General features: G+C 37.5%; 1 protein-coding gene across 1 annotated transcript; it reads left to right on the plus strand.

Annotated features, from left to right (window-relative positions):
• The first annotated feature begins 532 nt into the window (after positions 1–532).
• Positions 533–45,697, plus strand: GASK1B (golgi associated kinase 1B). Its single transcript, XM_014780234.2, has 4 exons — positions 533–1,467; positions 16,527–16,741; positions 39,669–39,895; positions 42,773–45,697. The coding sequence occupies exons 1-4, from the start codon at positions 558–560 to the stop codon at positions 42,978–42,980; spliced, it is 1,560 nt and encodes a 519-aa protein (XP_014635720.1). The 5' UTR covers positions 533–557; the 3' UTR covers positions 42,981–45,697.
• Positions 45,698–72,089: the final 26,392 nt, after the last annotated feature.

Raw genomic sequence — 72,089 nt, forward strand, 5'->3', positions numbered from 1 at the left:
TTTTAAAAAATCTATTACTTGCCTTATTTCTGAATTTCAAAAAGGAAAAGCCTGGGTTTGTCAAATTTTAATGCTTTTCCTTCAGAATCAAATTATACGACTCTAGCTACAAGTTATAAAATATTCTTGGACTTTTTGTGGCTTGTTTTCACTATTTTACCCTGAATACCAAATCTATACGTTTATCTTGTTTCTAATTTTTAAGCTTTGTTTAATGGTGATGTTTATGAAAGGAAAGGGTTACTTTGTTTCTTTCCTCTTGTAGAGGAACTGAGCCAGTCTGAGATTGTGACTCAGTAAACTCTGTTTCCATTCATTCCCAGAAACAAGCCACACTTCTCCTTGGGGAGGCTGATAGGAGTTTAAATGGTTTGTGGTGGCGAGTGTCAGAAACTTTCCCAACTCCATCACCAACCATTTGCTTCCACCTCTACCCACTGGAGAGCGCTTAGACACCTAAGCGGAGGCGACAGCTGAATTCAGGAAGTCATGCATCATGCCAGCAGGAGCCCACTGCAGACTTTAAACTCCATTCAACATGTGGATGCGGCAGAGAAATGACCTGTCCAGACAAGCCAGGGCAACTCATAAACTGGTTCATTTGCTCCCTGTGCGTCCCGCGGGTGTGTAAACTCTGGAGCAGCCGGCGCCCAAGGACCCGGAGGAACCTCCTGCTGGGCACTGCCTGTGCCATCTACCTGGGCTTCCTGGTGAGCCAGGTGGGGCGCGCCTCTCTGCAGCACAGATCGACAGCGGAAAAGGGGCCGCAGCAGAGCCGCGACACCGCCGAGGCACCCTTCCCTGAGATACCCTTGGACGGTACTCTGGCCCCTCCCGAGTCCCAGGGCAACGGAACCACTCTGCAGCCCAATGTGGTGTACATTACCCTACGTTCCAAGCGCAGCAAGCCCGCCAATATCCGTGGCACAGTGAAACCCAAGCGCAGGAAGAAGTATGCAGTGGCATCTCTGGCCCCTGGACGTGAGGCTTTGGTCGGACCATCCCTTCAGCCGCAGGAAGCTGCAAGGGCTGCTGATGCTGAAGTGCCTGGGTACGTCCAGGGAGGAAACCTAGCCAAGGTTGGGGAAAGACCCTGGAGGTTGATACGGGGTCCTGGAGCACGGGATGGGGGCTCAGATTTCCAGCAGCCCAAGGCCAGGGAGAGCAACATCAGGATCTACAGCGAGAGCGCCCCCTCGTGGCTGAGCAAAGAAGACATCCGCAGAATGCGTCTGTTGGCCGATGGCGCAGTGACAGGCCTCCAGCCAGTGCCCTCCAAGAGCCTAGCGCGCTTGCTGGTGCTGGAGGGGACCGCTGTTGGCTCTGTGCCTGGCTGTGGCCCTAGCCCCTGTGGGCTGCTCAAGCAGCCTTTGGACATGAGTGAGGTGTTTGCCTTCCACCTGGACAGGATCCTGGGGCTCAACAGGACCCTGCCTTCTGTGAGCAGGAAATCGGAGTTCATCCAAGGTAAGAGCTTCACGTGCTTCGTTATTTGCAGCTGTTGGTGATTCGGGTTGATTTTCTCTTTTCCTTCACTCTCTTTTTCTAAGTGATTTTCTCCACCCACGGTTCACATTTGGACAGCAGCAGCAGCGTGTCTTTCCATACGCTTGGCATTCTTTATTTTCCCAGCTTTGGGAGGATATGAGAGTTCCAGGGAAAAGCTGTATTCGACACGCGCGAGTAAGCCCACCCTGTGTAATCTTTGCTCTCCATTTCCCTCACTGCACTTCCCAGTGGCTTATTAAATCTAATTAAAGCCAATGGCAATTTGCATGATGAGGAGAGGAAGCCAGGGTGGAGGCAAAAGAACTTGCTGACAGTCAGGCATATTATTAGACAGGTTACTATGGAAGTAAGTAGAATTTCCTTCCTTAGAAGTTTTTAAAAGTAAGGAGGAAGTGGCTTATCTTTCTTCAGCAGATGGAGACTTTTTAAGAGGTCCAGAGCCAGACCATGTTAGATTCAACCCCTTAATTTTGTACAATGGATTTAATCCCTTTCTTTTACAAGGAAAATGAGGCAAAAATAGGTGATTTGTTCAGTATGTATACTAACTAGCCATATGGTTTCTTCAGGCCCATGACTCTGGTTTGTTGAGCCTAATTTCCAAGATTCTCTCACGTGACAAACATTTTGGCAGGTTCTAGGGTATGTAGCCAGTCACTTCCATTGTAGGCAAAGGGGCTGGCTAGTCTGGCCATGCTCATGCCAGATAAAGGATATTCTCTGAATCTTGAGGCTGTTCCAAGGTTTGAATACAAAGAAGAGTGGGTCAGTGGCTTGTGTTTGAAAGCAGAATGATCCCAGAAATTGCCACTATGAATCTAGGCTGGCCTGACAGGCTAAAAAGGACCCCAAAGAAATTACAAGCTCAAGGGATATTCCTGTATCGTGTCCCCATAAAATTTAGCATTTTAGTGAGATTCCCATGGAATCTGGACTAAATTAAAACTCCTGGGAGTGTCTGAGAACTAAACTGCATTTCCAATGGCTTTAGGATTATAATTTAGTCTTAGAATGGGTACTTTTGGAAGTACCAGTGATTTGCTTAGAAAGATTTGGCATTCCTTACTTATCCTGGTTCACGTCTGAGTGCTTCAGATTCATAGGTATGTTTTGATGTCTCAAGTTCACAAATAGTCCACCGTGATTATGCCGATGTGAGATAGCCTCTCAAACATTTAATCGAATGTTGGTAAAAGCTAATTTTTATTGGGTGCTCGCTATTTGCTAAGCACTATACTAATTGATTCGGGTAGTTCATACATGCATTGACTGCTATGGTTTTCACAACAATGCTATGAAGGAAGTACTGCTGTTATTTCCATTTAGTAGATGAGAAAATTGAGCCTTAGTTAAGCAAAGTAATTGGCCTCAACTCCCACAGCGAACATTAATGGCTAAGCTGGGTTTTGAACCTAGGCCCAGCAAACTTCAGAACATAACCTTTTAACCACTGGGCTTAGGTGACGGTATCACTTACAATCCAAACTGGAACAGCCGGGAATGAAAGAAGATATTGGTGGGCATTGAGATAACAGGCATACACTGAGGCTGTCCTGGGCACAGCAGGGCATAGGGTCATCCTTGTTATGCCATATTGCCCTTTATTTTCATGTCATAAAGCCCCCTGAGAAGAGAAGGTGATCTCTTGAACATATCCTGAGGCACGGTACTCTGATGTGTCCTCTGAGCTTCCTGGGATGCTTCTGGATTTCTGGGAGAATAAAGTAGTGGGTAGCTTGGGCTCTGGAGCTGGACTGCCTGGGTTTGAATTTACCAGCCACATGACTTGGAAACGTTACAATATCTCTCTATGCCTTAATTTTCTCAGCTGTAAAATGACAGTAATACCTACCTCATGAGGTGATTGTTAGTTAATACATGGGAAACATGTGGAACCAGTGCTTGTCACACAGTAAACTTTCAAAAAATGTTAGCAATTTTTGTTACTACACTAAATACATGAGGTACCAAGTTCATTGAGTTACTCACATAGCCTCCAAGCCTCAAATATCATTTCTTTATGTGACGAGAGTAGAACTAAAACCCAGGTCTCCTGACTGTTAGTTAAACTTTTTGATACCAAGATTTCTCTTAGATATTTAATTCTGTGCTCTGAATATCCAGCATCTTTGGGAATAAAGAGGGCAGTTGCATTCAATTTGAAGGAGGGGTTTATAATCCCACTGTAGCCTGGTGTTCCTCTCTTCTTTCAGAAGTAAGTGGTGTTGGAAAGAAACCAACAAGATTGTATTAATACATGTCTTAATGTGATGAAGTAAATACCTAAGATATATCTCAAACAATACCAGATCTTTCTTTGTACTTTCTTTTATACCTTCTCTGATTTATTTAGAATCATAAAATCAGGCCAATTTCCTCAGGAGGCTATGAAATGATTTAAATATAGATATGAGCACTCTACGCGATATAATTCTACTCATGTAGACTATTACACTGATGTCAAGTATGTAAATAGATCAGTTCTGCTCATGGTAGGAGATGTATTAGACAGTCTTAGGTTCTCAGTATCTCTCTTCATCCACCTACTCCTAGTCTTTTTCTGACCTGTGTCTTTCTTCCCCTGATTTCCACAGAAGTGTGCATTTTCTTTCTATGGTCCTCAAACAAACTTAGCTTTGTTTTGAGCCTCCCTGTCCACCCAAGGAGGTGATACATCTTATCTAGTTACCCAGCACGTATTTCTGGCTCATTCTATATCATTGCTTTATATTATAATTGCTTGTGTAATCATCTGTTCCTTCCCACTAGTCTCTAGATCTGCAAAGGTAGAGATATTTCTTGTCTTGTTTATCATTGCATTTCTAGATCCTAGTGGAGAGTCTGGTACCTAGTAGGTACTCAATAAATATTTTTGAATGAATGCAGGAATGCATTCTTGGCCTGTTCCATTGACTAAACAGTAAATCTATATTTGCCTTCAGCTTCTAATACTCATGACAAGTACTACCATTTTTAGTCCTAAATCTTGGCTGGAATTTCTCCTGGAGGATCTTATAAAGAGCTCATTGTAGAGTTAATGAAAAAATGTCCTTGGCAGCCTCTGTATAATGCAAATAATAAGATTTATAAAGCTTGTTCTTGTGAGGTCCATCAATGTAGTCTGGTGGCCTCACACTATAATGTAATTTGATAATGAGTTTTCTGTAGGAGGAACAATAGGATTTAGTTTAGGTATATAGTTCTATGATGATCTGGCTTGGATCTAAAGGAGTAGAACCTTTAATATCTGGGGAAGTGGCTAGTCAGCAAATCCTCTAAGTTATCTTCTCTAAATGTTGTTTCTGTTCTCTGACTTTTGATTAATGTTTGTGAAAATAAATTCATGCCCAGTACCAAGAACATAGCTAGTCTGTATTGTGAGTTGATTCTAGACGTTTGGCTTTTCTCAGTTACTCTTTCGAAGAAAACTATGCAGTCAACATTTTTTTTACCTCAATTTTGAGATGAAAGAAAGATAATAAGAAGACAGCTCAAGATCGTACAATAAGTTAGTTGTCCAGAAAGAATTCAAACTTTTGTCTTCTAACTTCCAAGTCTTTCCTGTTTTCATCAATCTGCTTCCCTCAACAAATGCTTTAAGGGGCCTTAAGGTATGCCTTCTTTCTTCATCACCACAACCTATTAGTATATGTAGTTATTTAATATAACTGGAAATAGACAACTTATACACTGATGCACAGATACAGGCTATGGGAACCTCTTTTTTCTCAAGGAGATAACAACCTTAACCATAGCAAGAGTAATATTGATATTAATGTATACCAAGCACTGTTTTAAGTACTGTGCATGCATTGTCTCATTGAATCCTCATAAAAATTGTACAAGGCGGGTATTCTATAAGAGACATTTTGCGGATGTGAAAATAGAGGCTCAGAGTAATTAAGTACCTTGCTCAAAGTCATATAAATTGTCTGGATGTAAAAAATATACATGAAGTGCAAAGGGTGATGTAAAAGAGAATCAAATGCTATGATTTGAATGGTCTGCCTGCCCCCAGCCTCTTGGATGAAGCTGTCTGTTGATTCAGTCCAAAGACAAAAGGGCTCAATTATAAAGCTCATCTTTAGGGTCTTTTTTAAATTAGTAAAACTGATGTGGATGATTCAGTCAGCACAGAGCCCCTAGCTCAGGTTAGTCTGGGACAGGTTCGTATAACTTGATGAACTCTCCTTGAATACAAAAATATATATGTGAAATTAGTGGACTTACTGGCCTTGTGCTGAATACCAAACCATTTTCTGTCAGGTGTGACTCCAAAGATAACCCAGAAAATGAGAAGGGTGTGCTTGGGGAAGAGCAAGGTTGTAATTAGGTAGGGAGTGCCAGCAGTGTACCATACTACAAAATTCAGCAATTATCTTGAAGTAGAGTCTCATCCTATGTGTATCTGTGGGAAATGCAAAAGTGAGTTAAAATATAGCATCAAAGGGCTTTTTAAAAAAAAATCCAGTGTTGCAATCATGAAATCATCTTCAATTTGCTTCTATAAAGAATCCAGTGTTATGCATCACACAATGCCTACACTGCATTTCGTGTCTTTTTTCTATTACATCACTTAACACGTCCACACAGCAGATAATATTGGTACTTTAAATATGGGGATCCAGGCTCAGTGATGTTATGAAATTTGCCCAAAGACACATGGCTAGTGAGCAGTGGAACTGGAATTTGTACCCAATTCTGTGTGACACTAAAGCCTCCTCATATTGCTTCTCTTAACCCATACCACCTCTCACATATCAATTGGTATAATTATGGGATCGTAACAAAAATGTGCAAATTTTAGTATGGTGGTTTCTGATTTACCACTATGACAATATTTCTAATTAATTTCTTTTTTCAATTCTACAATTTAACATTGATAATATTTTTACTCGAGGGAAGTATTGACATATCGTTCTGAACACTGCTACGAGGGTTGTTTTTTTAAAAATGCAAGCCAATGCTTACCAGATTTTCTTGTTTTACTGTAAGTAATCATATGTATGCAAATGTGGCTGAACATATTAGTGTGTTTTCTGACAAACTATCCTTGTAAAAGTCATAAATCATTACAAAGGTCACCAGATACTGTGTGGTGCTGATACATTTAGATAATTTTTTTCAACAAAATATTTTAAAATATTTATCTAAGACAAGACAAAGCAGACTACGTCCACGTAAAAGTCAAGATCATAAGAAAACCTAGCATTCCTCTGTGATCTTCGATTTAGCAGTTTTGCCAAAGCTTCCCTAGCAGTCTGCGCAGTAATGTGAATGAATCCCAAGGGACACCATTTTGGTAGCATTTAAGCATTTTACTATTTTTCATGCCCAGCATGGAAGATGCATTATGTATCCTTTATTTTTAGGATGCTGCTTTATTGCCACAGAGCTGTCATACTGACTTAAGGTAGTCTAGTTCCAGGAACTCTGGGTATCAAGGCTGCTTAGAAGACAAACTATAAGCTCCCCACCAGCTTCCATTTAAATTCATTGTGGATCCCAAGTTGCTCACCGTTTTCCAACTTGTATTGCCTCGTCCATTAGAGAGTAGGAGAAATACATCGTGTATTTCCACTCTCTTCCACATCCATGAGAGCAGCACTGGGAGTTGCCCGGTGATGGCGCGGTTGCCAGAGCAGGGGGATGGCACTGCGCATTTCGTGTTGTTTCAGGCTCTCAGGTAAGGACAGAGGCATTTTGCAGAGAGTTATGAGAATAACCCAGATGTCCCCACAACTTGGAAACACACTGACTTCAAAATCCTAGAAATCTTGGACGTATGTGCAAACTTTCTTAAAATATTTATTTAGGAGCGTAGGAATCTTGTTTTATTTTTGAAAATCTGGATTGAAAGCACATTGTGTTCTTTATCAGAAAAGCCCTGAGGGTATTTCTTTAGCAATCAAATTGAGCTGGTCAGCTTCATACTTTCATTCATCAGTGAACAAAAGTTTACTGAGCATCCCCTCTGAGCAGCGCCCTGCTCCAGGGTCCTCTTGTTTGCTCTCTACATACCTTCATAGACAGAGTGGGGGAACTGGGTAACCTTCTCTGCTGTGCCTCTGGAACTTGTCCCCTGATGTCCCACATGGCTGGGATGGAAAGGACAATCAATAGTTGCCGCAGTGCTCACAGCATAAAAGATGCATGTGCCTCAGCTCTGTGCAGTCCATTCCCTTCTATACTATCACACTGATCTCTTCTTTTAAGAAATATTTATTGAGCACCTGCCCTGTGCCAGCCACTCTTCTAGTCATTGGGGGCTATATCAATGAACAAAACAGACAAGAATCCCTGCCCCGGGCAGCTGACACTAGTGGGCCACGAGACAGTTTAGTGGCCTGGAGGGAATCTTCTTATTGTCACTGAGTTCAGGATTCACTCAGCACCAGCCTGAGCTCAAGGTCATGACCTTACCATTAGAACTGAATCTGTTGCTGTCTCTGGGATGGTCTAAGGACAACACAGGTGCAGAAGGACTAGAGGGGCCCCCACTGACCTCAGTTAATGGGCAAATATTGAAGTTTCAGTCTAATTCAGTTGTAATCGATAGCATTTACTTTCTTTGTGTATGGCACTGCTCTAAGCATAGGGAAGAAGCCATACAGTTTCTAAGTCAAATAGCTTTGTAGTTAAGAGCGTAGACTGGCATATTAGTTTGCTCGGGCTGCCATCAGAAAATATCGGACTGGATGGCTTAAACAACAGAAATTTATTTTCTCACAGTTCTGGAGGCTAGAAGTCCAAGATCAAGGTGTCAACAGGTTTGGTTTCTCCTGAGGCCTCTGTCCTTGGCTTGCAGATGGCTGCCTTCTTGTTGTGCCCTCACATGGACTTTCCTCTGGGTGTGCACATCCCTTGTGTCTCTCTGTGTGTCCCAATCTCCTCTTCTTATAAGGACACCAGTCATATTGGATTAGGGCCTACCATAATGCCCTATTTTATCTTAATCACCTCTTTAAAGGCCCTATCTCCAAATATAGTCACATTCTGAGGTTAGAGTTTTAACATATGAATTTTAGGGGAACACAATTCATTTCACACCAACTGGCAATCTAGACTCCCTGAGTTTGAATCCTGGTTCTACCACTTGATAGCTATTTGACCTGGGATAATTAACTTAATCTCTTTGTACCTTATTTCTTCATTAGTATAATAGGGATGATGATAATAGAAATAGTGTTGATGATAACAGTACTTACCCTATAGAGTTGTGGTGAGAATTGAGTTGATATGTATAAAATATGTATAGCAGTGCCTAACACGTAGTAACACTCAGTAAATGTTACCTATTATTTTCATTCAGTTTCTAAGCTGATTCAGCTCTTAGTGATGTGTTTCCTTTGATTTTCTTAGTTTATCTAGATTGATGTTTACTTGGACTAAGTAAACAGACACCTAAAATTGTCATTTAAAGAAAGGGCTTGGAGTTGATAGCGGATAGTATCAATATCTCTTATTTGTGGAGCGCTAAGCACTTTACACTCATTATCTCACTAAATTTCACAACAGCCTCATATATCAGATATTCTTGGACAGATTTTCTGTGGGAAAAATGGAAGATAAACATATGTCAGAGAATAACATATGTTCTCCAAAGACCCATAGGTCATGTGTAGTAGGCCTGGGATGTAGACATGGGTCAGGAGGGCTCCATAGACTTGTTCTTCACCACTGCACTGTACCATCTCCATTATCCCTTCACAGCACATGTTAGCCTCCAATAGTTGTGGCCTGGGGCTTTCCCAGTTAATCATACATCCAGATTTATAATCTATAACCTACTTTCCCCACTGCCTCTCTGATTCCTGAATGTAGCCATGATGCCTAAACTGTTCTCCTTCTCATGACAGTGATTTGGGGTCAGAAGGAGACAGGCAGTAGTGTTCCCACCACCCCTGTTTTCATCATTCTGTTCCAGTGTCTCATAGAATTATGGAGACATGGGAGTGGATTGTTGAGTACTAGCTGGGTAGAATGAGGGCATGGAGACCTGTGCACATCTTCACCTCTGTTTCTCAAGTTTCTCTCTAATCTCTTTCAGTTCATTTAGAGTGAGGACAGTGAAATCAAGCTTCTTAGGATGTGACACCAACCAAACTTTTATTCAGGCCCATTGACTGTTCCTTAGAACGTAAGGGCTATAGATGAAAATTGGAGAATTCTGAAAAATTCACTCATTCGTTCATCAAAATTTTTGAATGTTTGCTTTGGCCCAGACATTACATCAGGAGTTGGAGATCCAAAGATGATTAAGAAATAGTGTCTGTTCTCACAGAGCTCTCAGCTTGTAGGGCAGGTGACAGCTAAGCAAACTCGCCATACAAGAAGGGCATGATAAAGACCTCAGTGGAGATATTTTTAGGAGGCCCTTTAGGCACAGAGAAGAAGAATTTAGCCCAGAATATGTGTATAAGGGGGTAGATAGAGGGATTGCAAAAACTTTTACAAGAGGTAATGTCAGAACTAGTTCTTAAAAGTCACTACGAGTGGAATCAGAAATGGGGTGGGTGTGGAAAGGTTAGAGAGAAAGATGTGTGAAAAGCTTGTGAAGGCAGAGTGTGCTTAGGAAGCTGCAAATAGTTCTTAAAAAAGGAGATTAGGGTTTGGGGGGTTGTGGGGTGGTGATGAAGTGAGATAAAGCTGTTTGGGTGGGGATTGGTTAGTTTTCTGTCATGTAAGGACATGGACTTTATCTTGCAGATAATGGGGAATCACTGAAGAGTTTGAAGAAGAGGAATTACGTAATAAGTTTTGCATTGTAGGAAGGCCACTGGGGTCAGGAACTCATGGCTCCTTTATCTATGTTAATAACCATTAAATTGCCCAGGACTGGGTCACCCTGATGTGACCAAGACTTCGTTTGTAAAATGTGATTGTTTGTGGAGCCTGGCACAGTGACCACATCATCACCATCCTCTGAAGTCAAGTTTGATTCCTGTTTTTTAAATGGAATATTGAGACAGGAAGAGTCTGGGAGTTTCCAGTTGTATAGCGGAAGTCCAGGGCAGACCTAGAAAGCAGAAGTTCCTGTTCATTAGTCAAAGGTTCGGAACAAAGAAGGACACTTTGTTTTTAAAATAGAACTGATGATTTCGATTGTTGAAGTAGTTTGTGGTGGAGGAAGTCACAAGACATTCTCCTTCACACTTAGCCTACTCTTGAGGAAATATGGAGATTATTTTAACTCAGTCCCATCTAGAGAAAACAAGTCACGAAGTGAAAAACAAGTTAGGTAAGTAAATAAATACTTTCATTTTTTGTTTGAAGAAATTTATTCTAGAAATCTTAGAAATCACCCAGGAATCCATGTCTAAGACAAGTCCCTATATCCAGGACTTGACTGGCTGTATAGAATCGATACGTATAAAAATCTACAGAATCCTGCCTCTCTACCGCCTCCCCATTTTTTAAATCATAAAAACCCAACAAAAGTGGGGTTCTTTTTAATGTTTGACAGTGCTGTGTTTTCAGTATTTCACTGGATTCTGACACGACCCTGCCAGACGGATTTGGAAGTACTCGTCTCACACCTGGGGGAACTCAGTGCCTCACTCAGGGCGGCTGGAGGACGTGGTTCAAGTCCTGTGGAGACTTGTGATAGAGTCAAGAATAGAATTAACACTTGTGACTCCTCTTCCTACCCCACACATACTCTCAGCTCCTTTTCAGTGCAGGTTCTTATTATTATCTGGCATTTCACCACATCGCTATTCTGGAGCATGCCATTTCTTCATTTCTTGGCTTTACACTCAGAGCTCAGTCTTTATTGTAGTCCTTCACTTGTTCCCTTCAAAACACTCATTCAACTGGCAAACCTTTTATTTGGTCATTATTGTGTGTGCACACTTGTCTGTTTCTTTGCAACTCCAAGCTCTTTAAGGCTCGGGCCTTGCCTGGGACTGAGACCTTGTAAGGCCGCCATTTTTGGTGTGCCTCCCTCTGAATTCTTTCTGTCCAAAACATAGGAACTAAATAGGTCCAGATATCGAGGGACAATTGTAAATACTTGTTTTTTGAATAAGTGAATTAACAATATTTAAAACCCTGAGCAGAAGTAAGATTTTATCTAATCTCTCAAATTTCCTCCTCTCTCAAGGCTGTTGTCACAGAATCTTGCATTCCTATTCTGTCCTCCTTCACATTTACTAACTTGCTCACATTCACCAACTCTGAGCCAAGAGATATTACCTGCTTTTTCACTTCAGTCTAGTACTTGTAATTTGCAAAACCCTACTATGATAGACACTGTAGAAAAATAGAGCAGATAGTACTTAAGGTGTCGTTAACAACTAGACACTGCTACACTACCATTGGAGTTGCATCAGCATCAGCAATTGCTTTTGGCAATTAGAGATCTGCATCATTAATGGTTTCCTTCAGTGCATTGGACATTTGCAACGGAACCCAACAGAATTTATTTCCTGTAACAAAGATGAGCCTCAGGTTTTGACTGGCCTTTGTTTTCTTTCATGGGTTTGTAGAGTTATTTTTAATGAAGGGCCCTGAACTGAACTGTCACTTTCCTTTTTGTCTTGGTCACAAGAAGTCTTGGAACTTGGCCCATGTGATAGAAAGGACTTTTGATTTCAGAGCTCAGGATGTTTTTATTTTTGCTCAGTGAGAAATGCAGAGAGACATTCACAACTTCACTCAACATGCTTAGCATTCACCTATAGTTCAGAAAAACCAGTCAGCCAGTGTTCAAAGTGAAGGGCATTTAATAAATTCAGGCAAAGGAGATTGTGTATAGCAGTCATTCTTAGTGAATTTTCACATTCATCTTCTCAAAAGAATGTCTTCTTTGTACTTTTGAATAAAGAATGACTAAGGAGAACATCAAAATTCAGGGGAAATATTCAGATTTTGGAAAACATAAGTTTTACTGGCAAGTGTCCTTCTTTTAAGATAGCTGTATAACCTTTAATTCACATGAACACCCACATATCTTTTAAAACCTGCTTTCTCACTACTCTGACGGTTAGAATTTTATCTCTTCACTGTTAAGATTTCTCTAGAGAGTACAGTACTGCATCATTTTGACAACCCTAAATGCGAAGAGATGAATGCTCCTCATCTCTGAGACACTTCAGGGTAAGTTGCTTTAACCAGTTTCCTGTTTTCAGAGGCTATTTTTCTGTCATCCCTTCAGATCTATCAAAGTTCATTTAATTCTTTTAACAGCCATATTTTATAAAAAGAGGAATTCTCCTCACAGTAGTACTCACAGCTCTGAGATTTGGAGCCAGACTGACTACTATTATTATCTCAAGGGCCATATGCACGGATAGGCAGCAAGAAGATCTATGCGTCACCAAAGGACCCACAACCACCCACGGCTCAGCCTGACAATTGCTGCTCACCCTGCTTTCTTCTTGCTTTCTGGAAATCCCCCTTTCCCAAGGTACACTAATTTCCAGCAGGGCAGGACAGAACGTCTTTATGTGATAGTCAGAATTCAAAATATTTTGCTGAGGGAACATGGATGGATATGGAGAAGAACACAGAATATTAATTGAAAACCAATTATTTCCATCAGCTGAAAGCTTCCTTTGACAGTTTAAGAATAACTTTTTTTTTTTGTGAGGAAGCTCAGCCCTGAGCTAACATCCATTGCCCATCTTTTTCTTTTTGCTGAGGAAGATTAGCCCTGAGCTAACATCTGTGCCCAGCTTCCTCTACTTTGTATATGGGACCCACCACAGCATGGCTTGGTGAGTGGTGCATAGGACTGTACCCGGGATCCGAACCTGTGAACCCCGGGCTGCCGAAGCAGAGCACATGAAATTAACCACTACACCACCAGACCAGCCCCGAGAATAACTTTTTAAATAATACTATACAAAATGTATCATGCAAAAAATGTGATGATCTAAAGTAGAGAAATGGTAAATGAAATACAATATACTTATAGTCTAGATCAGGGGTTGATACACTACAGTTTCTGTGCCAAAGATGGCCCACTGCCTGTTTCTGTGTGGCTTGTGAGCTACAAATGGTTTCTACAATTTTAAATGGTTGAAAAAAATCAAAAGAATAATAATATTACTTGACACATAAAAATTATATGAAATGCAAATTTCAGTGTCTATAATAAAGTTTTATTGAAACACAGTCATGGTCATTTTTTGATATATTATCTTTAACTGCTTTTATGCTACAACAGAGTTGAGCACTTGCTAGTTGAATAGTTGTGACGGAGACCACATGGCCTTCAAAGCCTAAAAGATTTACTATCTGCCCTTAACAAAGACCACTGGGCTGAATTATTGTATCACAAAGTGATACTATTTAAAAATATTTAATTATAAGAGAAATGTTTATGATATAATATTTAGTGAAATAATTATGACAAACTGGATATACAAGATGATCCCAAAAAGTTTATTTATTTATTTATTTTTTGTGTAATTTTTGCCTCTTCTCCCTGGTGGAAATGTAACTTCCATGAAAGCAAAAAAAAGCATGAATTAATTAATTTAGCTTCAGGTCTAAAAACATTCCTTGGCACATGGTAGATGCTCAATAAACAAAGGCCATTTGAAGACTGATGAATTGTGATTGTATAATGCATATATGTAATAATAGTCAGAGAAAAACCTTTGTGGAATATGCATGTATGTCAGGTACCAGATTGAGAACTTTAAGGGCGTGATCCCATTTAATCCTAAGAAAGTCCATTTGGAAGATGCGTTATCATGCCCATTTTACAGAAGACAAAAGCAAGGAGAGGTTGCATAACTCATCTGACATTACAAAGCTAAGAAGTAATGTGACCAGAATTCAAAAGGTCTCTTGGATTCCAGAGTCTGAGCTCTCACCATAAGCTATACTCCTTACATTTCTAGAAACGATTTACATTTTCAGGTGAGAAAGAAAGGGATGGGAAAATACCAGAGGTAAATACACAAATAACAGAACCAATTACTGGGATATGGGATTATGGATGATTTTGTTTTCTTAGCTCTCCATTTTAATGTTTTTCCACATTTCCTAAAATGAGTAGATTTACTTTTAATTACTTTTATAATAAGAAACAAATGTTTCTAAAGGAAAGGAAAAATGGTCCAGAAGGTTGTTAACTGTTGAATTGTTTATGTAGATCATTTCCTTGTTTCTCTGAGGGCCTCGTGTGAATTGCTGAAGAAACTGTACTCGCCTGTCTGTCTCATGTATTGATTTGTGTTGTTGAAGTTCAGTATTAGGTTTCAACTCCCTCTGAATCCTTCCTAGCCCTGAGAATGCAAAGTGCTAGATGTGTATAACTTTGGTCCAAAGAGACTGACGGATAAGCTTCTTAGTGTTTATCTTTAGAATTCTGAAGTACATCTTTGAAAGCTGTGTTGTGTCTTCTACTTGTTATCTGGTTACACTGGTCTGTTATGTCTCCCACTGCATGATGGACTTTTACTTGGAATTTATTATTATTATTTTTTAAATTGGAATAGTGTTTGGAGTACACACATTTAAAATTATATTTATCTTGTATCTAAGAAGGTAATTAGGTCCCAGCAGCCTCAAGTCATTTAGTAAAGTAAAAGGAAATAAAAAGGAGAGAGATAACATTAAAAACAAAATTCTTTAATTATGGTTCATGTTTCTTTCTCTCCTTTTCTCTTAATTGTACATCAATGACTCTGTGGCGTATTTTCTGTAATCTAAAGGACTTTCCACATGCTCTGGCCTAAATTGCAAGGCTAAAAGGAGAAAGATTTTTCTTTTGGACAAAACTGGAATGCAGGTGATTAGAATGATTAAGTGAATACTGCTAAAATTATTGAGGTCACTGTAACCAAATTCAAGACTGGTTAGAGAAGATGACTGTTTCCTATATTAAAGACCAGAGAAAAGAACTCTGCAAGAAGGCAAACAAGCAAGGTAGTAAAATAAAAGTCTTGAACAAAAAGAAATACAGTTATAGATTGAAAACCTCTCAGGTTATTTAAAAGGGTTTTTAAAAATTCCTGTGATGTGTCTAGACATTCCAGTCATAATTTCAGAGGCTTCTATTGTCCAGGCCTGTTAAGAATGAGGTAAGTGGGCTTTTTCAGATCTTTGTGACATAGCTTTTTTTTTTTTCAAGTTTGTCATTCTGATTTTTTGAGTTATAAGCAAAGCTGCTCAACGTCATCTCTCAGTGACTTTATTTGGCAGAAATGGGGGCTTGAGAGTGACATCATTGGTTTTAAGGTTGAAGTGCTATTTAATGCACCACATCGTGGTCTCCCCTGCTTATGATGATTTCACTTGGGCTCATCATTTTTTATACAGCTTAGCAATGAAATTTCTAGACTATCAAGAGTGAAACAAAAGCCATTAGAGTGGCAGATTTTTTCAGAAATCATCTATGCATGTGTAGTTGAAGAAATGACATTTGCTTAAATATACTTTTTGAAGTTATATGTGAATAAATGATCTATTACCAAGAGTGCTGTTGTTTATATCAGAAAAGAAAAAACCTCTTACTTCTTTTGTCTGTTTTTGGAGATTCTAGTGACCGGTGTGAACCATACAATTTCACTTTTAAATTGGCGACTTCTAAAAATTCTTTTTCTTCTTGACATCATAATGTGGCCTCAGAAAATCAGACAGTTGTTATTACAAATAGAGAGCAGCTCCACTCAGACATTGAATAGACAATTATAAATGTCTGGATTCTTTCCTTTTTTGTGGTGGCTGCTTTTAGATGTGGGATAAAACCACATTAACCAGAGGATGTTGTTATTGGTGGTTAGTGGCCTATTCCTGCCACATCTATAAAGTATCTTGTTTAAAACAATTTTTCTTTCATCGTCTAACAATGACTTTCCGTTTTTTAAGACTTCTATCAGGAAGCATCATTTAGGTATAAAACTTCAGGAGACAAAGGGACCATAAAATATCATCTAATCAAACTCTCACATTTGACAGATGAGAGAGCAAAGCTGTGGAAGAGTAAATGACTGATCAAGGGCACACCCTGAATCAATAGCAGGCTTTATAAAAGCGTGTTTGTTTTTTGGATTCCGTAGATGGCCGCCCACGTCCTGTCATTCTCTGGGACTCATCTTTATCTCCAACAAGTAATGAGACCCACTCTTCTGTGAAGCTCACCTGGGGAACTTATCAGCAGTTGCTGAAACAGAAGTGCTGGCAGAATGGCCGAGTACCCAAACCTGAATGGGGTTGTACTGAAGTACATCACCATGAGTGGTCCAAGATGGCATTGTTTGATTTTTTGTTACAGGTAAGTTTATGAAATCAAGTAACTGGCTATCTAAGACTGACAGTGAGTTATATAAGTCTGAAACTAAGGAATTTTCTGCACCTTGAGTTTCTATGAAGCCAGAGTTTAAGTTCTATAATGCTATATTTGGCAAATATGGTACCACATTACAAAACCTTATCTCCCTTTGGGAAATATTCAGAAATGTCCCTTAGCCCTTTTATTAATTTCTGGAGAAATAATTCTTCAGTACTTTAATCCTGCAATAATCATACTCATCATAGATGCAATTGATTGACGTAACCCATCAACAACTCTTTAAGGTGGATAGTCTTGCCTCATTTGGGAGGTGAGTAAACTGAAGTTTAGTGAGGTTAGGGAACTCACCTGAGTTCTTACAACTACTAAAAGCTGGAGCTGGGATTTCCTGGGATCTATTGATGGTAAGAGTTTGTCTTCTTTCCATCATTCCACACTGTGTTTCAATGGTCACTTGGCCACATAGTTTACAGCCACCATTTCCCTTGTTTGCTTTCTAGTAATTTTTTTGCAAATATTTCATTAAGACTAGACATTGGAGAATAATAAATATAGACCATCTATATATTTGAGTGATGACATTTTATAGGTTTCCTATAACTCTTATCTCCTTTTGATAAAGATCTCATGATTCTCTTCACCCCCTCATTCTGATTACTGCCTTTCCTTTCCTCAATTTTAGAAAAACTGGTTTTCTGTTACTATTGTATTGTTAATTTGTATTTTGTGGAAATTTGGGACTGTCTTAGGACATTTGCAAAACATGCTTCTGTTGTTGATTCTTTTTTTTGTCTGTGACATTTCAAGAAGGAACTAGAGAGGAACAAAAATGTAGGAAGAAAACCAGTTTAGTGCATAGTCACAGTCTAGGAATTAGGAACTTTTAAGAAGGAGAGAATGATTTATGATATCAGAGCCACCAGTGAGAACTGAGCTGGAGAACAGGCCATTTGGCTTGGCAAGGAGGCAGTTAAGAGTCGCCAAATACTATTGAAGAGTCCAGCTATGAGGCTCAGGCCGGTTTTAAGCATTGTATATGTATAATCTCATTATTCCATTAATTAACATACTAACTCTGTGAGGTAGATACCCCCTCTCCATTTTACAGGTAGGGAAACTGAGGCATAAAGAGGTTATTATCAAGAACTGTGGGAAGTCTGAGATCTTACTCTTCTTGCAAGGTAACAAGTTAGCCAGCCACATGTTCATAGGTACTCGCAGAGGAAAGATTCCTGGGTCAGAGACAAATGACTTGATTACTCATGGTGCAGCAGGTGGCATGAGCTTCATGTTCTTTTGCCCCTCAGGTTCCACTGGGGTGAAACAAAGTGGCCATGGTGAATGCTACATATAATGGATTTGTGCCAGTGCTGAGGAATTCTAAGCTCAGGAAATGCCCAGTCTTATAAGAGGCTGCTAGCAAACCTGCTCAACATTTGCCCCAGTAGGAGACATTATCTTTATTATCTTGGTCAAGAAACAAATCTGTCTTCCACCCCAGAGGGAGACACTCTTTGTATCTTCCAAGGCTGTTTGCTATACTAAGATCCTCAAAGCGATAGTGCAGAACAATATCTGATATAAGATGTGCAGAAATGCCATGGAGAATTGCCTTTCAACAGTTACCTAACTTGTTCAGTGTTATATAGCTGGTAAGTTCCCAAATATAGATTTCAGCAAGTTTGGCTAACTCTAGATTCCATACTTTTAATCATTATTATATAACAAATACCAAGTTATCCTTAGGTTAATGAAAGAAGTTGGCGTGATAAAATGTATTAGAATAAAGTGGAGAATGAATGAAGATTTCTAGTGTTGAGTAGGTAAAGGTACTCACTATGAGGCTAGGTGTTTGGGGAATGGTCAGCATGGATGTTGAAGTTCCTGAGAATGATGACTAGGGGGAGGATGGAGGAAATCCATGAACCTAGTAGTGAAGTCTATGAGAAAGGAATGACCTTGAGATTTGTAGCTGATGAACATAAGCGCGAACCTATAATGAAGAGAGGGCAAACCCTTTCAGAAGTTGTCTCTAGTGATATTTGTTTTAATTCTGGAATCTTCAGCTAAATCTCAACCTACCCTCTGTCTTTATCATTCCTGTTTCTACCGAGGGGAGCTGCAACTATCATTCAACCAATGTAAATGTATTTATGCAACATCTGTGCATTATACTGTAGAAAACAACCACGGGAGTAGCAAAGGATCCCTACTGCTCACCCGAAGTTTGGTGTTTTAAAAATTTAGATAGGAAAATATAGTGTATGAAACAGAAAGATAGATCCATGTAAAAATGGCTGGCTGAAACAATATAAGATGTTATTGTTATGAGGTCAAAAGAGGGAGAGCACTTTGCCATAAAATAGATAGTGCAGGAGGAAGAGTTTGCGTAGAACTGTAGGCTGTAAATGAAAGGATAGGAAAAAAGGTGAGGCAGAACCTGGGATTGTCAATGTTTATATGAAGTTTAGGGCGTCCTAAATATACCATTTGCCTGAAGCAGAGTTATTTAGGGGAGTAGCGATACTCTCTGCCTATAAGAGATACGATAGAACATGGAGGAAGAGAACCGTTTTCACAAGATGTGTGTTCACTTTGTAATACTCTCTGTATGTTACCCTGACTGAGCAAGAACCAATTCTAGCTGAGCCACAGTCTCCTTCTGAGTGCATCGGCAGCTTTTAACATCATTATATCCATGGTCTGTGGTCTTGAGGATGGATCTGGGCACATGAAGTCACTATTATAAATTTTCAACAAAGATAATATTTCAAATCCTTAAGCTAATACTATTAATAATCGAACAATCATACAACACTCGCTACATGCCTGGCACTGTTCCAAGCAATTGATACTATGCACTAAGATAACTTGTTTAATCCTCATATCAGCCCTATGAAGGAGATATTATTATTATTCCTACTTTAGAGATGAGAAAATCAAGGCAAAGAGAAATTAATAACTTGAGCAGGGTCACACAGCTTGAATGCTATAGAATCTGGAGTCAAACTCAAGAATTCTGGCTTAAGAGACTAACTTCGTGCAATGCTTCCTGCTATTCATTTTAAAGAGAATGGCACCATCATCATCTAATTTCTAAGTCAAAAATTTGTGAGTCATCTAGGTGCTTCATGATACTTACCCTCCCATCCACATAGTGACCAAATCCTTGATATCTCCCCAATCCCTCTTCTTTAAGGTATAGCTTGTGCTCCTTAGTTCAGGCTTTGTCATTTATTACCTGGATGACTCCCTCCCATCTACTCAAACTGTATGAGCCAAGATCGCCTTTGAGACAGTGTGCATCAGGCTGCTGCTACCTCTGCAGGAACTGATTCTAATGGTAGGTCAGTTCTATTTGTAGTCTACCCTCTTGCTCTTTCTGCCTGGGGAAGGATGGGGGGGCCTTTCTAGTTCTTGATAATCCTTGAGGATGAGATCTATGCAAGACTTTACTGGAACCTGTCCAAGTTATGACACAGAGATTGGAGTTCCTAATTTGGGGTCTGGCTAAAGTACTGAATCTCAAAGTCAGAAGGTAATCTGATTGCTGAGAGGTAATTTGGTTAGTATTTACAAAAGTATATCAAGTTATACATATGAGGATGGCGTCTTGAGAATGAATGTACATTTTTCATTCATCCAACATTTATTTGCTTCCCACAGTGCAACAGACAAAAGGCTAATTTCCTCTAGATGTTGCAGCATTTTACAATTTCATCAGTAAGGTATGAAAGTGCCTGTTTCCCTCTCTCTTGCCAACTTTGGGAAGTGGAAAACTAATGTTGCTGATTTTATGGAGAGTAATGGGGTCTTGTTTATATTATTAGTTCTTTCATTATGAGTGAGATTAAGGATATCATATTTTCAATGATTGATTATTTTGTTTTCCATGATTTACCTGTTCAAATCATTGTCCTTTTTTTGTTGCATTTTGTATCTTTTTCTTATTGATTCACAAAAAAATATTTTGTATATCATGAAAATTAGCTTTTATCCATCCTATATGCCTCAAATAATTTTTCTTACTTTCTTGTTTTTCTTTTGATTTTGCTCATGGTAGATTTTATTCTAGAGAAATTTTGTTTTTTTTTCTAAGATCGTATCTTAATCGATCTTTTTCCTTTCTATATTTAGCAACATACAATACTTATAGATGTTTATTGAAAATTTTTATTGAACAAATAAATGAATAAATGAACAAACTTAGGCTATTTTTCATGAGTACCATACTAAACAGTTATCTTTTATACAATAATCCTTCTCATCATTTATACTGAAATTTTTATTTTAAAGTTGAATATATGCCTTATTTAAATGGTGTTTGGGAATGTGTTGGAATGTATTAGATGGATTTTGTGAACAATCTTGGGAAAATTATGCCTGAAGCAAACTAAAATCGCTTGCTCTATGATGCTACAGTAAGGGCAAGAGAATACAGAACCCAGTTGTTAATTTTTTGTACACAACATTCTTTTTTGTTCCACCCAGTTAACAAATCTACATTCACAAAGCCTATGCCATTTTACTGGTTATGTAAAATGTGATAGAGGCACAAGTAACCTTTTATTCTTGAAGCGTGGGAGTATGAACCACGTAGACAAAAATTCACCTCCATTTGGATGACAAAGAGTAGTATTCTAGAGAACGTTTGAGTTTCAAAGATTTGGTCAAATTTCTTTCAAAAGATTATATAAAACAACAGGAGAAGATTTAGGATGTAGAAAACTTGCTTGTTGACCTCAGAGGTAGTCTGTATAATGGTTAGGAACTGCGATTCTGGAGCCAACCTGTTAAATTTGAATCCCAACTACCAATACTAATTTTTTAACATTGAGAAGTTGCTTAACCTCCCTCTGCCTCAGTTTCCTCATCTGTAAAATAGGAATAATAATATCGTTTATATAGAAGGCTATTGAGAAGATTCAATACTTTTACACACATAAAGGATTTAGAGTAAAGCCTGGTATATAGTAGGTGCTTAGTGAGTATTACATATTAATTAAGAAATTGAACATCCAGAAATAATAGTTGAGGTAAATATCAATATAAAAATTGAATAAAGTATTTTATCATTATTTTTATTCATTATATTGTAAGCCATTCCCAAATCATTTCATTTTTTTATACTTTTCTGTACTTTCATATTTCTATTACAGATATTAGCCTATTAAGTTTTAATTGTTTTGACTAGTCTATCTTCTTGAATAAGCTGTGAATTTTTCAAGGGCAAATCCCTGTTTTATTCAACTTTGTAACCTTTCAATTAGCAACAGAGTGTCTGAAAATGTCACAGTTACTCAGGGCCTTGTTTTTGGATCAAAGAAATCTACCTAGTTATATTAAAATATTATACCCAAAGTGTCAAATTGAAAATGTTAAAAGTGAAAGAAATAAAATGTACTTGCAATAAAGAAATAAAATTTTGTTAAGGAAGAGAATTAGAAGTTTAGAAAGTGAAAAATCAAATGAGTAGAAAATATTTAATATTTTTACTATTTAATGGAGTTGCTCCTGGCTTATATTTTCTAAGAATAACTGTTTATTTGATTAGAAATTATGGGGGACATGATGGGGACCAACAGAGATATGTCTTGGGAGATATTTCCTTCCATCATCAACAAAATAAGTTACATGTGTTTCTTTCCACTTGGATTTGACAGACTTTTTTTGAGCTCTTCTCTGTTCTAGACACTTAGAAGGTTTAGTACGGGTGATAAAAAGATGGAGGAGACCATCTTCCCGCCCTCAAGAGTTACACAATCTAATAGAAGAGACAGATAATCATAGCAGAATATATCAAGTGTCATAATTGAGTTAAGTTTAATATCCTATAGAAACAAAAACGATGCTATTAGTTCTTATGGAACTGGAGGTAAGAGAGTATGGACAGAGAATCTATCTAGATTTTTAATCTAGAAACTGAAGAACCTGCAGAAGACAGGTGAGCACAAGAGACAGGAAGAGAGTTTCGGAGAGAGGGATTCTAACCAAGGGCTGAAAGTGTGAAAAAGTTCAAGTGGGAAAAATGATGCATATGGAAACTTCCTGTTCCATTGAGGTAGTTTTCTCCCAGATGGCTTTGAGTAATAAACTGATGTTCATAAATTCAAGAAACAACAACAATCTGAATTGGTATGCCTTGTCTCCTGGAGTAGTCTCTCTTCGGTTAACTTTTCTATCTCTTACCTGGCTTTTAATGATTTAGTTCCTGAATATAATGAATTTGATTAACAGATGTTAATCTTTGACCTATTCTCTCTCGTTCTTTATTCTGTGCATCATTTTTTCCACTTAATGATGTGATAATAGTAAAAGTAAAAATTCCAACCAACTATCATCTAAACATGAGGAAATATTACTAAACAAGAGGAAATATTACTTTTCACTAAATGAGTATTTGTTTCTGGAGGAATATTCTATCTGCTAGGCAAAGAAAGATTTCAACTGTGGCTTCCATGATAGATTATGAGGGTCTTCCAAGCATCCCCTCCTTTTATCCCTACTACTCAGTGATCAAGTGTCTTACCTCCAGCTTTTAGAGGTCAGTGAGGAAAAACACAGGTAGGTGCTCTGACAGCAAGAGGCATAGCGATCCAGGGTACTGGACACTGGGATTTCAAATAGTTTGGGTCAGTTTTATTGTTTTGCAGGATTAGCACACTGCCAATCTACATAGCCTCCAGCCATGTATTTATTGGTAAGTCCAAGCAAGCAAATGGCATAATTTCTTGTTCATTTGCTAGCAAATAATGAGGGATGATGTAGTCAGACACTGTCTTGGCTTCAAGGAGCAAAGAAAGTCTGGGATTAGCTTTGGCAATATTGGTTGGCATGCTGAATTATCTGGGATCTAGGGAGCAAAGATTGCCAAGAATCAGAGGGTTTAGAGAACAATATATTCTTGCTTTTTATTGTTTGCTGAAAACTCTTCACAATTTCTTTTTATGATGAGAGTCAAGCGGTTCACTTGATTACAGAGAGTCACTTACTAAAGTAAGGGACATGGGGAGTGTCACGCTAGGCATAAAAAATGACAAACTCCAAACTTCACCGATGTGGAGATGCTAAGCACTGAAATGTATTGTGATTACTACAGAATTTTAATTGTATAAAACTAAGTTTGCCCTTTGTTATAAATGAAGTTCAAAAGTCTGACTTTGACGTAGTTTTGACTATACATGTGTTCATACTTTGTCACTAGGAGGAATTATTTTCAGTATTAATGATGCCACAATACAGGGCTTATCTTAAGGCCTCAGAAGACTTTCCAAATTATCTTGTGACAGTACAGTTTTATTCTTCTGAATGTTGCTTGCAATACATGACAAATTGGCCAAGAAACTTGGTATTTATTAGGCACCTACAATGTCTTTATTGATTTGTGTGTTTAGATTTGTAGAGACAGGGAAGTGATGTCAAAGAAGCGTACAGATTTACTTTTTTTTAAACATCTATTGCCAATCCTCCTCTTTTTTTCCCCCTTTTTCTCCCCAAAGCCCCAGTAGATAGTTGTATGTCATAGTTGCACATCCTTCTAGTTGCTCTATGTGGGACGCTGCCTCAGCATGGCCGGACAAGCGGTGCGATGGTGCGCGCCTGGGATCCGAACCTGGGCCGCCAGTAGCAGGGCGCGCGCACTCAACCGCAAAGCCACGGGGCCGGCCCCCAGATTTACTTCTGATATGAAAGAACATAGAGATTTTTGTAGAGAAAGTGATATAAATGAAATGGCTAAAGCATGCCATGAAAATATTTTTATTAAAGAAGGATTTGGTCTATCTTGATAGTTCCAAGGAGATTTGACTTATATTTTTTATTCAATTATTTTATTATAAAACTTTAATTTATAGCTCTTTATTCTTAAGTCATCACAATTGAAGAGAGAGCACAAAGGACATCATTTTTATGCAAATGTAGCTGAATAATAATTTACTTTAAATAGCTAGCAAGTTGTCATTTCAGCCTCTCAAACTTGATGTCTGGAAGCAAATTTGTCACCTCACTACCCCCTAACAATTTGTCCTCTTGACTTACCTATTTCTATTCATGACATTACTATTTTTTAAATCAGCCAGGTTTGAAATTTTTGAGTCATCTTTGAATCTTTCTTTGCTTAGTGCCTCATATCTGAGTAGCACTAAACTTGGACAATTCCGCGAAATCACTCTAACCACATTTTCCTTTTCTTTCCTATTAAAGCTACACTAATCAGACTCTTATCAATATAGGTCAAGACGTTGTAGGAAACTCCTGATTTTCTTGTCTCTCGTCTTCCCCAACTGCAATTTGTTGTGCAAATCGTTGCTGGATTTAGCTTTCGTATTTCCCTTTTAATCGTATTGCTTCTTGCAAAAAAAACTCTGAAGACTTACATTTGATTGGAAAATAAATTTTAAATGACTTAGTGCATTAAAAGAATTTATTATGGAAAAGTTTAAAAATGACAAAAGTAGATAGAATATTATAATGAACCCTCATATAACTGTCATCCAAATATAATAATTAACTCATGACCAGTCTTGTTTCATCTCTATTCCTATTTACTTTCTATGCTCACATTAATTTGAAGCAAATCCCAGATATCATATTCTTTCATCTGTAAATATTTCAGTATGTATCACTAAAAGACAAAACACACAATGGACCAGCCCCGTGGCTTAGCGGTTAAGTGCGTGCGCTCCGCTCCTGGCGGCCTGGGTTCGGATCCCGGGGCGCACCGACGCACCACCTGTCCGGCCATGCTGAGGCCGCGTCCCACATACAGCAACTAGCAGGATGTGCAACTATGACATACAACTATCTACTGGGGCTTTGGGGGAAAAAGGAGGAGGACTGGCAGTAGATGTTAGCTCAGAGCCAGTCTTCCTGAGCAAAAAGAGGAGGATTAGCACGGATGTTAGCTCAGCGCTGATCTTCCTCACACACACACAAAAAACACAAGCACATTACCATTATCCCACCCACAAGGAAAACTTGCAATAATATCCAGTCAGTGGTCAAATTTTTAATTGTCTCATAAGTATCTGTCTATCATCTATTTCACAGTTTTTTTGTGTGTGTGTGTGAGGAGATCAGCCCTGAGCTAACATCTGCCAATCCTCCTCTTTTTGCTGAGGAAGACTGGCTCTGGGCTAACATCCGTGCCCATCTTCCTCCACTTCATATGGGATGCCCGCACAGCATGGCTTAACAAGCGGTGTGTCGGTGCGTGCCTGGGATCCGAACTGGCGAACCCCAGGCCGCTGCAGCAGAGCACACGCACTTAACCGCTTGCACCACCGGGCCGGCCCCAATTTCACAGTTTTTTTATTTGAATCAGGATTCAAGTAAAGCCTACACTTTGTGATCAGTTGGTATGTCTTTTAATCTATAGACTCCATCTCCATCTCTTTTTTTTTTTCTATCAATTTACTTATTGAAGAAACCAGATCACTTGTTTTGTAGAGTTCTAGATGCTGAATTTTGCTGGCTGCTCTTTGCTGTAGGAAACCATGAGATCATGTAAGGCAGTTTCCATGGACCTGCCATTCAGGTCAGGTTGGGGTAAGAGGCTATCATTTTTGCATAGATGGGGGAAACTGCAGAGAATACCTCCTCATGTGTTCATTAACTGCAGGGCTCTCAGTCTGCAGAATTCGGGAAGCTAGTTGAGATTTTTTTCTCAGATTCTGTTGCTCAAGGTCTTCATTCCCTTCACCGAGACATAAAAAGAAAAAAATCCCAAAGAACAAAGACTAACATAACAAATATCATGTTTCTACCTTCTAGAATTATCCTGTCAATATTTCTTTTGCATATTTGCTTTCAGTAATTACTTTAGAGATGTAAATACATTAAAAATAAGTTAAAGTCCCCTTTGACCATCTCCTCATGTCACCTTCCTGAACTTTTTCCCAGAGGCGTTCACTCTCATGAGATTAGTATGCATCTTTCTAGACAATTTAAAAAGCCTTTTACATGCATACTGAGTGGATATCTGTGTGTTTTTTAAAACTTACGTACTGTAAGTGCAGTTGATCATATGCATTTTTCTGCGACTTGCTACTCCTGTTTTTAACAATTACTCCTACTTTTAACAATTAGAGAGAGGCAGGGTCTAGCCAGGCTGTGGTTTTATGATGCCAGAAATAGGGGTATAGTGGGAGGTGAATATTAGGCAGCGTCTATTCCTGAAAACAAAGGTCTACAAGGCAGCAGCCAAGAAATTTTCCCTAGATTGGAACCAGATTCTTAATGTGACAAATACCACGGAGCATTTATTTATTGCTTTTGGCCACTTTAACATCATAAGAAAGGCTTTGCTTGGCTTTGTAGGTGTTTTATCTAAATAGTTTGCTTTATAACCATTTGTTCTAGTTTTCCTGTTAGCATTGCTTAGTACTTTTTATTTTACTTTATAAACAAAATCAGGAATTATGAGCATACAGGATACTGTGGGATTCAATTAAATTCAACAAACTTGAATTGAGGAATTTCTATGTTCTATCTAGACAATTCCCAATCAGTCTGTGGGCCTCAGTCATCATTTGAGATTTTGTGATTTGGCTCTTGAATCTGACACAATGTCATGGCTGGGAACTATTGTCCTCTTGTTTCTCAGTGCGATTCCTTCCTAGATGTCCTCTTGGTTGATCCGTACAACAAATTCCACTTTGACTATTCATGGCTGGCTCCTTAGAATCCCCCTTTCCAAAGACAGTCTGATCTAGGAAGTCTGTGAAATCTCTCCCTGCAGAAATTGACCTGCTAGATTATACCTTCCCACTGAGAAGTTAAGCCTTCTCAAAACCTCGAGGAGATTAGGAAACTGACAGTAGAATTATATTGGCCTATACTTCAAAAGGCAAATAGTTTCACTTTTTATGGCCCTTAAATGGAATGTACTTCTGCTGCTGAAAGTTCTCTACAAGAATATGACAGGATGGAGAATGTAAATACAAAAGTACTGACCTCTGAGTCTCTCTTTTGGGCTTTGACATCATTTTTCTGGTGGAGAACTGACTTTTAGAGATCACATTTTCTCATTTCACAGAATTTAAGCAATTTATTTGATTTTTCATGGAGGCAACTTTGAAGAGAAAAAGTTGTCTAGCCACACTGACCCTAGTTCATCATGGAGGCATCGTTTATTAGCTGTCTGGCCTCTGCAGCAAGAACATATTTCTCTGGATCCTGGCCCACTTCCTGTTAAGAGTTCTCTGTGTCTCAAAGCATGTCCCTCCTGTTAAGGAGCATACAGATTCCTCAGATGTCTACTTCCAACTTAAAAGCCTTTTGAATTTTATGTATTCTTTCCACCTACTGTCTAGCATTTATTTTCAGAGATTTCTGGCATTGATTATGCTAAAGCCTCATTTGCATAAAACATGGACTAGGAAATTGGTTAACATAGGTCTTTAGGTCTTTGCTCTTGCATCAGTCTGAATCAAAGGGAAAAATGTCTGGTCAAATAAGTTATATTCATAAACCTCATATTGCTAAGTGATAACCAACTGAGCATTTCCCGGTCAATTCTAATTTAATTATTAATCAAAAGTGCAGTATTTAATTATTACTATTATCATATAATAGTATATATAAGTAATACATATATTATTTAATCGTATGTCATTTGTGCTTTTTTCAATCCTTGCCATGGGATTTTTAGACTGTGTTCAAATTGATCAGTGCATAGTTAGAGTGCTTCAATCCTAAATCTTGTCGTATACATAGCTGGGCTGGAGAGATTAAGGATTTGAGGAACCCTGCGTAATTCCACAAATAACCTTTTGATTTTCAGATTGTTTAGTGCATTGTTCGAGCTAGATTTTGGGATTGGCTTCCCCACTAATCCTATGCCATTGAAACATGGACAGTTTGAAACTAACCTTGATTGAGATCGACTGAGGTTTGACTGAGGTTCAAACAGGAGGTCTAAGCATTGGACTTCTGGATAAATCTGCCAGGAAGCACATAAGAAAACCACGGAAAAGTTAACACAATAGTATTTCCGTAGGAACACCTGAGAAGGAAGGCAGATATTCATTTGGCTCAATTTTTTTTGGTATGTAATTATTTTTAAAAGATTTATGGTTCAATTTGCCCAATGAAGTAGACTCAGAGAGGATTAAGTGAGAACTGGTTCATAAGGATTCTATTAGTTCCATGCTCTCGCCAATCATATTTAAAGTGTTATTTATAGACACAAATAACTGACAGATATACAGAACTTCAAAAAACGATTACTGTTTATGGACAAATTGAATGGAACTGTTTGGGGCAATGGCTTTTCTGTGCCATTCACAGAATGGCCCTTCAGGGGGTCCATGAGGTCAAAACTATTTCCATAATAATGTTGAGACAGTTTTTCCCTTTCTCACTGTGTTTATATTTGCAAGAGTGGGTGAATCTGTTGTTGCCTTAGCATGAATCAAAGCTGGCACCAAACTGTACCAATAGTCGTCCTACTGTTCATTGCCACTGTACTCAGATGAAAAAAACACATGGAATAAATGCCTCATTCACTTAAGAATGCCCCTGATGAAGCAATAAAAATGATTAATTTTTTTAAGTGTCTACCTGTGACTATACATCTTTTTAACATTCTGTGTGACAAAATGGAAAGAATGCATAAAGCACTTCTATTGCATCCCACAGTGCAATGGTTGTCTTGAGGAAACCACTTATGCAATCATTTGAATTGTGAACTAAACTATCTGCTTTTTTCATTAAACCCATTTTAATTTGAAAGAACAATTCCATTTCTCTTATTAATTTTTTGGAAAGTTTAGCAATCTTTTAAAGCTATGTTAACATGTAATGGGTGTTATTTTTAAATGAATTATATTATTTTTACTATAATACTACATAATACATACATAATAAATACATACATAATAAATACATAATAAATAATACTATAATTATATTATAGTATTATTTTTAAATGAATTAATATATAACTATTTAAAATTTTTTTCAGTTTTAATTTCTGTATGGTAAAGAACCCACATAAATGAATGCTTTTGTGAGTCTTCAATAATTTTAAGAGAGTTAAGGATTCTGAAATAAAAAAGTTTGAGAACTGCGACTCTAGGGTAGTTTTTCTGAAATAAACTCCCCTTTGAATAGTACCTAGTAACTTCAAAGGTATTACATTTCTGTGGTTCTAAGATTCGGTGATTTTTATTTTAAGGTTCTGAGCTTTTTACAAGACAATGGATAGAGGAAAACATGGAGGTCTGGCCTAATAGAGGTCTTTTAGTAGTTAGCCATCTGCAGTAGATAGATTTCGATAGGTGAACTGAGTGGAGCTGGCATTCATTCTTTCATTTTTTTCAACAAACATTTGTTGAGTATGTTCTCTGTGCAAATATGATATTGGTCGATGTGGAGGACACACAGCGAATCATACTTAAAAGCATTAAACTGTCGGGGCTGGCCCAGTGGCGCAGTGGTTAAGTACGTGCGCTCAGCTGAGGTGGCTTGGGGTTCGCAGGTTCAGGCCCCAGGCATGCTGCGATGTACCACTTGTCAAGCCATGCTGTGGCGGCGTCCCATATAAAGTAGAGGAAGATGGGCACGGATGTTAGCCCAGGCCAATCTTCCTCAGCAAAAAAAAGAGACGGATTGGCAACAGATGTTAGCTCAGGGCTGGTCTTCCTCACACACAAACACACACAAAAGCATTAGACTGTATTCTTCATGAAAGCAAGAATCTGGTCTTTTCTACTTTGGGAGACAGAGTGGTATGTCAGGCAGAAGTTGGTAGAAATCTACATTATTCACTAGTTGTGTCTCCTTGGGCAGGTTACTTACCCTCTTGCGCTTTTTTCTTCATTTGTAATGTGGGAAAAAATAATACATACCCTTTTGGGTTATTTTGATAATTAGAAACTTTATGACGTAAAAAGTGCTTTAGCTGTATCCTGGGATTTTGTATCCAAGCTACGTAAAGGGCTTTATTTTATAGCAATTTGCTAATCCAGGGAGCTAGAAACAAATTCATTTTCAAATAGGAAATTTTATATGTACATGTAAAAATAATCTTTGAAAAAGTTTAATTTAGTAAAGTAGAAGTTATTTATTTATTTTCTCTTTTTTTCCTTAGCTTTATTGAGGTATAATTGACAAATACAATTGTATATACTTAAAGTATACAACGTGATGATTTGATATACAGATACATTGTGAAATGTTTACTTTCATTTACTTTTTAAAATATTTAATTAAGCTAATTAACACATCTGTCACCTCACATAGTTGCTTTTGTGTGTGTGTGTGAGCGTGTGTATGGTAAGACTGCTTAAGATCTACTCTGTTAGCAAATTTCAAATATACAATACAGTATCAACTATAGTCTGATCCTTAGAACGTATTCATCTTTTAAGAAAGTTTGTACCTTTTGATCAACACCTCCCCATTTCCCTCACTCCCCAGCCTCAGGCAACAACCATTCTACTCTCAAGTAGTATTTGTTTTTAAATAACCAGAAAATAATCAGTCTGTCAGAATTAATTAACTTTTTATAAAGAGAGCTGATTTCCGTAAAAAAATGAGTTTAAATAGCTGTTAGATATGTTACATTAGGTTGTGTTAATCATTGTTAAAGAGAAAAATATTCAATGACAGTTTCTGAAGATGGGAAGGCAGACTTTATTCAGGACCATCGCAATAGGTATAGGGTCCACTGCGGTGGGATTTTATAGTGGGGAAGAGAAATCAGGCTCAGCCCTGAATATAGCATGTGCAAGTGGGAATTCATAGCCAAAGAGCAGGGTAGGGGTCGGTGAATGGAAAATTACTAAAAGGAAACATCAGGGGTAAGGGGACTTCTGGGTCAACTGGCCTAACCAGATTCTTGCTGAAGACAGACCATGGTGATCAGACATCTCCTGGGCTATAGTGGCAGACAAGGAACTAGATTAGATATGGAGAGTGATCAGATATCAAGGATGGGGAGTTCTGGTTAAACTGACTCAGCAGCCTTCTTGCTAAAACTAGATTTTATAAGGAAGTGCACAGACAGGCCTAGGAGAAGGTTCCGGAGCCTGACTAAAGTTTGATCAAGCAAAGAATCTTTGTCACCATAATCAGAATTGTGTTTTATATAGTCATTTAGGTCTCTCTATTTTTGTTAATTTTCTCATAATAAAATACTACATTATGTGGGAAAATAAAATTGATAGAAATTCTATAAGCATACTAAAAATTAATACACATAAAGTCAAGTAAAAGAAAGATTTTCAATGACAATATTCTCTCAGATGTAAATGCATGCAATTTTAAGCTTATTTACAACTCTATTTAATGTTAAATTGTTAAAAATGGTGCTTTATTTCATTGAGAAAGCATTTAAAAATTTTTTACTTATATTGGTTATTTTATTCCTGTTTTAAATTTATTTGCTTAATATAGATCCATTCTATAAGTCAGAATTTCATAAAATGTAAAAATTATTGTTTTTCTTAGTCTGAGTGCTCTTTATAAATCTTTACAGGAAGGTGGGTGTGCCTTTGGCAGAGGCTATTTTCATGCAGCTCTGCTTGTGAAAATTATAGAACGTGAATTTTCTTTCTCTAAAAATAGATTGTCACTTGCCTGATGACTCTTTCCAGAGTCTTTCTGTGGCAGAATGATGTTTGATTTCTGGTACTTAGTCAGAGATGCAGTATATGGATTCTAAACATTGCATCTATAGAAATAGATCCAAATATATTATAGCATTAAAAATATTTTTACATATACATAAAGAAATATTGTTATGTCTTTACTTATGATTCAGTAATGTGGAAGACACTAGCAATTCTGCGCTGAATTGGTTCCACAGATAGTTATTTTTAAATGTGGAATTTTGGAGTATAGGAGGTGTAGATCGATCGGTGCTATTTACAGAGGCAGAGGCACAAGGGAGCCGATGCCCACTGTTAGATGTATATATTGCAAACTATTTTTGCTTTTCTCATCATTCATCAAGTGCTCTGCTAGTCACATTTGCATGCATACTAATTTAACAGGCACCTGTTGCCATGGCAGCACAGAACAAAAAGGAAATCTATTATTTCATGAGGTGAGAGTTCCCAAGTGCTGCAGGTGCGGGCTGGTGAGAACACTTTTGCTTTCCCTTTGTGTAGCTCCCCAGGTAAGAGGCTAGGTCTGTGTTAACAAGTACCGTGGGGACTGTGGGATTTGTCTGAGGTTGCTCTTCTCTATGACCTGGTCAACCTTCACACATTCGTTAGACTACAGGAATCCAATCTAGCTCCACTGATAACATGGCAACCATACACTAGTATACACTGAGACAAATTCATGTAGAGGATTTTCCAATGTGAGTTATTAGCTGAGAAATAAATAAGTCCATATGTTTTGTGTTTCTCTGTACTAAGGGTGGGGCTGATAATGGCAGTGATTCTCACTGTCTTTTTGCCTTTTTGAAATAAGATAATTGCTGAAAATGGGACTTTTTTCTCCCATGCATTTTCTAAAAACAAATAAGATGTCTAAGGAGATCATTGAGATTCAGAGGAATCTTCCAGAAAAATGCTAATTATAGAAAAGAATGTCTTGTTGTTATTTCTGTCACATCTGCTTATTGTGTATTTATCAAATGCCTATTACATACAAGGTGTTATCCTGGACTCTCTGTGGGATATAAGAGTTCATGGTCCATAGTTAGTGAAATTAAACCCACGTAAAGAAGCCAACCAAGAGCAAGTGACAAGCACAGGCAATTCCATTGCTTGCTCCCTCCCTATGTTTTTTCCTACTCCATTCACTAGATGCTACTTTAAAAAGAGCCATGTCTTACCATGCCACCATTATTTTGCTTATTTGATTCTTCCCAATAGAAGATAGTGTTGTGGAGGAGCTTTGTAAATAGCCAAATACAAAGTGAAAAGCAACTTTCAGCAGAGTTCTTTCAATAATAAATATTTATCAAGTGCTTACTATTTGCCAGGCATTGGATAAGTTACTATGATGAATTGTTAAATTCCACTCATTGCATGTTAAATTCCACTGATTGCATGTAGAGAGAAATTTAAACTTTCTCTCTAAAAATGCAATTTTCTTTGTAAAGGTGCAGTTTTTAAATGATAAAAACAAATAGCTAGAAAAGAGATGGTGAAAATCTTAAGATATTGACTTACCAAACCAGAAACAAACACACACACACACTCACTTAGACCCTTAAAGAGGTGTAGGAAAACAGAGGTAGAAAAATACACAGGGTTATGTAATTTAACTAAAAGAATTAAATGAGAAAAATGTTTGGATAAGGGGAATTTCTATGTTAGAAAGAACGTCTTCCTTTTACTCTCTCTTCAGCTTCTGAGTACATTCTGCCATGGTTCCCTTCAGTGTTCGTTCTTGGAATATTTTCAGCTGGTGCTCTGCTCCCTTGCCTTTTACCTTGCTTCCAGCTCTCCATGAGAAAATGAGAGTGAAACTTGCAGCCATGTCGGATTTTCTAGCTTTCCCTTATAGGCACAGTACTCTCATTCACCCTTTGCTCTGACCACCTGCCTTCACGTTCTCCTTATTCTCAATGGCGTAGTCTCGTGCTGTGCTACTCAAAGTGCGACTCAAGGACCCATGCTAGTTCATACCAGTCCATGATACGTACAAAAATTGCAAATAAGCATTTAAAAATTTTGATAGCAGTTGGGTAGAGTAATTTATCTATTGAATCTAACAAAATATTGGCTGGTATTTTGTATTTAAAAACATTTTATTTCTCTAGTAATAAATTATTTATTTATTTATTTATTCATTCATTCATTTATTTTAACAAAGCAACAGTCCACATGGATTGTGGGACCAGGGGAAAGAAAAAACAAAAACACCTGGTCTTTCACTACAGACAGTCTGAGAAGCGCTGGGCTAATATACTCTCAGATTCTCTAAAGGTATCTTTGATTTTCTTCCTTCAGACCTTTGCCTGTTTTTTAGCTAATACTGCCTGTCTCTTAAAACCCAACTGCAATATTTTCTCCATCATGAGTTTTGCCCTGAACTGAAGTTCTTTGTATTTCTGCTGAAACCTTATAACCACTATTTATTGATCATGGTATCATTTAATGTCCTACACAAATGCACCTGCTTTTGTGCAGTACCACCGTGGAGGCTGTACCTCAGAGATACAATCGGGATGGATAAGACCATGGACTTTGGAGTCATGGACATCTGGGTTAAAATCCTGAGTTCTGTCATTAATGAACAGAGGCACCTTGGGTCAGTGAACCAGCCTCTTTGTGTCTCAGTTTCCTCATTTATCAAGTGGGACTATTGGTAGCACCTCTCTCTTAAGGTTGCTATGAGGATTAAATGAGATAACACATGTAAAGCATTAAGAGTACAATTCCTGGCACATAACAAACACTCAATCAATGACTGCTATTATGTTCTTCATTATTAGTATTAGCAGCACTTTTAGAATACTTTTTGATGCCTTTGTTTAGGCATTGCCTGAAATTAGTCATTTAATGGCATTGTTTTGAGGAAAAAGAAAATATGAAGAAACCACCACAATTGCTTTGGTAGACCCAATTTTTGAAGACACAGCTAGAACGGGAGTTGTGCAAAAGAGTGGAAAGTCATTGGATTTCTGTCGATTTCTAATGGGCTTTGGAGAGCTAGTCAGAGCAGCAGAGGCTCTGTGAACATAACTTGAACCACTTAAAAGACACTTTTTCCTCCAGGCAAAACTCACTCTACAAAAAGGAAAATGGAATTAAAAAAAAAAACTTTAGAAGACGGCAATATATCTAAAAATATCCCCACCACCAAAGAAAATTTGGCTGGAACACCTGGATTTTTCTGAGTATAATTTTAGTTAGGTAAACATTGAAAAGATGTATTTTCCTAAAAGAGGAAAGAGTAATTTTATGGAAAATGATGGTTGGCAGTAATCTTCAGATTTAGATCAGTTTTTCAAAAATATTCCTTGTTTTAAAGAGTGAGAGATGTGAATTTGAATAAGCTCCAATAATGATGATCTACACTCACAACCGTTTAACTGACAAAATTTACCCTCAAATAATCTTCTTTGTAGGATAATTATCTAAGAACATAGACACATAGATGTGAACTACAGTGCTTAATCATGCAATAGTTAAATGAAGTAACTTTTAATATGTGCACTAAACCCGTATATTAAAACCATAATATGGATTCATAGCTATCTAGGATATGCTTTGTCGGGCTTTGAAAAATAGGTAAACTCTCTTAAAAGTAAGCAGAAATATATTTAATATATAACTAAATTAAATGCCAAGCAGAATGGCACTGAATTTAAGGGAGTGGATTACGGTTTTGTGGTCAAATTATTTTTGGTATATTGAATGTGAATTCAAAAGGAAGACTATAAACCAAATTCTGAGAAGAGCTAGGGAACAAGATTTAAGAGCTATTTAAGCCCTTGCTAGACAAGGGCAATAATACAAAGACATAATTTACTATAGTTGAATAATAAGAAGAAAGTAAAACCCAGATATTTGAGCCTTTACAATCTGATTCTGTATCTATAGGTGTATAGACACACACACACACACGCTCAACACGTGTTAACATACCCACCAAGTACATGCACAGATCTGAATAAAAGGAGTGGTAAACATTTTCTGGAAGAGAAATTGAGCTGAACGCAGACACCCGTTTTCAATAATAAGGTCTGTTAGACTTGAATGGCACAGCAGTCTGTCGGGGAAGTAGTGAAATTGTCACAGACTGTTGAGTGATTCAAAATTAGATCAGACAAAGCTCTTTAAAAATATACTGTAGGAAACAAGGTAATGTTGGGAAGGCAACAAAAAGATGACCTAAATTGGTCTTTTCCACCTCTAACTTTTAATGCTTTCTTGTAGTTTAAAAATAAAGAGGTATAATATTTACAGAGGTACTGAGGGTTAGGGCCTAAACTCTGAAGTGTTTATTATTTAACCTTATTGTATATGATACTCATGGCTTTATTGTAGAAATAACAGAAATGTAGCTCTATGTCTTAGTCCTTTCCCCACCACCATGAAATCAACAATGAAGAAAGAGCTTAGGGTTCAGAGCGCTATTTAAGAAGTGGTTGGTAGATTTGTCCTTCAAAGTTCAGTTCTAAACGCGTTTATCCAACATAACAGACCTTGATGTTGTAGTAAAAATTAAATAGGATTTAGTTTTTTCCCCTATGTAATGTCATCATAACTGGATATAAACGTAACATAATGATGGAAAAATGGTATAGAGATTCTTTGAGAATTATTAGCTGATGTATATTAAAAACGGGAGATTGGATGAGAAGCAGCTTCCAAAAGAGTTATTTTTTTATGTTCTCTCTGACTCCCTGATCTTAATTTAAATAATTGGCGGTCAGATGCAATCTCTTTATATCATTTGGTTTCTCTTATATTCAAAGGCAGTCAAGGTACTACAAAAAAGGAATGAAATTGTTTGAGGAAGAAGGGCTCAATAAATTTTTCTAATACTTTTTTTTTTTTTGGTGAGGAAAGTTGGCCCTGAGCTAACATCTGTGCCAATCTTCCTCTATTTTGTATATGGGACACGGCCACACCATGGCTTGATGAGCAGTGTGTAGGTCTGCCCCCGGGATCTGAACCCACGAACCCCGGGCTGCCAAAGCAGAGCACGTGGACTTAACTATAATTTATGCTTTTTTCATTTAACCTATAGTGATTTGCTTAGAGCACTCTTGCTCACCTTTGGGAAACTTTCCTATCCTCATGTCAAACACATGCACTTTAACCAGCAGTGGGAACTTAACTGTTCCCTGGAGTCAACCTATGTGATCTTTTGGATAAACTAATGGTTAGACTTATGGCCCCGTGGATCAGCTGCCTGGAACCAATCCTGAGGGAGGCCTCCCTTATCTGTAGATTGTTTCTAGACCAGCTGTGTACCCTCTGCGCTGTCCAAATGCTTCGTGGCTCCATCCCTGCTCCATGTGACTGGTTTTACATAATATCATAGAAAATTGGCTTATGCTAACTTCTCTTATAATCCCTGCTTCTCAAAGTATGCTGTTTGATACAAAGTCCACGTATATGCAGAAAATGGAGAGGACGGTCATTTGCCCAGTTCTTAAAGTTTGCTGTGGTAGTAAGGCAAAATTAAATGACCACTTCATTTTCCTCTGGAAGTAGTGATGGGGAAGTGCTGTCCGTGGACCACATTTGCCTTGGTGCCTAGCTCACTGATAGGTGGTAGAAGATGTTCAATAAACATTTGTTGAATGAATGAATGAATGATCATTTCAAAGTAGGCTAAATTTTGGTACTACTCTTTCTGCTTTCCTTTATTAGCAACTGGCACCCTAGAGTGGCCAGCCCTGCGGGATCTGCATAAAGACAGGAGGAGGAGAAAGTATGGGAATTTAGTGCTAAAAGAATAAAAGTGACAATCTGTGTCTAGCCATCTTTTAAATCATGAGCATATGTACAATCTTCAACTAACCTTAAACTATTCACATGATGTATTGGGGGAAAAATCATGAATTTTGGAGACAAACATAACTGTGTCTATATCTTAACTTTGTTACTTACTAATATTCTACCCAGAGCAGGTTATTTAATCTCTCTGAGATTCTGTTTTCCTTCATTAAAATGGAGAAATTACCTTTGCCTTGGAGACTCATTTTGAGGTAAATCACTTCATACAGTGTGTATGTATGTGTCTCAACAATAGTAATAACAGTTTTCTTTTTTTTTTTGGTGAGGAAGCTTGGCCCTGAGCTAACATCCATTGCCAGTCTTCCTCTTTTTGTTGAGGAAGATTGTCCCTGAGCTAACATCTGTCCCCATCTTCCTCTACTTTGTATGTGGGACGCCACCACAGCTTGGCTTGATGAGCAATGCGTAGGTCCACGCCTGTGATTCAAACTTGCAAACCCCGGGCCGCCAAAGTGGAGCACGTGAACTTAACCATTATGCCACCAGGCCAGCCCCCAGTTTTCATTTTTTGAGTATCTTCTAGATGCCTGAGTCAGGGCTGGAGGGTGTACAAACATTTTCGTTAATCTTCCCACTAACTGTGCAGGGTGAATACTCTCATTCCCATTATGCAGGTGATTAATTTGAGAGTCAGGGATGTAAAGGAATCTACACAAGGTCGCAGAGCTAACAAGTGTGAGAATAGAGATTTGACCTTAAATTTATCTAACTCCTGACCCCAGGCTTTAGTTTACCCTGATTAATAAATATTATTTCTTTCCTTGCCCAAAAGCAATGGAAATAACCCAATTCTCCGTTTTCTAATTAATCTCTGTTTAACTTCTTCCATAGGGAGTAGCCTGATTCCTCATAATAGACCCCAATAGGACCAATAGTTTTGTTAATTCTGCTCACTTCTTTAGAATCTAGCTGTGGGCTCCATCTCAGCTAGTGTTTTTAGTTATCATTATTGGATCTCATATCTTTTCAGTAGATTTGTTCTATGTTATTTCAGATTAGATGTTGTAATACTGAAGCCAGAGAGGGTAGGGGATATAGTCAACTTTTAGAGCCACTGAGATAGCTCTGGTTTTCTATAACCAACCCGAGAGAGAAAATAAGATATAGCCTTCTGCATATGTAAATTACAAGGTTTCTATCTTCTGTCACCAATAGAATCAGAGATTCTTCTGGCCGTGTGTCTATATGTGATGTCAGTGGAAACCTTGAATATTAAGGGTGGAGATGTCTAACTTGGATGATCTGACCTTGGACCTGTTAGCAGAAGCTGGAAGTGCTTATAACCACAGCTGAGTCAGAAGGATATGAACCTTGGACTTATTCTGACAGTTGCCTTTAATTAAATGAGCCTGGCCTTATTAGATGCTGGCAACTCAGCTCTTTAAAAAGCACTAGTTCTTTGGAAATCTTCTAACTTTCCCAAGTTTTGTTTTTACTCAGTATCTTGGATTCTTTTTTTCCCTTTCCAGATTTATAATCGCTTAGATTCAAATTGCTGTGGATTCAGACCTCGAAAGGAAGATGCCTGTGTACAGAATGGACTGAGGCCAAAATGTGACAACCAAGATGCTGTGGCTCTAGCACACATTATCCAGCGAAAGCATGACCCAAGGCATTTGGTCTTCATAGACAACAAGGGTTTCTTTGACAGAAGCGAAGATAACTTAAACTTCAAATTGTTAGAAGGCATCAAAGAGTAAGTTTTGTGATATAGGAACATCTCCAGGACATCATTTATATTAAATAATTAGCAAGGTTTTGAGAAAAGTCACATCCTATGTCTGATCGATTTAACCCTTGAAAGGAATTGTGGATGTGGAATCTGAGAATGGAGGCTCAGAAAAGAGAAACAAACCCAAGTGGAACAGAACAAGAGTGCAGCCAGGGTGTCACTCTCACAACCCATGCAACCTACAAAGCTCTCACTACATTCACATCCATCATGTAGCTTGGCCCTCACTGCGCAAATCCATGTGCGTTAGGTTGGAAGCATGCAGGGATCTCTGGATTAGGAACTGGCAGAGCAGAGATAAGCAGGTGGCAAAGGCTCCATTATTAGGTCTTGGGACAGGGGAACTAACAGACATGCAGATATTGACATGGCAGGATGTCCAAAGGCATAATAAACTCGAGGGACTTTTATGAATGTGATGGAAAATTAGAGGCAATCTGCCAAGTAGAACACAGTATCAAAAGACAGAGGCTGTTTAATCCAGGTACGAGGGTTTTTTGAGCATTTGAAAATCCTTCCAGTAGACGTAGATTATGGGAAACAATATCTTGAGCTCAGATCTATTTGGAAATAAAAGAAACTAAGACACTTAATAGTGTCAGAAACCCCACCGTAGGCTAGATTTCAGGCTCCACCTCATAGCCACTCTTCATGGCCTTCTAACCTTAGAAATCAGAGTGACTAACAAACTGGAGTATGTCTGAGACTTGAAAATAGAGGGGTGCATTAGTAAAATAGTTAACCAGCTGTGTGAAGCTAAGTGACTGCTGGAAAGCACATGAGCAAGTCTAAAATTGAGGGTAGAACCTGGGTCTTCTGAAGCCAAGTCCAATAATTGTTCTGCAATAACTTGTGGTGTTCATGCTGTTACTATTTCTCTTGTCAATAATACTCTGAAGCATATTTCAATAGTTCTTCCCAGCACTATGAATTAGGTAATGTGGATTTTATGCACTTTCAACACTAGAGACAATACTGTTCCTATGAGAGTTTCATGAACCCCAATTTCATGAATTTTTGCCAGGTCTTGCCCTGTTATGACCTATTCCACACATCTCTTTGTGGATTGAAGGTAGAATATATGGTAGATTCTCTCTTTTATGTGTCTAAATTAAGGAAATTTTATGGGTAAGAAAATTTACATACCTAAGGCATCACTTACTGAGTTAATATTACAAAATCGTCTTAAATTCCTAAATTTCCTCTTAGAATTAGGAGTGCCTAGAGAATACAATCTATCTATTCCATCCATTCATATAAATATGAACACTCTTTTATTTATGCTTTCAAAGAAGATTTAACTTTAAATGCATGAGGAGTAATGAGTTTAAAGTTAAATCTTCTTTGAATATGTAATTCACACATTGAAAAGCAAAAATGAAGACTTTGCTAACCCATATTTACGCAGAGAATATTCCTGTTAATCAATGTAATGCAAAGACAGGTAATTTTTTTATTTTCTTTCACAGAAAGGATTAGTCACTGAAGAGATCATCTCATTTCCATCATACGTTCTGCCACAGCTAAATTAGTTGAAGGGCCATAGAATTTATAAATCATAGATTATTAATACTTCATAGTGCAAAAATGCCTACATAATTAATACTATGGCCACTAAATTAAATAGTCCATGTCTTCAGGGAGCTCAGAGCATCTTAGCGTTATTGAATTCCACACTTAGTCAGACTCATTAAGCACATCCAGCTCTGGCCTTTGGTCTTTCTGCAGCATGAGAAGTCCTGGAGCGCCTGGATCCCTTGTATTTCGTGCCCCCTGAGGGCCATCCCCAGCTTGCGCCATTGAAATTTGGAAAAGGTGCTTAGAAGGCTTGAAACTTTTGGCAAACTCTGCTCTTCAAACAAGTATATGTTCTTTTAGTTTTTAAGGAACAACTAGGTCTACTTGAAAATTACTACTAAACCCCAATATTTTTACTGTGCTTTCATCAGCATTTTAATGAAAGCTAGGAGGAGCCAAATTGGAGATTCAGCAAAACATTACTTATGAGTTTGAACCAGAAATTTTTACTATGTCCTTCAGATAATGTACGTGCTAGCTGTATACTTTCTAAATAAAGAGCAGAAAGCACAATGTACTCTCTTAAGGCAATTCAGCAAGGACCCTTCTAAATTGGCTTCAGGTTTTCCAGAGAGATGGTTCATTGTGGAATGCCCTGGCTCTAAAACTTGAGATTTGCTAAATTTGTTTGAAAACAATTTAGTATTCCAGGTTAATAAAATGCCCCTAGAGCCTCAGAATTTCTGAAGTATAATCTGAATCAAAGGCAATTCTTTATTTAATTGGGCATTTTGGAATGATTCCTTTCTCTTTTTACTACATATATTTTGGATTATTTTACATTAAATTCACTCATGCAACTTCTACTCAGGAAGAGTATTTTACTGAAATTGCCAGCATTTTGCTTCTCATATTTTCTTGCATAAAACCCCACGTTGACACTTATGAGGATACTATTCTACTTGACAGATTGAAGTGATTTCTATGGGTGAAATGAGCTGAAGATTGAGGAAAGGATTTTTGCCAGGCTGACAGAATCCTTGTTAATTCTTTGCCTCTCTTTGCCTACATATAATGACCTTCAGTAAGATGTTAGTATGTCAAGTTCTCAACGGTATAGAAAATTCAGTTCTCTTGAAACATATTCTTCTACTATATTATTATTAAGAGAAGTGTCAGCTTGACAGTGATAAAAATGTTTTGATTCTCAAGGTACTATTTGATAGTGTGATTTATGCCAGATTAATGAAGGGCAGAACAATTGGGTAAGGCATAATATTTCCAAGCAATTACTAAGACTGAAATATCATTTTATCTTTTCAGGTTTCCCGAATCTGCAGTTTCTGTTTTGAAGAGCCAGCACTTACGGCAGAAACTCCTTCAGTCTCTGTTTCTTGATAAAGTTTATTGGGAAAGTCAAGGAGGTAGACAAGGAATTGAAAAGCTTATCGATGTGATAGAACAGAGAGCCAAAATCCTTCTCACCTACATCAACGCACATGGGGCCAAAGTATTACCTATGGATGAATAACAAAAGGATCTTCTGGCTAGAGTACTAGATATATTTATGCATTTTTGTTTTTGTTTTTAAATCATGTACGCAAACCTCAAGCCCTTTTAGGAATGAGGCAATGTAGATGAAATACATAAAATAAATGAATTTAACCAAATATGTATGATAAGCCTGAGCATTATAGGCAGACTTAAAATGCTTTTGAAAAACATACTGCTCAAAAATTTTTTTGTTTATATTTGTCTCTAACATCATGTCACATGTCATGTGAGTCTCAACATCTGATTACAGAACAGTTGCAGTTATTACACCAGCTAGCTTTGTTAAAATATTTGTCATGTCGTGTAATAGAACAGTGTAAACCAGAGCTACTGATTCCTTTAATAAACCATATTTTATGCCATTTTGACTGGTCTGACCAAATACTAATAGGAATGGTTCTTGACATTCTTCTGTTTTTGATTGTTAAAGCAGAGTAGTCCCAACGCTACCCAGAGCCAACTCTACATTGGAAAACTGAGGCTCATGATCTGCAAAAACATCAGAGCATACAATAATTCTAAGTAGAAATGGTGGGTTATTTGCAAAACTATCAGTGTATATTCTATTGTATCTATAAATGATCAGCCATCTCTGTGATTCTGAGCAGCGAGAATCACATTTTCCATTTCTCTTTAGAAATTTATTTTGTTATCAGTATAGAAACCATCCAAATTTGACAATTTATACATTAGGTAGTTTTGCTCTCTCAATTTTGGTCCAATTTATGTCTAGTGGCTTAAAAATTAAACAATTTTAAGATATAAAGTTACGTATTTGAAACTGTACTTGTAGAGTATCTTTTTTTTAATGGGCGCTCTAAAAAAATTTGTAATTTTTACCAAAGGTGTACTATAATTTTCTATATATTTTATGAATAATAGTAAATTCCTTCAAATTTGTTCTGTGTAATTATATTTAAACTGATTTAATTGATATTGCCCAGATATTGACAGTAGGACCAGATATTGAAGGTGTGTAAATATATTTTTTGGCTTATTCCAATACGAGAAATATGAACAAATTAAACTAGAACCTGACTCTGTTGAATTCTCCTCAATGAAAGTGCATAACTGGAACTAAAACAGCAAATTTGGGCAATATTAAGCCTCAAACAATTCTCCCCAAACTCCCTCTACCAACTTTTTAATTAGGTGGAAGGACATGGACATATAGTATTTATGTGTTGGGTCTTCATGTCCTTGGAAGATACTCACGTCATCATGTATGTTAGATGTTCTTATAGAGGTTTCAAATCTCACACAAATCATTACTCTCCCACCCTCCCCACCCCCACACACCTCACCTTTTATTTAAAAGCTGATATGCTGACTTCTTTCCTGGAAAGCTCAAAAATACAATTTAAAAATGTTTATAATACATTTATCCTCTGTTTTCGCGGTTCTGTATGTTATTGCTAAAGGGACCCCATTTTCTGTGTTCTGATAGAGGGTAACTCAGCTTCACTGTAAGTTAGAACTAGTAAAGATATTACAATAAAGGTTAAGTTTTTTAAAAAGAACATATCTATAGATTCTAATTTATTAAAATGTATAAGGACAAAATGTCAAAATAACATGTTAAGTAGAAGAGAAGATAGACCAAGGAGAGGTGGATTATTTGATTGTCTGATTATAACTTTTCTAGGCTTGAATTCAAGTACTCCTTTTTAGCACCCTTATTTGCTGGGCTGACCCTTGGAGAGTGGTTTCCAGACTATTCTCCTCTTTGATTTTCCCTCTTTGCCCTGAGTGCCTCCCTCTGGTCCCACACATTCAGAATACTCTTTGGCTCTCCTGAGTCTCCACGTTTACCTGCTGCATTTGGGCTTTTTAAGATCCCTTTTTCTCTCATTAATCAACATATTAATGAAAAATTGGCCTAACAAAAGTTTGGAGACCCAGGTTCTACTTTGAGTCACTGACTTGAAATAACTCTGTCAAGTTGCCTTACACCTTGTCTTATCAAGGTGGCGTATTTGCATTTTAATATGCTTTTATGGACTATACCATCTTAATCCAAATTTGTGATATTGGTGGTGGGAATTCCAGGCTCCTTAGAAGGGAGCTTTAATTTTGTGTCTCAAGCTATACTGCTCTTGGGCAGCTTGGTCCTCCCATATGTGAGTCTGACTTTCTTTATTTGCCTCCAGTTATTCCAAAATGCTTAATATTAAATAAAAGTTCCGGGAACACATGTTTATTTAGTCACCTTTGCTTTTCAACAATGTATTTTGTTTTATAATCAGTGAATAATTCATGCTGTATTATTTTTGAATAATGCATAGCTGAAGGCCAAGCTTTTAATTCTAATAATAAGTATTACTCTTCTTTTCTCTTACTGAAACAGTGAGAATACTCTGTGCCTTTCAGATGTACTCAGATTATGCTGTGGTTTAGTTCACATAAGCACATTATGTGGTCTATTTATAACTTGATAAATTTAAAATAGAGCAATTTACCTTGGCAGAGATACAAAAGCTTATTCTTGTGTGATTTATTTTCTTTAAGCTGAGGATATGAAAATAAATGCATATCTTACAAATCTGTAATAAAAATATTAGAAATTAAAGATGTGAGCTTTTTATTTTGTAGATGGGTCCATTTTCTTTTGTAGATGGGTTACTTTTCAGAAGTTAAGTATGGAGGAATGTTTGCTATGTTTATCCGTAATAAAAGAAACAATTGAATAGTCAAGCATTTTATTGGATTGTGTTTGTGTATGCATGTATTTATATCATTATTAGTGATAATATGCTTTCTCTTGGTGCATGTATAGCATTGTTTTAGGTGGTATGCAAATTAGTTAACAGATATCATAAACTATAAGAGAATATTTAATTTTTGGCTTTCTTTTCTTTGCTTGGGGTAAGACTTAGAATTATGTTTAAAGTTTTCTTTATAGCATTTGTATTTATTAAGTTTATTGGACACTCGAGGAACTTATCGAAATATAAAATGTCTTAGACTTATGCTCAAAATATGTATAATCTCTGAACTTGTGTAATAGCTCGTTTGTTCCATTGTAACTTTAAACATACATTGCATTATATCTAATGAATACAATAAACTAGATGTAGATTCATTTACACACTATCTTATGAAATCCTAATGTTTATCTCAGCACAAGACAAAGTAAGGCACGTTTAGGGAACTAGTCTGAAAAGATGGTATGGAAATTGTACATGGGTCAAATAAAGACAATAAAGACCTTCCTCTAAAAACTAAATGGTATCATCAAGAATTAAGAACTTTTATTCATGCAAGATAAATCAACTTGTCAGAAAAATAATCTGATACTTGGAAATAGCCAGGAGAGATTTTTGAGTGTTCTTTCAGTGCAGTGCTGAGCTTGATTTTGTATTGAATGGGTTCTTGAACAATGTTGTAGGGCAGAGGTTAACTTGTAGATTTTTATCCCATAGAGATGCAAATAATTTCTGTCTGGTGGAAAAGACAACCCTAATGGTTTTATAGTTTATTACCCTGTTGGACATTAACCAGTTTTACATCTAGTCCAGCAATCTTATCCTAACATTGCCTATAAATAGTTAGCTTTTCAAAACTCGTTGAAATGCCTTTGCCATCTTACTGTTTCCCTTGTTAATTAATTATTTGAATAAAATCTTTGACATGTGTTCATTTTACATTTACATAGGAGTCACAGTTTTACCTTTTTGAAAATTTTGCTTTAATAAACTTTTGACTGCTGAGTCATATAATTTTATTTTCTTGAGAGTCATGATTTTAAATTTTTGAAAATTTTACTTAAACTGTCAAAACATAGTTACATGATTTAAGAACTGAATGGTACCATGTGATCAGCATCTTGTCCAACACCCTTAACTTCTGGATGAAGAAACTGAGGCTAAATGAGGCAAAGTTACTTGTCTAAATTTACAGAAATGGTTGATCTAGAATCTTCAGTGTTGGAAATGATTTCAAAAGTTAGAAAGCCAAAACTTTCTCACAGATTTCATTGTCTACAACAATAAAATAAGAAACACTAGCTCAATAAACCCTGAAAGTCTTACATGGGCATATTCATGTGTATTAATAATTTTAGGGCACATTTTTTGTGAACTGGCAAGGAGTGGAATAAAGCAAGGAAGCTTCTCATAGTATGAAACTTTTGATAATCCCATTGCACAGTTGACTGAGGCTCTACGATGTGTCGTGCTATGTGCTAGGCAATGTGGATGTACAAATTAATAAGTAACTTTTAGTGGGTTAATCATCAATTGAGACCTGTAACTAGACTTTAAGTTATAGCATTAGTAGAAAAAAGTTGAGGAAATCAATTCTTTGAGGAGTGTCCAGAAATAAACTCTTAGACTAGAGGGAAGATTTTGTACTCACAGTGAGTTTGACTCTATCTTTAATCTATTGTTGACATTACTGCTTAAAATGACTATTTGGAGTCATTTTTGTGGCTGGACAAATAGACCCATTCTTCTTAATATGTCCTGAGGACATCACTGTGTTCCAGTATGGTGGTACAATAGTAGATGCTCATAATGAAAACCCTGATTAATCAAAAACATGCTCGCGTATGTATGTTCTGGATCATTTTGAGAAGCTAATTAAAAGTATAGCCTATCTACACAATTCTGCATATATTTTCAAAGGACTTTTGGACCCTGGGATAGCCATCTCTGGAACTCTTCCCTCTCAGGTCTATGATCTCCCAGGTTAGGAACTCTTGCTGTATAGTATATTTAAGAAGGTGGGAAATAATATTGTACACTTTAGAAAGATCTTCACCTAATATGTTTTAAAAGTTTTGTTTTTATACAAAGGTGGAAACTTAGGTTCTGGAAAAAATTATTTAAATAATTTTTAAAATGATTTAAGCTTAATTTAAAATTATTTAAACTTTATTTAAAGTATTTAATGGGATACCAATAAAAGTTGAGGGACCATTGTCTTTAGTAATACTGTAATATTTTCAGCCCAGGCCATCAGTCCCAAATTCACTACCATTCATTTACTCAACTAGAGAATGAATCCTTTGATTTTACTTTTATTTAATCCTTTAATTTATTAAAGATTGTCAGTTACCTGATATTTTTGCTCTTCTATACAAAAGATCCCGGATAGATAGTCACTTACTTTCTAGTGTTTTAGAGCATGAAGCAAGTTCATGTATACAATTAAATGAAGTTATTTGATTTACTGCCAGTGGTTTTCTGGGCATGAGCATAATGTTCCTGCTTTTTATAAAACAATTTCCTAAACAAATGAATGAACTTTTCCCAATGGAATTATTTCCTTGCCATTTATGCAAAGAACTGTAACCCTTTCTTACTCTTCCTTTGGCCTGTCAGAAGAATTCAGAGTGTCTATATCATTCACCTTTTACCCCTCTTCTCGTTCTGGCACCGCTGATTTAAGTCAAAATATGGCGTCTTCCTTAATTTTTAAGCTCTGCAGTCTCCCGGGATTATGGGCTCTGCTGTACAAAAGGTCTGACCCAGAGGAGTTGCTGGCAGACTGTTTCACAACCTAAAAATGCACGTGGTAAGTGAATGAAGTCACAGAAATCCTTTCTTACAACAGTATTGCATATAGTTAAATTAGTTCAACATTTTTTTTTTTAATCTTAGAAAGGTACCTTTTCCCCTCATGATTCCAAAGTGCATTTAGTTTGTTGATAAAAATATGCACAATTAATGTGCACATTAAGAAATCTCTATGCATCGTCTTTCTAAAAAAGTAATCTGTATTTCTTAGCAGTACTTGTCAAGATTTCTAAAGCTTTTGAGACAAAGAACTAAAAAATAAAACCTCCCTTGTCAGGGGCTTTAATCACATGCTCCAGAATAGCTAGCTGTGCTATATTTCAAAAGGCAAACTGGGCTGCAGAGAGTGGGACCAGTCACTAAGTGAGACTGAAACAGCTGTGATTTTGCAAGAGGTGCCAACATTTTCTTTAGCTCCAGGACACCAGACATTATTTGGCTCATAAAGTACCCTATGTTATTGGCTCAACTTCTGTTTAGGAGAACAAGAGATCTTGTTCTGTATCCTCAATTCAGACTCTTGGGAACATTAAAAATTGAGGTCAACATTTTTTTTTATCTCATAGTACTTTTTTTTTTTTTAAATGAACTGTGATTCAGATATCCTTTCTAACTTGGTGAGAATATATTATGATTAAGCTTGCAGGACTCAGGTCTTTCTTAAGAGAAGGATGAAATAAGTTATAGCATCTCTTAGAAGAGAGTCAATCTTTCTCTCTTTTAATCAGGTAACAAGTGCGAGTTAAAATACAGAACTTTGCCAGGAGTTTTGGTGGCTATTGTAGCAATGCTATTTGCTGCTAGTTTTGTGTCATTTCCTTTGTCTTACTCATCTTGTTGGTGACAAGTAGAGATAATATGTTGTGTTTAAAGACGAATGACGTGGCAGCATCCAGAGTAGCAAATTTCTAATTAAAACACAAATTTCTGGGCCTGGCCCAGTGGCGTAATGGTTAAAGTTCTGCGCGCTCTGCTTCAGCGGCCTGGGTTCACAGGTTCGGATCCCAGGTGCGGACATACTCCACTCACCAGCTATGCTGTGGTGGTGTCCCACACACAAAGTAGAGGAAGATTGGCACAGATGTGAGCTCAGAGCTAATCTTCCTCAAGCGAAAAAAAAAAAAAAGGAGGATTGGCAATGGACGTTAGCTCAGGGCAAGTCTTCCTCAGCGAAAGAAAAAAACACACATGCAAATTCCTAATTAAATTTTGACTTTAGCTCAGCCTACCTGCTACATGCCAGTAGTAACACCCCTTCAAGCTGTGACAACCAAAAATGTCTCCCGATATTGCATAATATTTTCTGGGAGGCAAAATCATTCCCTGGTTGAGCAGCACTGCTTTAGTCCATTGATAGAAAGTCCTCCATAAAAGGTAAACCTTTTAATTTTTTTGTCCGCTCACATTCAGTTTCTTCTGTCAAAGTCCTTGTATTAGACTGTCTTGCCATGTCATATGACATGTATCAGAGCCCTAAGAAGTGTGATGGTTTGGGGAAAGGGATCTTTGAAAGAAGCCACCTGAGAGTCAGGAGGAAGAGATATCTTGGGCTCGGAAATAAAATTTTTAGGTGAAGAATAAATCTAGAACATGTGACGAATTAAATATCAGGGCAAAAATTTTGGAATGGGTGGGTGTAGGTAAAAGTACTTTGAAAATCTGTGCTTTACCATTCTCTGTCCCAGGCCCCAGCATCTGTATTCTTTGAGACATGCCTGGAATATAAAGAAGCCATACTCTCCTCAGGGCCCCAACATCCCCTCGGGAACCTCCTCTGGCAGAGGGTCAAAAGACGTGGAGAGTGTTTCCTTACAAGCAGGAGGGGAGGGAGAGTAGCAAAGTGCATTAGAGTGTAATTGTTTGGCCATGATACAGGTAACAGCTAACGGGCAGTGCAGAGTCACAGTGGGAGATAGAAAAAAAGATGATGCACTATCAATAGGGTAGGCTAAGTAATGCTGCAGTAACACATTGTCATGAAATCTCAGTGGCTTACAACAATAAAGGTAGATTTCTCACAGCATATGTCCATCACAGCTTGGCAGGAGTGCTTAGCTTTTTCATCAACACCTAGAGACCCAAGCTGATGGGTCTTCCTGGATGTTTCCACTTCTGTGCCTGAGTGAAAGTTCTAAAGGGCTTGCACTTCCAGTCACAGCTCGCTGGACAAAAGCAGTCTGGAGAGTGGAGAAATTTAAACTCTCTGGTGAATAACATTGGTAACTACAGCAGGTGGTGAAAGCTACAGGTGGGGGCTCTGATTACATCTGAGGCAAATACAACCTAAATCTATTATTGTCTATCCAATAATCCTCTTATTCTGGGTAAACACCTCACCTGCCCACCCCACCTCACTTTCCCTCTGCCTGGGCTTCTAGGCCATAATTGATAGGTTCAATGATGCACATATGACTTAAGCTGGGAAAATCACAGTCTCTTTATTCAGCTCTGTTTCCTGTCGTAATTGATTGATTCAAAATCGAACGTCTGAACTGAGTGGGTCAAGCAGAAAACTTGCCTCAGAATTTTAGAACTGAAAGAGAGAAAAAGAAACCAGGACCCAGGACTAAAGTATAATGGGTAATATTCTGGAGATCTTAGACTTTCCTCTGTGTGAGCTAGAGAAAGTTAATTGCAGAGAAAGAGGAAAGATGGAAGTGAATCCTGCAGAAGAGCTGATAGGCAAAATGGAGAGTCTGGGGCCTTTTGATTCCTTTGCATGAGTTACTCTGGAGGACTCTTCCAATTCTTAGTTTCCTTGAAATGGCTCAGTATCCTCTTTGATCCACCTTTTGTTTCAACTAAATCTAGGTTGATTGTTCTTCTGTTACTTGCAACGGACGGAATATCTATAATTGGTTTCTAAGGCAATTAGGTCTTTTTTCTAATTTACCAATTTGAGAAGTATATCATTTCTTCCTATGACAGATAAAGATGTTCATGCTCTTAACTTTTCCCACCTACTTTTTTCCTTCACAAGCCAACTTCTAAAATATTTATCATCATGCTTACATCGTTAATCTTCTTAATATTTATCTTCTGGCTTCCACTTTGTTACAGGTGCGTTAGTTCTATATTTGAGTGAATTTCCTGCCCACCATCAGTTGCAGCTTTCTCATTCCTGAGGTTTTGTTTGTTTTTCCTCATTCATCTCTTTGCTGACTGGCTTCATCATCAAACAATTTTTACAGACTTACTCATGAGTTCCATGTTCACTGAGACTTGCTCATTTGTTCAATAGCATTCTCTTTTGTTTATGTCTATAAACAACAGCCTGGTGATATAAAATTTGGATTTCATACTTTTTTTTCAAAACAAAATACCCTTGGAAGTCTGTAGACCTTGTAAAGCTGTCGTTTGGCACTGAACGTTGCAGATAAGATTTTCAGAGGCCAGCCTGCGTGTTTTTTACTCTAACTTGTAGGTAATTTTCTTTTCTAGTTTTCATGCACATTGAAGACTTTCTTCATTCTTTAATTTTAATAAATTCTCAAGACATGTCTTAAAGTTGGTCATTCTACATCAAATTTTCCTGGAATGCAACATGGAATTGACATATTTATATTTTTCTTCACTTCAGGAAGATTTTTACAATATATACTTAAATATATTTTTGGTTTTACTTGTTCTGTTTTCAGGTAGAGAGACATTTATTATGTGTGAATGGAATCTACCTCTGAATCAATTGTATTTTCTTTATTTGCTTACCTTTCTGTATTTTTTTTCACAAAATGTGCCATTTTCTTAAGTGTTTCCTTTGTACTTCTGAATTTATTTCAGCAGCATCTATTCTATTTTTTACTACTTCTAATTAGTCTTAATTTCTCTAATGACTTTTCTTCTTTTTTTTTTTGGTGAGGAAGATCAGCCCTGAGCTAACATCCATGCCAATCCTCCTCTTTTTGCTGAGGAAGACCAGCTCTGAGCTAACATCTATTGCCAATCCTCCTCCTTTTTTTCCCCAAAGCCCCAGTAGATAGTTGTATGTCATAGCTGCACATCCTTCTAGTTGCTGTATGTGGGACGCCGCCTCAGCATGGCTGGACCAGCCGTGCGTCGGTGCACGCCCAGGATCTGAACGCGGGCCGCCAGTAGAGGAGTGTGCGCACTTAACCGCTAAGCCGTGGGGCCGGCCTTCTCTAATGATTTTATTATCTTCAAATTTCTCTTTAGAAAGCTCAGCTTTCATCTTTTGCTGCTTTATTAACTCTTTATTGACTTAATTTTTCATTCTTTTTATTTGAACTTGTTTTTCAAAGGGTTTTTAAAAATATTTCTTTGAGACTGTAGGGAATAGTTTCTGAAACTATTTAAATTAAATTAATTAAAATTAAATAAAATTAAAAATTCATTTCCTCAGTCACACTAACATCATATCAAATGCTCAGTAGCCACATGTCCTTAACGGATATTGTATTATCACATCAGATAGCAGAGACGTAGAACATTTCCATCATCGTAGAAAAGTCTATTGGCCAGTGTTGCCGCAGAACACAGGTCTCTGTACATTTTTGTGTGTGGTGGAGTTTCTATTTTCTGTCCTCAGCAACAGTTGCTCTTTCCCCCCTTTCTTCCCTCCTACCTTATCTGCCAGGCAGCCTATCTAGGTTAGGGTTTTGGTCTCCATCTTAGTTAGCTTGGGCTGCCATAACAAAATACCACAGACTAAGTGGCTTTAACAAAAGGAATTTATTTTTCACAGCACTGGAAACTAGAAGTTCAAGATCAAGATGCCAGCAGGGCCAGTGTCTGGGAAGGGCTCTCTCCTTAGATTGCAGATGGCCATCTTCTTAGTGTGTCTTCACATGGCCTTTCCTTGGTCTACGCAGGTGGAGAGAGAGGAAGCAAGCTCTCAGGTGTCTCTTTTTATGAAGTCATTAATTCCACCATGAGGGCTCCCACCCTCATGACCTCATCTAAAACTTCCAAAGACCCTATCTCCAAAAACCATCACACTGAGGTTAGAGCTTCAATATATGAGTTTTGAGGTGTCACAGTTCAGTTCACAGCACTAGCCCTCCAAAATTCATGTCCTTCTCGCATACAGAATACATTATTTCCATGAAAATAGACTAAAAAGTCTTAACTTGTTCCAACATCAACTTTAAAGTCTAAAGCCCAGTCTCATCTAAATCACATATTGGGGAGACTTGAGGTACAATTCATCCTGAAGCAAAATTCCTCTCTAGCTGTGAACCTGTGAAACCAGACAAGTTATGAGCTTCCAAAATACAGTGGTGTGGCAGGCATAGGATAAACATTCCCACTCCAAAAGAGAGAAATAGGAAAGAAGGAAGGGGTGATGGGTCCCAAGTAAGTCCAAAACATAGAGAGGAAAATTTCATTGGCTCTTAAGTCTTGAGAATACTCCTCTTTGGCTTGATGTTGCATAACTCCCACAGCTATGTGGGTTGGTCCTGCCCCTTTAGTTTGCCACTGCCCCTGTGGCTGTCTGCAAGGGTACCTCCCACATGACTCTCTGGGAGGACAGCCTCAATCCTTGGGCTTTAGATACATTTTCTTCAGCTGTAGTCATCACACCAGTAGTCTTCTCTAAAGAGGCCTATCTAACCCAGAGAAGGTCACATGAGTTTGTATCATTGAGAAAGATTCAGGAGAATAGATGGGGACACACACACATACACACACACACAACAATAAATCCAGATAAGGAACTAGGAGCATTCTGGCCCGCTGAAACCAGGAGGAAACAGTTCTGCCCCTGGGCCTGTGATGAAAGTAGCAGCCCTGATGATCTCTGAATGACCTTCCCTTTTTTTGAAAAATGGTGCACACTCACAGCCGAGTAGTTTTATGGTCCCATCTTGTAGAATCATGCAGTTATGGAGGCTGAGAAGTCCCATGATCTGCAGTCAGCAAGTTCGACAGCCTTCCTTCATTTTGTTCCACTTTCTCTGTCCCTTTTAGTTCAGCTTGGCAGTGTCTTTGCTGGTATAATCCCATTTTCTCTTTATTAGGTCTCTTAGAGTGCTATTGTTTATTTTCAAAGAAATCTACACAGTACTTTCTGTTTTTTGGTGATAGTCATTTTATAGCTTTATACTAGATACATCATTCTTTCTCACATTTTCACCTTCTTTATTCATTTCAATGGTTTCCAAAGAATAATCTTATGCCTTTTTTCCCCTGTCATGTTTTACTGAGAAGCTGTTATAAGTTCTCAAGAAAGGGAGCCATGTGTAAAAGTGTTTGTTAGAGTGGATTGGAGTGTATGTTGGGGGAGAGGATGAGGAAGATGTGGAGAAGTAATTTAGGAAGCTCTAGAAATTACTTAGGCATAAGATAATCAAGGAATGAGGTAGGATGGGTCTAATTTTGAAATATTGATCATACATAATTGTGGACCATTGCATATTTTAAGATTCAATGGGAATTAACTAACCATTCTGAGAAAAATATCATTGCTATGGGAGACAACTTGAAAAGATAATCTAGAAATATTATGTAAAACAGGCTCCTTTGGGCTTTAGATATATTTTCTTCAGCTGTAGTCATCACACCAGTAGTCTTCTCTAAGGTGGCCTATCTAACCCAGAGAAGGTCACCTGAGTTTGTATCACTGAGAAAGATTCAGAAGAATAGATGGGGACACACACACACACACACACACACACACACACACAACAATAAATCCAGATAAGGAACTAGATTGTTTTTTGTTTTTTTCTTTTTTCTTAATGAACAGGCTGATTTCTTTTCACAGCTGATTATAAACCAAGTTACTTACTATTATCAGGACTGAGGTTCTGAACTCAAGTTGGGGTGCCCCAAACCGTGAGATTAAATCTATATCTCAGGATTTTCTGGCCCAAATAGCACTCAGCTGGTGATAATTATAGAATGTATTTGGTAATTTGATTTCTCTAAGGCTTTAGGCTTTATTTATTCATCCATGTAACAAACATTTGTCGAGTGCCAACTATGTGCCAGGCACTGCTTTAGGTCTTGGGATATAGCCGAGAAAAATAAGGGAGCACATACATCTTTAGCAGCTTCCTTTCTCCAAACCTTTGATCATTAAACTGTAAAAGTTGTTATCTGTGTATATGTGGTATAACAGAAATCAGAGACATTAGCCCAAATTTTTTCACCTGTAAGAAAAACTAATTTTATATAAAGTTCCCTTAACTTTCCCTTTCTGTTCTTCAAATGGTCTGCCTATTTAAAAAAGAAACATTTTTCTTCAGATATATCTGTGTACATAATCAGAATCTCTTGAGTAATATCTCAAATATCCTTCACAATACCTCCAGCCAATGCATTTTATTATCAGGAATTGTGTATTTTGTGCACTTAAAATTCTGGTCTTCCGTTTTATCTTTGGTAGAAAAAACTACCCACATAAATCATGACAAAGACTACAGAATAAAATAGTCTGGAGTTTTGCCAATCTTGGTAGTGTACTTTCAAATCAAGGAAATGTTCTGAAATCAATACTTAAATGGCATATTTGGCAAAATGTTCTGCCCTGAAAGACACGGATGACATTTTTTGAAGAGGAAGAGTAATGGGAACCAGACAGCAAAGTTCAAGAAGCCATCCTCCCTAAGCCTGCTTCCCTTTATTGGGACATAATCCCCTTCAAGGGCCTTCAACATCCCAGAACTCCTCCTCCATTATTAGCAATCTTCTTTTCTTCTCTTCCCATTTTATTATTAAGTGCATTGCAAAGTTGCTACCTCCATTTTATTTTTTCTAGAAGCCTCTTCAATGCGATTTCTGACTATTGGAATCACTTTTCTTCAATATACATCCATTTCATCTTTGTAAAATCTTTGGCAGTTCTGTCTGTTTTTCCCTAATGCTAATTTCTCCCCTCCTTCTCTAGGACACAGAGATCTACTCTGATATTCTATCCTATTCTCCAGCTTCCCTCACTGTCTCTAAGGCTCTGTCCACTTTTTTCCCTATTTCATTGCTCTCAAGAAATTCATAGCTTTATTTCTATTGCCTAAGCCAATGACAGCTAAATTGGCCTTGCCCTTACTGAATACCTCCACCAACCTCTTGCTTGTGTTATCTTTCAGTGCTTATCTAAAGCTTCTTGTATAAGTATTGGACACCACTTAAATCAACTGAAAGAGTGTGAGATAAAGCAAGAGGCAAATAATGGATAGGATGACATAGTGGAGATTTGATCATTATTTAGGCTCGTTTGGTACAAAGTTTTCATTTATATTTTGAAAATGGTTCTAGAGAGTTGTGACATGAAACAATATGGTAGATCTTCTAATTTAATAATGACAGCTACCCATATCAGGTTTTTATTATGAGGCTGGCATGGTGCAATGCTCTTCAAAAATATTATCTACTTTAATCCCCATGGCTCTATCTGACAAATGAGAAAATGGAAGAATAGAGAAGTTAATAATTTGTCCAAGAACAAACAACCAGGAAGTGACCATCCTGAGATTCATATCCAAATCTGCTTGACTTCACAACTTATACTTCTTACAATTAGGGCACACGGCCTCCCCACCTCCACTCGGTGCTCTCTCCACTCGGTCACAGTGACTTACTTCTCTGAGAGAATTTGTATTTCTTATACACTCTGAGATAACTTGCAGAAACTATGGCGAGGTGTCTAAGTGGAAAAATTGCCCAATAGACATCTGATGGAGGTAAGCATAAGCCACTCAAGTTTGCAATCTCTCTCCCATGTCTGGTTCTACTCATGTACGCGAGATGGTAATCTTTATTGTTCCTCGTTATCAGTATCTCATATTTAAAAGTGTTATCATGTTGGGCCATGTGTTTGGGCTTCATGATTCACAGGAGACAAAGAGAAATTCAATTGCAATCTCCATCCATTTGTCATGATGCTGAGTTATACAGAACTAGGGCATGTGTAAAATAAATACCTCTTTCTGTTTCAAGCCTTGATGAGCATTTTTCTTGATGCATTTGGATTCCTCGGGTAAGAAAATCACAATGTAAAGCCACTCTTTACATTTGATGTGAGTTTGAACAAAGAGCTGGGAGACTGCTATGGTGTGAAAGCTCATACAGTTCACAGAACAAAGGAGGGCAAAGCCCCCTTAAAATCACAGCATTCCACTTCATTTTACTCTGTGTTGTTATGTTGAAAGTTGAATTTGCTAGTTTGCAAGTAGATATAATAGCCAGTAGAGTTTTGGTCAACAGATTAGTTAGTGTGTTTTAAAGCAAGAGATTGAAAACACAAAGAACAGATTTAAACTCATATAAAATCAGCTCTGTGCTGGGAAAGAATTCTTACTTTCACTTAGAGTCATATAAAAAACCTAATTTTCAGACCAAAATGTGATACTTTATAACATTTTATACCATTGCTTTTATTTGAAACATTTTTTTGCATTCCTTTTGCTAGTTGTATGAGTAACAACACCCTTAAAAATGGTAGTAAGTCACCAATGTATACTCAACAATCCAGTATCTATCTGGTTGGCTTATATCAATCTTTGGAACTTTTATATTGAGAATTGTGGAAGATTGAGAGGTAAAAATATACATATCTCCTTGTATCGGCATGCACAGTTTTTTAAGAACACTGGGACTCGCCATTCAGCCATCTCAATATGAGCATGAAGCAGCACCAAAGCTTATAGCCAACAGATATCTGAGAGCATGACACACAAAGTAAAATGAAATTCATGGCTTCAGTCTGGTGTTTTGGGGAGAGAGGAGGTGTTTTTTTAGAATTCCAAGTTTTTTCCTTATAAAGTCAAGATAGTCTATCAAATCCATTCCACTGCCACAACATGCAAATGAGAGAGAGAGGCTGTTTCCAAAGGACTGCTTAGTACAAACACCACTTTAAAAGAGGCTATTGTTGGAAAACAAAGCTCCATAAATTGTGTCTATCAAGACACGCATTTATACCATAACTGACATTTTTATTAATATAGTTCCTTAAGTCATTCCAAAAAGGACTTGAAGCACTTAGTCTCACCTACTCCTAGCTAAAGGTAGGAGTACCAAAATACTTAAGCTATAAAAATACAAAGGATGAAGAGTTAAAACCTGAATTTTGGACTACAGAAAAGAAAGACTAAAAAAATAAAATGATTATTCTGAAGATGTTTGGTATTGGATATAGGACCTCAGGAAACAGAAAAAAAATATCACCTTACTCAGGACCAGGACAATTAAAGTGAAAGGGGACTAATGAACATCTGGGAGAGAGATATCTCCATTGTCACAGCCACATAAAAATTTCACCAATATTAGTTTTGAAGATTAGAACCAAAGTATAATATATGTATAATATATTTACATATAAATATTGATTTAATTCATCATATAAGATATATTGTTATACACATATTTATGTATACATATATTATATACATATTTGCATATATTTAATACATATATACTCATAAAATATATAGATATTATATACACATATGTATATGCATAAATATGTATATAATATATACACATGCATTTATTATATATGTATATTGTGTGCATATATGTATCTATACTACATAACGCATTAACTATTTAGTAACCATATATAGCTTATTCATAGTAGTGTTCAATCATATACACCTAAAACAAAGTCCTTATAAGTCTGAGATTCACAGAAGCTCTTCAGCTCTTCGGCCCAGTGATCATTCCTGTTAAATTTCTGGTACATATTAACTAATTCCTTCAACAAGTATTTCCTGAATGCCTGCCATATTTCAGATTCAATAAGAAGTAGTGAACTAAACAGACATAGTTCTTGATTTTTCGAAGCTTATGTTTAGGGGAGAATACGTACAATAAAATTGAAAACTGAAATAAACGTTGTGAGAGATAACAGGGAAGATGTGTTACAGATTGGGGCATAAATTAAGGACGTCTGGAGGAGGGAATATTTAGGCTGAGATCTGAAGATTGAGCAGCAATTACCCTGAGAATTGGAGGAAAAGCATTCCAATCAGAGGGAACAGCATACTAAGAGTCTTGGAGATAGAAAAATATTCAAGGTCTTCCAGGAAATAAGAGAAAGCTAACTTTTCTAAAGCCTATTAAATGAGGGAGTGGCACAAAAGGTCATTAAACAGATCAGCAGGGCCCAGATCATGAACACCTGACTTGAAGGCCCTGCTAAGGAATTTAGATTTTATTAGACGTGCAATGAGATCACCCTGATATCCCAGTGGAAAATAAACTGGAGACAGGCAAGTTCGGACAGGTTACAAGACCATTCATTAGCCCTAGTGAGAGATGATAGACTCTGATGGAGATAGTGGAGATGAAAAATCAGGTGATTTAAAATATATCTAGTGGGTAAAACCAACCAGACAGGCGATAAATGTTTCAAGAATGACCAACTGGTTCCTAACTTGAGTAATCACATTCATTATGGTGCCCTTAACTGAAATAGGAAAGATTGGATGAGAAACAAGTTTGGTGAAAACAATAGAAAGAATATTCTGTTTAACACATATCAATGTGCGATCAAGTGGAGATGTCAAAAACAGAGGAGAAGGATGGCTAGACAGGGCCTCTCAACGATAGTCCTACTGACATTCTGGGCCAAGATAATGTCCTGTGGACTGTAGCATGTTTAGCAGCGTCTCTGGCCTCTACCCACTAGATGCCAGGAGCACTTCCCTCTTGTTATGACAAGCAAAAATATCTCCAGACATTGCCAAATGTCCTCCAGGGGGCAAAGCCATCACTAATTGAGAATGTCTAGTTTAGAAGTATAATTTGGAAATTGTTGGAATATAGATGAAATTTAAAATCCATGAAAGTAGAAGAAATCATCCAGCAATGTGATGTATCAAATGAATGCAGAAACTCTATATGTTTGAAATGCTTGATAAAATATAACAATATCAAAAATTTAACATTGAGAACATACATAGAAAAGAAAAGAAAATACCCAGGAGATAGAATAATAAAAAAAAAAAAAGAAAGAATGGAACTTAAATCAATAAACATGGAGCTGATGCTGCCATAGCCCTGATAGTGGAGGTGGAGGGGTTATATACCATGCATAAACATAACCATAGGACTTGAATTTTAATAACTATGCATGGACCGTACAAGGGAAAAACTCTTCATAAAGTCTGGATCATAGAAAGCTGAAGCTTCAGTGAAAGGTGGACATTACATATCTGCCCTCTGACCCAGCATTTGACAAGGAAGCTCATATTTGTCTAGTGTCTGGGAAAAAGGCTACTCCAAGCAATCAGAAGCCTGAGCCTATATCCTATTTTGGTTTGGAGTCTAACTTGGCAGTATCTGATAAAGTCAGAATTGCCAAGCTGAGAAATTAATAAAAAAGTTGGTCCTGTGATACCCTTGGGGTGCATAGAAGAAGTAATGCAAAACTTCCCTGGAGGATCATTCTCTCAACCAGCCAGCATGTGAGACCCTAGAGAAAAACACACCCCTCTCATGAAGTACAACTTTAAAAATTAAAATATAAAGAACTCACTTACCATGAAACAAAATTTACAGACACAACAAATAGAAGACTTATTGCTCTAATCATTTGAAACAATAAATAACCTGAATCTGACTATAAATTAGTAATTTGGAAAATGATTAAAAATATTTACAAAAATAAAAATATAAAAGAAGAACAAGGGACCAGGAAAAAAAGAGAAGATGGAATTCTTGAAATGATGATTATCATAAGCAAAATTATAAACACAATGGAAATCAAATAGGCTCTTGCTCTACAGAAACTGGAAGATAGAGCTGAGGAAATATCACAGATTATAGATAAACAAATGTTGATGATCAAAGAGAGCTTAAAGACAACTTCTTTGTGGAAAATAGCGTGAAAAGGACCAACATGTATTTATTAGAAGTTCCAAAAGGAGAGGACAGAAAGAAAAGGGGAGTGTCAATAGTTGAAGAGACAATGCTTATGAGTTTCCAAAATAGATCAAACACATAAATTCTCAAATTGGAGAAAAAACAAAACATAAATCACAAGCAAGATAAATAATAAATTCAGCATGGGCACAGTGTAGGGAAACTGCTGAACTGCTGAATACTGAAATTAAACAGAGAGTACTTTAAAAAGAGAGATCATCTAAGTAAAAGGAATAGAGAGAGATGAGAAGAGGATCTAAGACCAATTCTGGATGAAATTCAACAATTAGAGAAGGCAAACCAACTGTATGAGAATATTTTAGAGATTAATATCTGAATAAGTTTGTTCCTGTGTAGTTTTGCTATTCACTACATACAAGTGGGAAGAGAAAAAACAAATCCACCTATCTAAATATAACTTATTTCCTCCAGGGCACATGGACCATCTATCTGACACGGGGACTAAAGCTCTTTTGCAAAGAAGAAAGATATTAGTTTGATCTTGGGACCTTCTGTCTATTTCAACACAGATCAAACCAAAGATCCTCAGCCTTGGGCCAAAAACTTTCACTTAGTGTTAAGAAATGTAAATTGTCTTATTTATTTATTTATTTTTGTGAGGAAGATCAGCCCTGGGCTAACATCCGTGCCCATCTTCCTCTACTTTATATGGGACGCCGCCACAGCATGGCTCAACAAGCGGTGCATCGGTGCACACCTGGGATCCGAACCTGTGAACCCTGGGCCGGTGAGGCTGAGTGCCTGCGCTTAACCGCTGTGCCACCAGGCTGGCCCCTTGTCTTAATTATTGTTTCCTTTTATTTTATTAAATTGATGAGGAATCAACTCTGCTGCATGAAAAAATAATTTTCTGATTTTATTGAATTATGACAATCAAATATGTCCTTTACTTTTATTTTTTATTTGCAATGTTCTTTGTGTCCTAATATATTTGGTAAATATTGCATGAGTAGTTGAAATGGATATATTCTCTGAATCTTAGAAAATTTTGTACATATCTGTTAATGTCATCTTTAAAAATTAAGGAAAAAACCTTCCCAATTACTTTTAAAATTTTGTTTTTTTTCCCCACTATATGCTGATAGTGTTTAACTAAAAATTTCTACTTTAATATTACTGTCAATTTTTCCTTTAGTCTCACACAGATTTTATTTTATGTACTTTTTTCTATGAACTTGTATTTGTAAATAAATATCCTATTGTTTTATTTCACCATATTCTTATTTTTAATATTTTTGAATTATTTGACCTTAGATGTATCCCTGTAAGTAACAGATAACTAAATTTGTTTTTGTAGTTCAATTTGAGAGCCCTTGCTCTTAAGTAAGTTAAACTTTAGTCATTTTATTTTATTGTCAAGATCATTGCTCTTGGTATAACTTTAATTTTCTACTTTCTGGGTTTTTTTTAGGTTACGTGTTTCTATACTGTCATCTGTCAAGTAAACTATGTTCTACTTACTCATATTAATAATAACTAGTATTTGTAGTTGCCAGACGTTTTTATGTAACAAAAGTAATAGCTCAAGTGTATCTAGCACTTTCTATGTGCCAAATACTTTGCAGGGATTTTCTCTTTTGAGTTTCATAACAAGCTGTGAAGAAGGTGCTGTTATGATCCTTGATGTATAGGAGAGAAGACTGAGCCTGAGAGAAATAGGCAGCTCGCCCAAGATCACAGGCTGTAAGGAGCAGAGACGAATTTAAACCCGGAGTGTTGGACTCCAGAGCATGGCTCTTAACTGCCAGGCTAGGTTTTCTCCCCAAATATTAACTCGATTAATTTTCATAATAACTCTATAAGTGAGATGTTATCACATTTTACAGATGAAGGAAATGGCACCCAGAGCAGTTAAATGTGTTGCTCAATATCACCCGGCTAGTGAGCAGTGGGCCTGAGATTTCAGTCCCTGAGGTCAGACTGGGAAGATTAGAGGTTCTATGTTTTCTTAGGAAATGATTGGGAAGCTGGATGTTTTAATTGTTTAGTAATTTGCCAAGAGATAGCAAAGTATGGTAGATAAGAATCAAATACTGGGTGTAGACAAAGCCTGTCATTGAGTCCCAGCTGGAACACTTTCCTGCCCTGTATCCTTGGACCAGCTGCCAAACTCTGTGGAAGTCCAGGTTCTTCATCTGTAAAGTAAGAATGAAAATAGTAGTGCCTGCCTGATTGAATTGTTGTGAGGATTAAACGAAATAATGCGTTTGATATGCCTACAAATGCAGCACCTGCCACAGAGTAAGGGCTATAACTTGCTCCAGAATAAATTTTGGGTTGCAAAATCCTAAACCATTTAAGTAATAGGAGGAATGGATGCTATTTTGCAAAAGAAAGGAAGACTTTGGAAGCAAAAGAAAAATATTTTCATATTTAAATACCCCCTGAAGACATTTCTTGCAGAAAAGGGAAAATAATTATTCAGGGCTTTCTTCAAAAACAAAAGCAGAACCTGTCCTTGGAAGTTATGGGGAAACTAATTTCATTCCAATTTAAGAAACTTTCTCACAATCAGAGCTATTCAAAAATTCTTTGCTTCCGAGGAAGTCTGAGTAGAAATTGGTGGAATCCCCGGTTGGGAGGAGTGCGTCTGACTCTAGATTTTTAGATCAGCAGTTCCCAAACTTTGCAGATGTAACCCCTGCCAGATACTCATTGGGAAGGAAAAACTGAGACAAGAGAAAATTTAGGGAGATGAAAGAAGGAGTAGAGATAGAGAAAGAGATCAGGGCCATTATAGGGTACTGTCTCTCAGCCTTTCATGAGAAAACAGGGTGTTATTTTTGCATATTAATTATTTATTAATTAAAAATATTTACTGAGAGCCTAATTTATAAATAACAGTTTACAAATCCCTGTCCTCCTGGAGCTTGCATTCTAGTGGGAGAAAGCAAATGATAAAAAAACAAATAATTACATAGAAGGCTGAAAGATCATAAGTGGAATGGGGAAAAAATTAGAGCAAGTTTAAGGAGATCCGGAATGCCTTGGTGGGGGTAGTGATTTTAAACTGAGTGATTTGAGAAGACCTCAGTGAGAAGGCGACATTTGGGAAATGCTTGAAAGCAGTGAGGGACTGAGTCACACACGTATTTGGGAGAAGAGAATTCCAAACTGAGGGAACATCCGTTGCAAAGGCCCTGAGGTGATAGCTGCCTCATGTGTTCTGGAAAGAACAAGAAAGCCAGCATGACTGGAGCAAAGGGAGCCACAAGAAGAACTGCAAGGGACAATATCAGAAAACTAAGAAAGAGCCATGTCATGTAGGGACTAGTATGCCATTGTAAGTACTTTGGCTTTACTCAGATTGAAGAATTTAAGGGGTGACACCATCTAATGCTCCTTTTAACAGGCTCACTCTGGTTGAGATGTGGAGAATACACTAGAGGGGTAAGAGCAGAAGAAGGGAGGCCAACCAGGAGGCTGCTGAGTGATCCAGGTGAGCCAAGACAATAGTTTGGACCATGGTGGAAGCAATGGCAGGCAGTAAAGAGAGGTGGTCAGATGCTGGATACATTTTGAAGGTGGAACTAACAGATTGCATGTGGGTATGAGAGAAATAGAAGAATGGATGGTGACCAAGATGGGAAAGACTGCGGGTTGGACAGGGGTTGGGGGTAGAGAGAGAGTCACTTTTGGACATTTTAAGATTGGGGTGTTTATTAGGCATGACGGATCCTGAAAGGGAGTGGCTAACAATATAGGTAGAAAACCAAGCTATTTTAGTGCTCTGGAATCCAAGAAAAAGAGAAAAACAAAGTGTAGCAAAAAAAAAGTGAATGAGAAACTGTGTCTGAGCACTGAGAATTGACCATTCATTAGCGACCTTAAAAAAAAGTTTCATTGGCATACTGGGAGTGGCGGTCCAATTGGAGTGATTTTTAAAAATGTGAGGAGAACAATTGGAGATGGTAAGTATATACTGAAATATGGTCTAAGACAGTAAGAAATGAATTTTGAAATTCATGTTACCTGGGAAATCTAATTTTCTTAGATTATTCTCTGGATTTTTCAATACTTCATGACCTTTTTCCTGTATCTCCTCCTACCCTAGCCCTAAGGGAATATCTATATGTGAGAAGGAAGAATAATTAATGCCCTAAAGACTTGTTTGTACATCATATGACCAAAACAGTAGGAAATTCAAGAGTGCCTTAAACTCATTTCCCATCATATTTTATGGAATGATCCACTAGATAAGTTATACATGTTCAGATATGATACCTATCACCATGGTACAGACTTTTAACATTACATACAGTTATATGTAACAACTCAAGTATAAACAATATTGATTAGTAATTTTCTTAATGAGCCTTCTTAACCTGGAGTTTGATTCTGAAGATTTCACGAATCTCTCAAAGATCCTAACATGCCAATCTTCCAGTTTATTCTATGATAGACTATCCTCACTTGGCAAAGAGTCAAACTTGAAAAATAATTCTCTTTTTCATTTCTGGCCTTAAAAACAGAAACTCCTGGGACTTTAATGGGAAAGCTCCTCTCATGGTGGGGATATTTTATGGAGGATCCCAACAGAAAGCCTCAGGCTGTTCTCTTCTCACTAACTAGTATCTGTACATATCACAAATGATGGTAGGTTTCTGACTCTCAGAACATAAAGACCAAATTGTACAGTAAATTTTAGGTTATTGCGTTTTCTAGCACGGTTCTTGTTCTGTGTTTAGTGGATGATCAAACATCCCTGAGGCACCACTTTGGTTTATGTTCTTTGTTCTCTGCCATTCCTTCCTTGACTTTTCTTATTCTGACTTCCCTGATGACTTTGAATCAATCAAATGCCATGTATTCATTGATGACCTTCCATGCCTGCATCTTCGCTGTTACCTGCCGAATCACCAAACAGCAGTAGGATTGACAAAACAAAACAAAACACCAAAACAAACCCCAAGACTGGAGAAAATAGATGAAGATGGGAGCTAAAAGAAAATAAATAAATCCTGGGTGTGGAACCCATGGAATAAACTATGCACACTTGATGAATGTAGGGTCTGATTTCCATGTCACGAGAGGTGATGAAATCACAGCCAGGTATGGTGCTGAGATCGGAGAACAGTCATGAGCATTTTTCTAGGGCACTGTACTGGACAGACGCTGCTGAGATTACGGAGATGAATAAAATAAAGTTTCTCCTTTTCAGAAGTCTGGGATCTAGTACTAGGTGGTATCTCTGAAAAACAGAAACAAAATATCAGTGGCTCCCTAATAAACGTAATTAGGGTCTGGGTATTATATGAGCTAAATAATCCATATAAGCCAAAATATTAGCTAAAATTGGGTCAAAAATTTTACTTTATGAAATGCCTTCTTGTTAAAGGTTTTCTTTTCTTTTTAAAAAATATCTCCAATCCATTTCTCAAACTGGAGAAAATGAGCTTCCCTTCATTCTGGGTGAGTGTGAGAAACGAAGAAATAACCAACTCCTGCCTCTGCCCCTGGGCCTGCGTGCTAGGGGCACCCTCCAATCCCATACCTCTGGAGAGGTAAAGTAACAAAGCCAGCTGTGAAAACCAGAACTTCTTGCCTGGGGAACCAACAGCCACCTCCTGGAAGTCTCAAAGCTGGGTCAGGATATTTGCCTGCTTGAACTTACTAGCAGGAAATAAAAAGTGTGCTTCCCTGCTGGCTACTTGACATGTTCCCTTGATCCCCACGTATGCTTCTCTCTAACCCATTTCCCAGCACAGAAACTGGATTTAAAACCTGGAAATTAACCTGGAAATTCATAACTAAGCTGACATAAGCAGTATCAGACGAGCATAAGAAAGCGCTAGCAAGTGCTGAAATCACTGTTAAATCTCAAGCAACAGTTGGTCAGGAAGCCATTTTTTACCATTTTTACAGACCATTAGATTTCCAAATGCTTCTGCAGAATTACTTTTAATTAGAGCAAATGAATCACCTGGTAGATTTTAGCTTTGATCATCGATAACCTTGACATTAAGTTCATTTTTTCTTTTGCTGATGATTAACCCACTCCCTAAATCCAGGCACATAGAAGAAATATCCCAATGAATGTGTACAAGTAGCATTTGTGTGAGAATTCCTTTGATTTGTGTGGCCAGATGAAACAAACATCATCATTCCTTTCCCTGATTTCTTTCATAACAGCAAAGCTATCCCATTTAATTCCAGCAATTTGATATTGGATGAATTTCTACTGTTGCTTGTTCCTCTGGGTAAAAAGTCTGTTTGCAGATTGGAGTTTGGATTTAATCACATTTAAAAAAATTATTTTAGGGGCCGGCCCAGCAGCGCAAGCCGTTAAGTGCCCACGTTCCGTCACGGTGGCCCGGGATTCGCCGGTTCAGATCCTGGACGCACACTGATGCACCGCTTGTCAGGCCATGCTGTGGCGGTGTCCCATATAAAGTGGAGGAAGATGGGCACGGATGTTAGCCCAGGGCCAGTCTTCTTCAGCAAAAAAAGAGGAGGATTGGCAGATGTTAGCACAGGGCTGATCTTCCTCACACACACACACACACACAAAATTATTTTACCTCAGTGAATAGTAGGGAAAATTTTTGCAACATTTCACAAAGCTGGAATTAAGTGTGATGACTTTAACCTAATTACAAAGCTGTTTGCCAAAATTTCATAATTCTAGGTGAGGCACTCCTAATGAAGATGAATCATAATGAACGCTGCTGGGCTGTCTGCTTTTCTCCTCTACTGAATGTGCTATGGAATTCAATGTAGTTCACTGACAGAATCTTTGGTTCTTGCTGTTCTTTTTCATCCCTCATTTTCTGTAATTTTCTTTTATCTGTCTTTTACTGGATTTTTTCAGATAGCTCTGACCTCAGAGTGCTTTTTTATTTCTTCTGGATAACAGTGTGGACAAGCATCTGCTTCTGAAGTTGCTAATGCCAAAGTTATTTGCCAAGAACAGAACACAGGTTTCTTAGCGTTTTCCAAATAAATAACTCTTAAAAAAAAAAAAAAAGAATTTCATGGGAATGAGAATACTTCACAGTTAAAAAATAATGGATAATATGTCCATTATTTTTGGAGATGAAAAATATTCATAAATTATACATTTGCTTTTCGGATGGGCACAAAATCTCTGACTGTCTCACCTTCCCTACTCAGAGATGTCTACATTTGATCTTAGAAATTTCAGAGCGATGGCCAGAACAATAATATTTCAATAGTGCTTTCTTGTTTAGGTTGGTATCACAAATCTCTGTAGGAAGCAAATAGCACTCTATTTGTTCACACTTCTTCATTTTAATGCACCTCTCGAGACATGTGCCTCCAGATTACTCATACTTTGTACTGATGTGTGTACTATTGGGAGTGGTGTGTTTCAGAGAAACAGATAAGGAGGTGGCCCCCGCCTGCAGGTGAGAAAAAAAGACATTGTGTGCAGCCAATGCTTAAAACTCCACTTACCATCTTCAAGAAGTGTTGATGGCCACCCTTTCTTCCCAAAGATTATAGAAGATTGAAGGAGCTTGGGGCAAGGGAGAAAAAGTTCTAGTGGATTGTTTGATTTCTTTTGTGACTTATTTATCACTTCATGACGTCTTTGATGCTTATTTTTTTTTTTTTTGTAGTTTAGAACACGTATTTTTTTTTTTTATAATTTTTTTTTTATTGATGTTTTAATGGTTTCTAACATTGTGAAATTTTGGGTTGTACATTTTTGTTTGTCCATCACCATATATATGACTCCCTTCACCCCTTGTGCCCACCCCCCACCCCCACTGCCCCTGGTAACCACAGTCCAGTTTTCTCTGTCCATGTGTTGGTTTATATTCCACATATGAGTGAGATCATACAGTGTTTGTCTTTCTCTTTCTGGCTTATTTCACTTAACATAATACGCTCCAGGCCCATCCATGTTGTTGCAAATGGGACGATTTCGTCCTTTTTTTATGGCTGAGTAGTATTCCATTGTATATATATACCACATTTTCTTAATCCAATCGACAGTCGAGGGACACTTAGATTGCTTCCACTTCCTGGTTATGGTGAATAATGCTGCAATGAACATAGGGGTGCATAAGCCTCTTTGGATTGTTGATTTCAGGTGCATTGGATAGATTCCCAGTAGTGGGATGGCTGGATCATAGGGCATCTCTATTTTTAATTCTTTGAGGAATCTCCATACCGTTTTCCATAGAGGCTGCACCAATTTGCATTCCCACCAGCTGTGTATGAGGGTTCCTGTTTCTCCACATCCTCTCCAACATTTGTTGTTTTTTGTCTTGGTGATTATAGCCATTCTAACGGGCGTGAGGTGGTATCTTAGTGTTGTTTTGATTTGCATTTCCCTGATGATTAGTGATGTTGAGCATCTTTTCATGTGCCTATTGGCCATCTGTATATCTTCCTTGGAGAATTGTCTGTTCATTTCCTCTGCCCATTTTTTGATCGGGTTGTTTGTTTTTTTGTTGTTCAGTTGTGTGAGTTCTTTATATATTATGGAGATCAACCCCTTGTCAGATGTATGTTTTGCAAATATTCTCTCCCAGCTGGTTGGTTGTCTGTTCATCTTGATTCTGGTTTCATTTGTCTTATAAAAGCTCTTTAATCTGATAAAGTCCCACTTGTTTATTTTTTCTTTAGTTTCCCTAGTCTGGGTAGGCATGTCATCCGAAAAGATTCCTTTAAAACCAACGTCAAATAGTGTGTTGCCTATATTTTCTTCTATGAGTTTTATAGTTTCAGGTCTCACCTTCAGGTCTTTGATCCATTTTGAGTTAATTTTTGTGAATGGCGATAGCACATGGTCCACTTTGCATGTGGCTGTCCAGTTTTCCCAACACCATTTATTGAAGAGACTTTCCTTTCTCCATTGCATGTTCTTAGCACCTTTGTCGAAAATTAGCTGTCCGTATATGTGTGGTTTTATTTCTGGGCTTTCAGTTCTGTTCCATTGATCTGTGTCTGTTTTTGTACCAGTACCATGCTGTTTTGATTACTATTGCTTTGTAGTATGTTTTGAAGTCAGGGATTGTGATGCCTCCTGCTTTGTTCTTTTTTTTTAGGATTTCTTTAGCTATTCGGGGTCTTTTGTTGCCCCATATAAATTTTAGTATTCTTTTTTCTATTTCTGTGAAGAATGTCATTGGGATTCTGATTGGGATTGCATTGAATCTGTAGATTCCTTTAGGTAATATAGACATTTTAACTATGTTTATTCTTCCAATCCATGTGCATGGGATATCTTTCCATTTATTTATGTCATCATGGATTTCTTTCAATAATGTCTTGTAGTTCTCATTGTATAGGTCCTTCACCTCCTTGGTAAGATTTATTCCTAGGTATTTTATTCTTTTTGATGCAATTGTAAATGGTATTATCTTTTTGAGCTCTCTTTCTGTCAGTTCATTATTAGCATATAGAAATGCAACTGATTTTTGTAGATTGATTCTGTACCCTGCAACTTTGCTGTAGTTGTTGATTGTTTCTAATAGTTTTCCAACAGATTCTTTAGGGTTTTCTATATATACAATCATGTCATCTGCAAATAGTGAGAGTTTCACTTCTTCGTTACCTATTTGGATTCCTTTTATTCCTTTTTATTGCCTAATTGCTCTGGCCAAAACCTCCAGTACTATGTTGAACGGGAGTGGTGACAGTGGGCAGCCCTGCCTCGTTCCTGTTCTCAGAGGAATAGCTTTCAGTCTTTCCCTGTTGAGTATGATGTTGGCTGTGGGTTTGTCATGCATGGCCTTTATTATGTTGAGGTACTTTCCTTCTATTCCCATTTTATTGAGAGTTTTTATCATAAATGGATGTTGTATCTTGTCAAATGCCTTCTCTGCGTCTATTGAGATGATCATGTGGTTTTTATTCTTTGTTTTGTTGATGTGATGTATCACGTTGATTGATTTGTGGATGTTGAACCATCCCTGCGTCCCTGGTATAAATCCCACTTGATCGTGGTGTATGATCTTTTTAATGTATTGTTGTATTCGGTTTGCCAATATTTTGTTGAGGATTTTTGCATCAATGTTCATCAGCGATATTGGCCTGTAATTTTCTTTCTTTGTATTGTCTTTGTCTGGTTTTGGTATCAGGGTGATGTTGGCCTCGTAGAATGATTTAGGAAGTGTTCCATCTTCCTCTATTTTTTGGAATAGTTTGAAGATGGGTATTAAATCTTCTTTGAATGTTTGGTAAAATTCACTGGAGAAGCCATCTGGTCCTGGACTTTTATTTTTTGGGAGGTTTTTGATTACTATTTCAATCTCTTTACTTGTTATTGGTCTATTCAGATCCTCCATTTCTTCTTGGTTCAATTTTGGGAGGTTGTATAAGTCTAAGAATTTATCCATTTCTTCTAGATTGTCCAATTTGTTGGCATATAATTTCTCATAGTATTCTCTTATAATCCTCTGTATTTCCATGGTATCCGTTGTAATTTCTCCTCTTTCATTTCTAATCTTATTTACTTGAGCCTTTTCTCTTTTTTTCTTAGTAAGCCTGGCTAAGGGCTTGTCGATTTTGTTTATCTTCTCAAAGAACCAACTCTTTGTTTCATTAATCCTTTCTACTGTTTTTTTGGTCTCAATATCATTTATTTCTGCTCTGATTTTTATTATTTCTCTCCTCCTGCTGGCTTTGGGCTTTGTTTGTTCTTCTTTTTCTAGTTCTGTTAGGTGTAATTTAAGGTTGCCTATTTGGGCTTTTTCTTGTTTGTTAAGGTGGGCTTGTATCGCTATGAGTTTCCCTCTCAGGACCAC

This window comes from Ceratotherium simum, chromosome 12, assembly GCF_057802395.1.
Source record: "Ceratotherium simum simum isolate JZ-2026a chromosome 12, ASM5780239v1, whole genome shotgun sequence".
Lineage (NCBI taxonomy): Eukaryota > Metazoa > Chordata > Mammalia > Perissodactyla > Rhinocerotidae > Ceratotherium > Ceratotherium simum.

What these genes read in the sequence shown, in the direction of transcription:
- GASK1B (XM_014780234.2), top strand. Translation starts at nt 558, where the DNA reads ATGACCTGTCCAGACAAGCCAGGGCAACTCATAAACTGGTTCATTTGC. An exon ending in TGTTTGATTTTTTGTTACAG is followed by an intron (nt 16,742 to 39,668) that starts GTAAGTTTATGA and finishes TTCCCTTTCCAG; the next exon opens with ATTTATAATCGCTTAGATTC. An exon ending in TTGTTAGAAGGCATCAAAGA is followed by an intron (nt 39,896 to 42,772) that starts GTAAGTTTTGTG and finishes TTATCTTTTCAG; the next exon opens with GTTTCCCGAATCTGCAGTTT.